The sequence below is a fragment of the Pararge aegeria genome, chromosome 8 (assembly GCF_905163445.1).
Source record: "Pararge aegeria chromosome 8, ilParAegt1.1, whole genome shotgun sequence".
In the NCBI taxonomy this organism is placed as follows: Eukaryota; Metazoa; Arthropoda; class Insecta; order Lepidoptera; family Nymphalidae; genus Pararge; species Pararge aegeria.
Window position 1 is genome coordinate 19,618,266 of NC_053187.1, and position 72,089 is coordinate 19,690,354.

Below are 72,089 nucleotides of genomic sequence, written 5' to 3' on the forward strand. Positions count from 1 at the left end.
CCAATTACTTCGAGGTTTCAATGGTGATGTTTTGCGATCATACCGCTGATCGCTTCAGATATGCAGCAAAGAGAAAGAAATGAAAAAAAAAATTAAGTATGTACAAACAACCATAATTTCATTAGACTTATCCTTTATTAATTCAGTTGTGTTAATAAAATAAAATAAATAAAAAAAGACCTTTATTTCTACAAACATGCTATGAGTAAATTCATGTTAGAAATATTTGTGTTCATAAAAACATTTACAGCAGTATTTTTATAGTAAAAGTAATATAATGTAGGTAACATTACATTACTTTTACTATTCAAAATGAATACAATGTTATACAAATTTTTTCTATATAGTACAGGTAAGTGTTTTTTGCGAAATATCTTTAAACTTTTAACATATTGGTCACTAAAGTCCAATCTTTAACAGTTTTAGTGTATTTATATTGTCCTCATCATAACATTTAACATACGTTAATCTGAAAACGTTACACTATTTCCCACAATTGCGCAAAAAAACAGCTTATCCCGATCCCTCTGCCAATAAACGGTGGACGCGTGTAAGAAGGAAGTATTAAAGTCGTACAAGTTAACCCCATACGGACCCCATGGCTTAAATACATCCGATAAAAACTAATAGCCAAAGAGCCGGTGGGAATTATAGAATGACAGCAAATCGGAATAGCGTAGAATTTAATCAGCTTTTCACTATCTCGGTCGTTAATTATCTATTTGATGTCGATACATAAATTTTACTTTGATAAAAATATCATGTTTAGGTAAATCCGGTCAGCAGTAATACCATAGGAGTAGCTTTGTCTAAACTAGTGGTCAGAAATGTGCTCAATGACTCCATGCGATTCGCTTTGTGTCATTTCTCAGACTTTTGTGGGCTCTACCATCACTACGCCATCCAGTGCAGGGTCGCCTTAAGATCTCAACGTCAATCGGTCCACCGAGTTAATTCATTTACGCGACACTTAATTTTGACAGCACACTTTTTATTTTATTACAATTGATGCAATCATATGATACTACTGTGTAGTATAAAATTCTTAAACCTTAAATTAATAAATATTAATAAGAATTTTAATTTACTAGTTAACACCATATAAATTTAATACGAAATACTAATGTCGAGTATCTCCCATCACCTCTGCGACTATACACGCCCCTGCACAAAAAAAACACCACCCCACGGAATAGAAATGTCCATAAAGGAAAATTTATCCGCAAATTAATTTGTACAGCGAAATAAAATTAAAGTATTCCGATTCAAGACGTTGCACGTTTTTTCATTTGTTTTTTTTTTGGTTGCACTTGCATGGAATTGAATTTCGTTATTGGTTTTTTTAAATCGGTTAGCCCGTGGTAAGAATTGAAAAAATAGGAAGACTTTTTTCCCAATTTATATTTCTGTTCTATTATTAACATGTTCCGCCCATCTTTGCCCGCGTATTACACTCATACTGCCTTAACAATGTTATAAATGCCACACACAAAGTTACTGCGTGAAACATGAAAAAACCAAGTAACTAACTTACACATTTATAATTAATAGTTTTTCGGGATGAAAACTATTAATTTTACCGACAAAATTTTAACTAAATCAGTTTTGTCATTTTAGCATGAGGAACTAAAAACCAAATTAAGATTTATATCTATCATTTTACGAGAAAAATATTTGAGCGTAACTCTGCGGACTATAAACTCTCTCTGTGCGTAAAATATTACGGCAATTTGTTGCTCTGTCGATGAGTAGTAAAAAAAAGACCCAAAAACACAGAGAACATATTATTTAGAAAGTAAGAGTTTTTAGGTATTGAACTTTACTGATAACGAAGTCTCAGTATCAGTTTATAGTTTAAAAATTTGAGCAATACAATGCAGAATGCAATCGGAAAGTCCTAGGAGTTCTTAACCCATAGGACTTAGAAACTAATCCTATATAAAGTAAAAGAGCAACATTAACACACCTTAAAAAGCCAAAAGTCTCAAAAAATAATTCAACCAACACAATCCATCATAACTCCTAAATAAATAAATCAGTTACGTTAATCTTCGAGTGCGGGATACAAGTTATTTACAACCTTCGAGACACCAACATAAAAATCTATCGTACACTTTTCAACTTACTACGAACTTTACTAAAAATTTAACTAAAACATACTATTCTAGCCCTTACACTATTGTAATACGGAAGGTTTTAGTTTGATGTGTTATTTAGTTGTTTTCGTTGTACATTTGTGTACAATAAATCACCCGGTCTCAAGATATGGGAGTTTGTGGCTCGAGAATGACTTTTATGGCGAAAATCTCTTGGTTTCTACATCGAATTCCCATGATGAGAAATTAGGAAACACATAATTAGATTCTATAGCGGTAAATGTTTGTATTAGGCTGTATATCTTTTCATATAGAAACATTTCATGTATTTAACTGAGATAAGAACCGGTGGTTGAGTGATTGATTAAAATTATTAGTTACCAATTTCTGGAAATATACGGGGCCGATTTTAATGCGCTTTTTCCCTTTATGTGTGTATCACTTCTCGACAGGTTCCTAGATATGTTTTTGAGATTAGTTATAAGGCACAAGAGGGTACTGCATTCGATGCATAATTTTTTACTGAAGTTTTATTACTGGGTCTGGGTGTAGCTATATTTTACCGTACGTTGGCAAATTCACCTATAAAACTGATGAATTTCTTAATGACAAGGTTGCTTGGAAGCATCCGGCTCCGCTTTCTTCCTCACAAGATAGAAAAATCAATTTTAAAATGTAAAATGTAAATTGTTGATATTGGAATAGAGCATTCGCTGAGTTTCTTGCCGGCTTCTTCTCGGTGGAATCTGCCTTCCGAACCGGTGGTAGAGTCACTACACACAGTCATACTTGACGTTTCAAAAGTGCTTATATTAGGCCTACTTGAAATAAATGTATTTTGAATTTTTGAGTATCGCGGAGAACACTTTCTTGGTATTGTTTTTAAGTCCTTTGCATTTCAAAGAAGTTTCTTATTTTAAGATGACAGAACACCTAGCTGGGCCTCTTCAGAAGTCTTTTGTCGGCATGGGGTATTGTAATTAAAATTTTTAAAATAACAGTTTTAGTAGGCTGGTCACTTCGAGTTTCTCATAAAGTACGTTCGAGTGAAAACATAAATGAGCCCATGGAATTGAGGAAGTGATGTGAATGATATCTGCAAAATGGCTGGCATTGATATAAGATGGAGAATAAAGAGTCAACGATCTTTGCAAGAGGTATATTTCGAACAGCATAGGTGCAGATTATTATATGTCATCTCTCTATATTGTATATATATATATATATATCTATGGAAAGTTGGTTAGCAGAGATGAGTAGATTTGCAGGCATGAACGAGTTATTTAGAAGGTATGGGTGAGTGATTTAGAAGGTATGGGTGAGTTTGCAAAGCTGAGTGAGTCGGGTTTGATGATCTAGTGAGAGAAGTAGAAGTAGAAGTATTAAAAAATAATAATAAATCTAATAAACTTTATTTTTCTGATGATGAACTTAGCTGATACGAAACCCGGCGCCATAAAAGCAGTTAAAAAAAATGTGTGTGAAAATTGTATGAATCAATCTGGCTCGTAAGATTTATGAATGTTGTTATATGAACTCTGATAAAACATTAATACTTTTTAAGTCATTAACATATTACGACGCTAATGGTAATGATTCAAGATAATAAATATAATTTTTATATTATGATGGTATTCATGGCCAGAAACGTTTTTTTGATAATTTGTATTTAGTTTATATTTGTAAGAGTAAATTATTTAAACAAAAAAAGCATTTGTAACTGTTCTTCTTTGATCACCAACTGTCAGCTACCTCATCAGTGGATCTTTGCTAGCTATAGCAGTAATTCTTTGACCGCCTTTTAACTTTACAATCACATTAGAACCTACGAATATAATTTTATAGTATTGTAATAGTGATTTTAATTTGTACACGAGAAAATTATAGTCATAGTTTTATTTAAAGAGAACTGTTTCAAAAGATACTTAAATTGGACTTACATTCAGAAAGTTGAAACCTATCCAATTATACCAACACACCAAAGAAGTTGAAAAATTATACCTACACAAATACATACACCACACGGAAAAACGCTTTTTATATAATTAGGTATACTTATAAGAACCTACATTAAGGTACAAAACCTGATTAATTTATTTAAATTCCTTTAAGCTTTTATTGCGGTTACATATTCTGTGGAAACGGTTAGTTTTCTTGGGATAAAAAGTAGCCAATGTTACTCTCCGTTTTTTCAACTAACTCTATGCCAAAAATGAAGTTATTTGCTTAGTTATAGCATGAAGGACATACAAACAAACACTTACTCATTTATAATATTAGTAAGGATTTTCATCTGATACTATGATGATCGTATCATGTCGTTTAATTTTAAGGTAAGATACCGATTATCTATCAAATGTAATGTATATAGATTTTACTCGCATGTTCTCTCGCAATAAAATCTAAGCGGCAGTTTTAAGTTTGTTAGCACATTTCACTATGTCTAGAATATTTTAAATCTAGATTTAAAATAAAACATTTTGTTATGTTAGTTATTACCAGTTTTGAAAAGTACGAGTATGACTGAATGCATGATTGTTTCAATATATATTTCGCTGCCAAAAGTTTCCTTTACAAGTGATACACCAAAGACATTTGTATAAAAATTCCATCGCCCTAAATTCAAGAAAAACATATTCAATCATGAAGCCAACGATGCATACGGAAGAAAAAATTACGTACAATCAATATAAAGCGAGATTTGCTCTAAAATTGGCTCTAAATCTAACCACCCTTCGTAATCCCACCGTCCCGTAGCAGGGAAGTTAAAAAATAACCATTTCAAGGGCGGTTAGTTCACCTTGAGGGTCCCATGATGGAACACAAGCCATTTAAACTCTTAAAGTAAGTTAAAGTCAAAAGATTAGGCAATTACTGGAGAATTGGATTAGTCTTGATAACCCATTTTTTATTTATTTATTTAAGCCTACCCCTAAATCTATCCTTCTAGTAGTTATCCTATTCATAAATATGTAAATTTTTTTCATTGCTATTTTTATTTATTCATTGTTTTTTCTTGTTTTTGATAATCTTTATTCTGTTAATTTTTTGGAGAAGCTTTTTTGAACAATTGGAAAACTGGGTAATTAAATCGTTATTTAAAACAAATAACGATTTAAGTATTTGAAAGCGACAAGTGATAACGTAGGTGGTCAGTGGTCTCCTTCTGCGAGGATGTGAAGAAAATTTCACCGCTGAAATAAGTGATATTTTAATTACGCTTAGAACGCACATAACTTAGAGAAGTTCTAGGTGCATGCTGGGATTCGAAGAAAAAGAAGCCGAAGTCCTTACCACTACGCTCTCGCTGTCTTATTGCCATCGTTGTATATAGCTATCTGTATGCCAATTTTCATCCCGATCTATCCAGTGTTTTGAGATGTGCGCTAATAGATCAGTCAAACTTTCGCTCTTTTATACATCCACCACTTTTCCATACTTATGCAATTTTTTAATCATACAATTTTAATTAAGTACAGATATGTTACCCAATAGATTTTTTGGATACGTTACCCAACTCCTATCGAAAGGCAACGTTGAAAAAAAATTAATATTTCTTAAATAAATTACAGACTCGATGCACATAAAAATATTAATCGATAAAACAAGCTAAATTATTATAGCTTTCAGTGTTTACATATTTCTTTAACATTAACATTTATTTATTGATATTTTTTTAGAAATTCCTTGTATAAAGTTGTTGTAAATCTAGATTGCAACTTATATGTCGGTAGTCTGAGAGATGGTATTCAGTTTGAAAGTATCGGTGCAAAAATACAAAAGTAAATAGAACGTTTAATTACGTCTATGAGATGATTTTGAATTGATTTATTTGATTTTAACTATTTTTTTTAATTTGAACAAATGTTACATACTTTAAAAAATGTGGATACAATAACTTTAGCCAGTATTATATTGTATCCACTATTGGTCTATTTTAATCTTCACTCCGTAAGAAGGGCACCGTGCCGTTTTGTGCTTACGTAATCCTACTCGAGGACCTTTCGACTCCAACGCCCAACAGTCCTCCTACCAACGTGACCACCGACTGCCACTTAAGCATACTGGCCTGATAGCTCAGTCTGATATACTCAAATATGTAATAAACATTGGCATTTAATCCAGGTAATCAAATAACAATAGTCTGTTTCAGAACGTAGATTTACTCATTCGAGTTATCAATATTTACTTTATCTTTTACTTTGTATTATTACAAAATTTTACATGTAAACATCATATAAGTACGTATGTAAAATTAAATGTTATAATGAGCATTCGTATGTTTAAAGACTGAACAGTAATGATTATCTGGCTCTTAAAGTAGAGTAGCGAAGGGGACAAATTTTAAATTTATTAAATTGACTAGCTGATTAAATTTAATCAAAGTGTATATTATTTGCATAATAAAGTAAATATATTATATTATAAAAGAAAGTACCGTTGTCTACTAATAAGGTGAAAATAAACTATGTATATTTGGATTTCGGATTTGTGTGTGTGCTATGAATCCAAAATAGTTTTAATTTGTATCAGAAAGTGGATTTGTCACTTAATTTAGATTTTTGTTTTATTTGGCAGCTTTTATGAAATCTTAATAAAGTAGATATGAAAAATTGGGATAATTGACATAATATAAATGCAATGTTAATAGCCTGCTGCTATCTTAGTCTGCATCAAAATAAACCGTCACGTATAATTTCACGTACAATTAAGGACTAACTTGTAGTGGAACAAAAAACCTCTAGAATCCGCACTACCCCACAAACCTGTTTGAATATCAGTGGTGAAAAGCTGGTATGTAAACTTGCAGGCGAAGTCGCGGGCGGGCTAGTTAGCAATAACTTATTGTTCGGTCAACCGGCCAGTGTTTATTTACTGCTGCGTCGCTATAATTGACGACGATAACTTTAAACGTTGAGAAGAAGAGTTAATTGACAACAATAATAAAGCTTGGCGAAAAATATGACGGCGCTGTCTCGGCGTCGCCATAAACTGCTGAGTGTGGATAACAAGACACGTCATAACCTATCCGGCGAGCGCACGGACAGACGCACAAATCAACACGCGATTATAATATTTATGTGTACAACTATTAACTGACTGCTAAAGAGACCTGTTAAACTTTAATCTAATGAAAACTTACATAGCTTTTTGACGCTCGTACCCAGAGTTTATGTTTTCAAACTTCCTTAAAAGACGATTAAAAAGTTGACGAATGTAGTTATCATCATGATAATCAATAATTTTCATTAAATCAGATTCAAAATGTTTGACATCGTTTACTAAAAAATATCTAGAATAAATTTTATCATATGAGGGCTACGTAAAGTACCATTAGCATTGCGTGTGTTCATTCGCCCACACTACCACGTGTACGATCGGTAGGTATATAGCTTGATGGAATCCGTTTATGTTTTAATTAAACGTACTAGATATTAAGAACTTGCATTTTATAGCACACTAGTGGTAGCCAGCGACGTTATCCCTGTAGATACTTGATTTTCTAAAAGAATGTGTGATTCAATTTTACTACTGAATACGTCTGTCTTCAAAATGTCACGTTCACAGTTAATGCAGTTTCGAAAATAAGCTATTATTTAAATGTTTTTAGATGTTCGTAAATAAATAGTGGCAAATTACAACAACAATAGATACAGATTGGAGTAGCATCAAAATAGTTAATCTGGTTCTTAGACAACATTAATAATTTTCCATTCAGATTTCAAGTTGCAACTTGTTAAATTAAATAAACGATATTACAGCCAATGAATAATATAATTATTAGCATTTGTTAACATTGTATCCGAGTCCGATGCGAATATTTATCAATATCCACGGCTCAATCGTGGCCAATAAATATAATTTATCTCACAAAAGTGTCGTTGGCTCGGTTTGTTTCTGATCGCCCATAAATCGCCTTACACGGGTAGATTGAGAAAATGTAACAATTTATATGCTAACTATTATGGAAGTTAAGTGCAGCCGATATATTGTATAATACAAAGTAGGTTAAGGTTGCTTGAGTGTTCGAGTCACATATTTGTGCAGTCAGTTTTTACTAAATTTCATTTGTTTATCTCTACAGTTCTACTCTCTACGGCTGGTCTATGTTAAATATCATTCTTTTTTACGCCAGAGGGGGCCTATGCCAAGCAGTGGGTCATAATTTAGGATGATGATGATGATACCCAATGAAGTTCCGGATAAACTCACCATATAATTTCTTGTAAATAACCGATAAACAAGAAACATTGCGTCAGGGTTATAAGCTGAATGTAGTTAAAATACAATGACTGCTTAATGATAAAGTATGATAAAAGTCAAATTAATTTGCAGCAACACTATAAAACGCATCGTAACATAACGTCTTTCCGATATAAACAAAGTGTAACTACCGTAACACAAACATAATATCTCAAAGCAAAATATTCCTTATTATAAAGTGTTTACGATTATGGTTTACCGCTGTACCTACTTACTCAGTTGCACCACTTCATAATAAACTTCAAATTGGAACTGGATTCATTAAGTTAACAGCATAGTATAAGTAGTAACCGTAAAGTAATAAAACTAACACTCTCGGTATAGAGAGTAATTTTTCCTTTAAAGCAAAAACTCGTTTTAAAAATGTTCATATTAAAAACATTTTTTTAAACAAACATTTTAGCACTAACAAAAAGATCCTAATAATTAACTAAAAAATAATCGAACCTAAAACCATATGACTACCGACTTTTTTTTTATTTTTCCACTACAAGGTAGCTCTTGATGGTAATGGTGAGTGGTGACGCAGTCATTTTTATAAGACTATCATAAAACCAGCTCCATAGATCACCATTCCTGGAAACGTAGAAAATAAAAACCCGGCTAAGTTTGTTGTGGGCACTTCTTAGACCAGGGCGCGTTTGGAACCCTCGTAGATTTAGCTTTAAGTTGGCGAACGAAGTTATCACCATCCCCTTACAATTATGTAAACATATATGTATGAACGCTTCATAAGTGCCTGTGATAGGCCTACATGAATAAAGACATTTTGAATTTAAAATTGAATTTGTAGTGTTTATATACTTTTTGAGGAAAGGATTTAGAGGTTTTTAATTTTTGACATCCAATGAGTATTTAAAAAATAGGGTGTTGTCGATATCGATTAAGGAAGGTACAATAAACCGAACTAAAATATCTTGAAGGCATATTTTGAGTTTAATAATCTGCAGACTTCGTAAACCTGATAAATCTCGAGGACTAAAGTTTTCTTCTTCTTACTAATACGTTGTGTATTTACATAAACTCATTGTCATTCTTATTAAAAACACCGAGAATATATTCAACGGTGAAGCAAGTGTTATATTTAATTTCGTGCTGGGATTCGACTCGGACCCCGTAAGTGAAGCCGAAGTCCACTACGATAGCAAATTTGGCCTTACCTCAAGTTAAAATTAAAATTTAGGCTTTTTTGAGAAGTTATTTGCATGTTTTATATTAAGTTCATAAATTTAACTTAATCACATTACTGACAAAGTTATCCCTTTATAGAGGAACCCAGTAGCCCTGCTTTAGATAGAGTGTACCCTTTGGGCTTACTGCACCCCCTATCATTAAGAAAGAAAGGGTTGCTGAGTCCGGTCTTAGTGACTAACCCCTGCAAGATGCAGTATTTCAACTCTAATTAGCGGTTTAGGGTTACGCGCTGAATTATAAACTTATCTGATAATAGTTATCCAATTCACGGATTAGGGTTAATATTTATGGCTAAATTTAAAGTTTTGACATGTTTTTCTAAAATAAACGTCCGGTATTTCCGAAAACTTATGTATAAAATTTTACAATATTTTGTTAGTTCAGAATGTTTTAGTCATAAAAGAAAGTCAGCTTAGAAAGTTTAACTACCTACTGATATCTAGAAAATAATTTAAAACACGTTTCAAAAATTTGTTCGACTGAGTTGACATTTTTTAATTAACATATTATTCGAGCTTCGTAATTTTAATAAATTCTTGGTAAATGAAACAGAGTAACTAATTTTCTATCAATCGTTGTAATATAATAATAAAATTATGTTATCTATTTATAAAATGTAAGTAAACAATAAATTTGTGACTATGGAAGTGTGCGGCTTGGCTTTTGTTTAGAATTTCAAATTCTTATTTCGAGGGAGTTTATTTTAAAAAAATACTTTTTAAGCAATAGTTCCCTGGGATCTTTATTGAATTCAGGACATATGTCTTAATTCCTCAATATTGTTCATACACTTTTGGGTCCAAATATCCTAAAGTTATGTTAAGCGACATAAAATTATCATATTAAAAGATGTTGTTTTGTTATTCATATTTTTATAACACAAAAAATTCTAATAAACATGTCTCAATAAATTCTTATTTTTATTATTAAGTTATTTAATCTGTGAATAATATAATTTTATAACAATTTAATTATATTACGAAGATCAAAAAGTAAATTGATTAACTTGTGATTTCCATACTATATAATTATTTTAAATAATTTTGCGCCCTACTTTCCTGTTTATATTTAATTTTTAAAGACACTAGTTACAAACAGTATATTTTACGCGCGCCTACCTAAAAGATGCTTATTCACTATTGATTTGAGGGTTCTCATATTATGAATTAAGTATATAGAGAAAACGCGGAAAAAACGAAAGTTAGATATATATTTTTTAAAGTTATACTTCTCTAGCGGCGAAGTTTCTGGGAGTGAAATTATACGATGTAACAAAATGTTACACGATTTTTACAAGATGAAGGTAGTTACGAAACCGAGTGAGAGGGAATTATACATCTTCCGCCAGCTCATCTTTTACGACACGTCGCAAAAAACCGATTTTTATCTTGTTACGCCAAAGAAGTATAACTTCTAACGCGTGTACATAAGAACACACACGTTTTTTTTTCTATCCACTTTAATTTTTAGTAATCATCTTATTTCCACCCACGTGCAATTTTTGTTTTCCCTCGGAAGTAAGTTATTATTTTTTCATTATAACGAGTATCCCTTGTTAAAATTCATATTCATACATATCTGCAAAGTTCTATAAAATTCGTTACTTAATTCACCCTTGAATAATTTACAAACTATTGGCTTAACACTTATTGCATCAACATTCCCAAGTCAAAGGAACTAAGATGTCGTAACAAACAAAATAAAATATGATAACATTTGTACAACTATCAAAACGAATGGCAACAACAAAACAAAACCTCCTTCGCCATTGCGTTAATAGTAATCCGGCAGTTAAGATCATTACACGCAGTCGTAACCATAAATATTGCGGCCGAAGAATCTGTATTGATGCTCCTAATACTATTACGTTATATTATATTATGGGTGAGGCAGTGCTACTGGTATCTCAGGGTATTTGGATCTGTACTATCATAAATAACAGCGGAGTTAGCGCTCCGCTGTTATTTAACTACGCTGACGCGGTTTACTACTACTGCCATGGCTTAAATCAGTATTATTTTAATATTCTTAACGCTCTTGTTACAGAATTATAATCCTTACTAGCCGTTGGTCGCGTTTATTACGGTTTTCTGTAGATCCCGTGGGGACCGTTTGTTTTCCTATGATAATAATAATATAATAATAATAAAGCTTTATTTACATTCCTTACAATTAAGTACCTCACTGGCTAAATATTTAAGTTATATAAGAGTTAAATACCATTTTCCTTAATCCTAAATTCTTATTTTCTATTTTAATGTTTTCATAGCTAAGTAATATATTGCCCTTATTGTACTTATACTATCTAATTTACGTAAGGACCGCCAGCGGCGGTAAAAGCCTCCTCCATATTTTTCCATTTGCACCTGTCCCTTGCAAGAGTACTCCATGTCTTACCCGCAACTTTCGCGAAGTCGTCCTCCCATCTTTTCAATGGCCTACCGGGTCTTCTCTTCCAATCCATGGGATGCCAGTTGGTAACAATTTTTGTCCATCTACTGTCTTGACATCTTTGAATGTGACCCGCCCATCTCCATTTAAGTTGCATAATTAGCTTTATGGCGTCTCTTCTTGCTTTCCTATGATATACGTCAAAAATCAAGTTGATTGTTGCTTAGTAAGGACTAAAAAGACAAACAAACATATGCCTTTCGTATTAAAAGGATAGGAGTAAGGATTTAAGGGTCAAGGTATCATGGATAGAAGTACTCGTTACTTTGCGGAGTTTCATGATATACTGATAACTTATTCGTGAAGTAAGTTTGCTACCCATACTATTATTATAAATGGGAAAGTGTGTTTGTCCATGCTTCGCGCTCTAAGATAGCAACCAATCAAGTAGATTTCGAAAGAAAGAAGTCAGAGAGTAACATAGGCTTCTTTTTATCCCAGGAGAAAAAACAAATGGTTCCCAAGGAATTAGTAAAAAACCGCGGGAAAAGCTAGTAAAATTCAAAAAAAAACATTGCATTTCTTTCAAGTAGGCCTAATCGACAGCGGATCTATAAATCTTGGTTTCGTTTCTCAGATTGGGCAACGAAAATATAAGTTCCCATCAAAAATTGTCAGTGCCAGCCTAGAGCTAGGAACTTGGCTTTGCAACCCCGCATCGTAAAGTATGTTATACTACGTCGTGGTAAAGCGGAGAGTCTAAGATATAAATGCCTTTATTGTTACACAGAGGAAGTAGTAGTTGGACTTAGGCTGAAGAATTCAGAATGATGACCTTATACGTAAATGTTATATCTATACTTCTAAACTAATATTATAAAGAGGTACTCGTAGTATGTGAGGTTGTAGGGGGTAATATCTTGATCTACGTAACCGATTTTGATGATTTTTTTGTGTTGGATTGAACAGTTATCGAGGCAGGCTATATAATAGGCTATATAACATCACGCTGCGACCATTAGGAGCGAAGCATGAATGAAAAATGTCCCTTTTGTGTGCAATGTGCGATGCGTAAACGGTTAAAGATACGCCAAAGCAATGAATGTCGGAATTGTTCCACATTCTTAGTAAAATCCGTGACACCATAATATGTCTATCTTTTAAGCTTGGCTCATACGAATATGATATTGCGGGGGTCCGCTAGCAATAAATAAAGTTAAATCCGAAATCCTAATTTTTGGATACCGCAGTCCCTTTTCGGAAGTGAAAGTTTCAAGCAAGTGCAGCTCAGCAATTGACGTTAATCGAAACAAACACCTACCAGTTCACATCATGTCGTATTACAATCAAAGGCCGCGTGTGTAATCAGCGAGCAGCGTTGCAAATCATTAGTTTACGGACGGAGTAGGTACTTGTAGGTACCGGAACAGGTTCGTTTAAGCAACAGGCTTGGTGACATTCTCCAGGGCTACTTATAATCTAATACCACAGATTAAGGGAAAGATTGACGGAGCCTGCACGAACTAACGAGGTCACGAGATAAGCACACAAACTCAAAACAGTTACAGGTGCAAATAAACTCCTCCAAATAATCCGATTTATAGTCTTAGAAGGGATAAGAGAAAACCTTTAAGTAATTAATATAAATATAAAACCAAACTCTTATGGTGTTGTTGTCAAAATATAATAAAAGGAACCCGTAGTCATGGGTGTAAGTACGTCCGTTTAGAACAAGCCTTTTATTATAAATATGTTAATTATTGCTATCGGCGTAACATTTGGAATATTTATAGACAGAGCTTGTTCAACTCACTTGCAATAATTAAGAAAACGATGGAATTGACACTTTGCAATTAGCAGATTAAATGTCATATCTTGTATTCAAGGTAAAAGTAGCGCATCAGGAAGCTGGTTTAACCATTGGCATGAGTGTGGAAAAAAACATCTGGGATTCATAGCGGATGGTAGATATATACCAACTGAGCTTTGCTCAATTTTTAAATACTTGTTCAAACCAGAATGTATTTTTAAACTAACTTCCACATAATGGTGAGCTTCTGTATTCGGTACATCGATTCCTCCACTATTACAGGATCCATTTGAAAATAATTATTTTTATTCGGTAGGTTCTTGACTATTATTAAGAATTTAGATTAATTATTTTGAGTAACTGAACGAAAACGTCCCTTTTGCGAAATGAGTTCTTATTTATTTTTTTCCTTTTGCATGCAATGCCCTGTCTATCATTTCGGTTTGTCTGCGTGTAACACAAACTAGTCATTTATCTACATCTCGTCACACGGAGAGGCTGCTCTCTGAAAGTTGATTAGCAGTTATCGTCTCATGCAGTATGAAGACGCGATAAGGGGAAAATATCTGGTTTAATATCATGCTACATTTTTAGAGGTTATTTCTCAAAGTGGCATCGGTACTCACAAACATTTCTAGGCGCTTTTGATGGCCCTGATCTCTACGGTTCTTACTCCTATAGAGGAACGGCAGATCAGTAAGACAAAGGTTTTGATTTTCGAGTACGACCATCGAATGTCAACTACCTGATGATGCACATCTTTACCAAGCCGTGCAGGTCTTTTGAAAAAAGGTGAAAGAACAACTACAATAAGGCTGGCTGGAAGCAGGCCGCTTTGCTGTTATCTCTTATAAGATAATATTTTTTTGAAGATTGTTAAACTATTGGATAGAAGCAGGCGTTACTTTGCGGAAATCCATGATATACTTATTATGAAAATTAAGCTTAATTTGCTATAGTCTGCGAAAAGCAGGAGATCTTCGGCAATGTACCCTCTACACACCTTTTGCTCCGAAACCGGAGCATCCTCAGGAGATGTTAACTTTACAATGAAGAAGTTCTTTTTGGTGTGGAGTATAAGGATTGAAGAAATTATAAATTAAACCATACAGATTCTCCTGCTATTCGCGGAATATAGCAAATTAAGCTTATTTTTCTCGGTACAATCTGCCTTCCAAACCGGTGGTAGAGTCACTTCAAAGAGATTGACTCGACGTTTTAAAAAAACTTATTAACTAGGCCTGAAATTAATGCATTTCGTCTCTGCGAAATATAAATCGATTGACAAGCAACCAAATTGCGGTGATACTCCAAACTTGCATGGTTTTTATTTAAAACTTTGACCTTAGAGATGGTCAGCCCCAGCACGAGCCCGAAGGCTGCACCTGCAGGCTGTGCTGCTCATCAATAATTACGCCAGATAATTAAATTATTTCGACCCACATCGCCCGAACCGCCGCCAGCGATTTCGGTTATGGGCATAGAGTAAGCATGTATTTGTAAACAGAGGATACTTTCAACGTATTCATTATGAAGTTAGTGCATCATTTTTTATTTTTTTTATTGATTAAAAGCGGACTTGGTCAATCACCGTGACTATGATATTATTGTAATTTAATATACCATACTAACAGCAGCGCACCTTATCGATCCAAAGGCGTCACCCTCATCACCCGAGGGATATATCATTAACGGTATCTCAAGCTTATTACATTCGATCACTGCAACAATGGTCAGTAGTCTTGGTAGTAAGGCCCGTTACATTTAAACCGATATGAAGCTAATAACCGGTTATCAAGTTCGGTTTTAAACATAGATTGACATTTGAGAACCTGTTCTGAGCGATATCGGTTTATAAGTACGAGCCAAACCTGCGTTACACCAAGGACTTTCCCTGTTTTGTGTAAGTATTTACATGTTATTAAAACATAATTTGATAAAAAACGGAACGTTATTTCCAATTTTGAAAATTATTTATTTTTTAAAAAATTAGTTACAGTAGAGCTTTTTGAGCGACCATGTGTATATGCTGCAAAGCGGCAATGTTGCAATACTGTGTTCCGGTCTGAAGGGCGCCTACGCCTCAGGTTGATGGACACAGGGCGGTACGTTGCAGTACGTGGTCCTTGCATGCCCTGCTTCGTGTTACCCTGTTTATAGCAAATGGTGGTTTTCCTTATACCATCAGGTGTGCCATCTACGTGGCCCGTCAATTTTCCTACAAAATCAAAATTATTCTGTTTCCAAAGGTTTCTCAATGGCATATCTACCCAGCCACTTGCTCTAGAGGCATCCCAATAACACAAACACATGTAAAGGTGGTCGCGGGCATGTTTTATTGCCCACGAGGTATTTTAACGGTCCGCTGCGAGACATTGCATCGGTTACGCAACCGCTATCTGGGAGACATCAAACTTTTATGTCTTATTAACGTGGTAATGATAACGCTTGACGCGGGGTCCAGCTATTTAACCATATTAATTAAATAATTCAAATCTATTGGTCACGGTAGACCCCGAAATAAAGGCCGGAATATACTATAATACCACAATATAGCGTACAAGTTATGTACCTATGAATAAAAGAAGTTTTAAGAACGGAAGAAAGAATACGTTCTTTGTGTAAGAACAAAAACGATAAATAATCAACCTAAAAGAAAATTCTTTTGAAATGAAACTAAAGAAGAAGAAGAAACACGTAAATCGGAATAGAAATCTCAGCGTAATCCTCCGTAAACCTCCTTATTATTGAAGTCGATTAAAAATAACTCAATGTCTATTCAGATTCTTTGTTTAACAAAACGTTATCACCGGCTACTACCTGAATACAAGGTTTCTTATTGAGATTTTCAGCGAGAATTCTTATCCAGCAACTCCCAAAAGATCATTTGTTTTCGTTTATTTGCCTAGTATGAACCTACCAACCCTTGACTTTAGAATTGCTTACCACTGGAACCCAAAGTTCGTTTGTTTCTCATCTATCCGCGTTGCCCACTATCACTCACTTTGTCACATAGAAAAAATTCGCAATTCGAAATTCGAAAATAGCTCTCTGCAGTGCCCGCTGGGTGGTTCTCAACTTAGTTACGTACTACGTTGTTACGGAAACACGAAACTCAACCAGATTTTAAATATCAGTAATGTTATGGATAAAATCCTACAAAATAGTGCGCCTCCTTCAGATATGGCAATAAAAAGAGTCGTAAATACAAACAGTCGTATTTATGCGCGACCGCGTCCTCCATCAGAAATCACTATTTAGGTTATCGGGAAGCTCAGTGCGATACATTTGGATTTTTTCCACTGCATCAATGTATTGGCGCTATAAAAAGAGGCTCTGGTCAGGGTTGCCACTCGTAGCCAAATAATATTAATTAGAATGCCTATTTCCAAATACGTTTAAATTTTTCATATATATTTTACTTTTATTATTGTTTATGTTTGCACTGATAAAAAGTGGTGAACTGCTAACATAAAAACTAAATTTAAACTCATTTATGTGTTATGTTTCAGTTCATTTGATTCTGTTATCATGACAAATAAAGCATTCATTTTTTTCATTAAAAAAAATGTTTGCAGTCTACAGCGATAATTATATTCGTTTACTAAAACTAAACATATCGACCTCTATTTTCACCCTAATCTAGCCATAATTAAAACTGTATTAGTTTACGAAGAAAGACAAAATAACAATATACATATCTTTCAGTCAAGAAAATTAGATCATTAGTAAATTTTTAGTGCGTAGTAGGTATAAATTGTTCCTATAATCATTTGTCAGCACCATCTTCCATTGTTTATTACCCAACTGACACTCATGTCTCACTTGGAGACACTTTGGTGCAGTCTACAGCGATAATTATATTCGTTTACTAAAATTAAACATATCGACCTCTATTTACACCCTAATCTAGCCATAATTAAAACTGTATTAGTTTACGAAGAAAGACAAAATAACAATATACATATCTTTCAGTCAAGAAAATTAGATCATTAGTAAATTTTTAGTGCGTAGTAGGTATAAATTGTTCCTATAATCATTTGTCAGCATCATCTTCCATTGTTTATTACCCAACTGATACTCATGTCTCACTTGGAGACAAGTACGACATAAGTGTAAATATTGATTACAATAAGGGACGAGGAAAATGAAAGCGCACTAATATTTAGACACTTGCAGCTCGAATAAATCTGTCATTTTAGATATCACATGCCAAAACAAACATCATAATAAATTAATAAATAATATTTTGACGACATTCGCATTTGGCAGAATAACGTAACTCCAGTACTACACTGGTGGCAACCCTACAATGTCGATATCGTAAGACGTATCGTAAAAATAGATATAGCATTCATCGTAGGTTTAAAATACCGTATATTAATATCTACTCAATGACAGTATCAATAAGTATCATATTTGATTGTTGTCACAGACATAAGCTCTTTGAAGTACAGTAGGTAACACTAGATTCGCTTGACTAATAAAATCCAAGCTTGGTTATTGGAAATGTATTTATAACAATAACTATCTTTTTATTAAAGTTTATTTTAGTTCTAAGTTATTTTTTTAACTTTCCTGAAGCGACAAATGTATTTTTGAATAAAAAGGAATTACCGAAGTTGCCGTTAATCTTTAAAATTTTTAGTCTTTTGGTACAAATCAAATCAAATTAAAGAAAAGACAATGCGGTGCTTGATAACGATGCATATAGCTTGCACAAGAATCGGTACAAAACAAGTAAAATTATAGAAAAGGCAATGCAGTGCTTGTAAATGATGTATATAGCTTACACAAAAACCCCATACATCAATAGACATATTGTTGAGGTAAACTTTACGGTGCCTATACTTCGCCCTCAAAATTCAAAATTCAAAATTAATTTATTTCAAGTAGGCCTAATATAAGCACTTTTGAAACGTCAAGTCTGTCTGTGTGTAGTGACTCTACCACCGGTTCGGAAGGCAGATTCTACCGAGAAGAAGCCGGCAAGAAACTCAGCAGTTGCTCTTTTCCAATATCAACAATTTACATTTTACATTTCATCATTTAATATCACTCATTATTTAAATTTATTTTTCTATCTTGTCAGAGATGAAAGAGGAGCTGGATGCTTCCAAGCAACTTTGTCATTAAGAAAGTCATCAATTGTATAATAACCTCGCTGTAATACATGTGTTTTAACACATTCTTTAAACTTATGCATTGGTAGGTCCAAAATTACCTTAGGAATCATATTATAAAAGCGTATACTCAATATCACTTCTTCACCTTTCGCAGACGATATGCAGATGTTACTAACTTGCAATCTCTCAAATAAAATTTAATTATTAAATAATCAAATCTGTCAAATAAAATGCAAATATCTAGGTTACCTGCCCTATTAAAAATCGCTATAATCATCTTCATCATCATCATATGAACCTATTAAGGGGCTGTAGTAACCCCTTCGTCACGAATCTTCTTCCACATTGAGAAGGGTATAGGCCATAGTCAATCAGGCTGCCCGGTGTCGATTGGTGAACTACACGCGCCTTTGAGAACATTATGGAGAACTCTTTGTCTCACGGTTAGAGCAAGTGATATTTTAATTGCTCAAAACGCATATAACTTAGAAAAGTTAGAGGTGCTTGCTGGGATTTGAACTCGGCCGCTAGGCTATCGGCGCTCATAGTATTTGCATAATATACTCATAGGTATTTGTTTCCTTTTCCTTTTTAAAAGATACAATTAATTTTCATAGTCTTCCTGATGGTAAGTGGAAAACCATGGCCTATAAAAACAAACACATCGTAGGGCATGCAAGGAACACTTCCCACAAAATGTCGCCCTGTGTCCATCAAATTAAGGCGTAGGTGTTAAGCCTCATGCGCCATTAATGATACCGGCAACCACGCCCTCTCGACCGGATCCAGCAATGCTGCTTGCTAGCAGAAATAAACATAGCATTAGTACTTTCCAAGCTCTGGCACAAAAAGCTATACTACTTCTAATACTATGAATACTACTAATAGTTGCCTCTGCCATGGCATTAAGCTATGTTTCTAATTGGCTGACCTGCTGGTTGCCATGGGCTACGCAGTTTTAAACCAATGAGGTGTTGCTTTATATTACTCGCTTTATCTTTTAGAATTATGTTCCCTTTACGAACGCCTCAAATCAGTGTTCATAATCTTATCATGAATAGCCTATACAGTGCATTGCTGGACTAAAAGCTTCTCCCACAGTGAGGGTTTCGCTATAGTCACCTCGGTTGGCAACAAATGTCGACCTCCCTGGAGCAACGGTGAGTGCTGTGAATTTAAGTAGGAGGTTCGTTTTACGGCAGGGTCAATTTGAAAATTTTATAAATTCTGAATTTTCTCTGGTCTGGTCTGGTGGGAGGTTTTGGCCGTGGCTAGTTACCACCCTACCGACAAAGACGTGCAGCTAAGCGATTTAGTGGTCCAGTGCGATGTGGCGATACCATCTTAGAGTGAAGATGCGCTTCACTTACCACTTGAGATTGCAGTCTAACTTGTAGTTGAATAAAAAAAACAAAAAAAAAATGGTAGTAGCAGCAGAGGAGTACGACACACGCGGGAAGAGGAGGGGTGGCGACAACCGTATTCTGATCTGCAATCCACACGACACCTTAAAGATTCACAGTAATTTCATATAGTAGCGAATCTATAGATTGTCGCGACCCGATACTGGTACTTGTCATACTTGAATTTATTTTTGTTGCCATAAAGTGACGTGAAATTATTTGGGGGACACGGCCGGATCCGAAAGCGGTTGCCTGTCAAAAAAATAACGTTTCACATTTAAAAAGAATTATAGGAATGAGGATTGTACGTGCTTCGGAGGGGACGAAATGACGAGCTTTTTGTTTACGGCGAGCTTCGAGAGCGGACCGGGCGCCATGGCATCGCGGCTACAGCGTAGGGATGGGACGCGGCCCTTCGACAGTATTGCGTAGTCGGACGTTTTGACTTCAATTGTATGTTTAAATTCTTCCTATAAACAGCGAGCCAGCCTTACGCTGGCTATTATTTTATGGGACAGCCACGGGCACTGATTTTAAATTCAAATTCAAATCTTTATGTGCGTGATTACAGGTAAACAAATTTGATCTTATAATAAAACATGACATGTTCCGTGCTACAGTCTGCCATTATTTTTCTATTATATAAAAATGTCAGAAAGTAAAGGTATAAAAACTGTAAAATTAAATAACAATGTGAACTTAAAATTAAATAATATAAAGTAAACCAAAATGGAAACCTCGAAACAGAATACTAGATGCAACAATTTGAAACACAATACCAGATTACAATACAAGATATCTACTGAATAAAACTGACGAAGCATAAGCTATTCAGTAATTCGAATCTTATATTTGGCAGAGGAATGTCAATTAAAGTATTTGGTGGTAAAGTATTTGGTTGTTATAAAGTCACAAAAATACAAACCACGACAACCAGTTTCGCTCCGGTACTTAGTACCTATACAACGCTTTAGAAAGATGATTATAATGATGATGATTTAATAATACTCCTGTGGTTATATTATAAAATTTAGACTGGATTGAATGTACTGTGACTTTACGCCCACTGGTTTCTCATTTCAATGTATATAATAACTATGTCAGTGGTACAGCCGCGTATCTTAATATATCGGTACCGATTTTTCTGAACTGACTTTATTTTAGTTACGTTGTAGTCATGTAAACATATGGTTTTAGGACTAGAGTTGTCTGCCACTTGTTTTCGCAGTCGAGTGTGCATTGTGCAGTTTGGTTACATCCCTACTCGGTACACCACTTTTTGTCGCGAACCTGATTAGTAAAATCAATAGCATTTTATATCTTCCGGCTCAGTTTGATAATAAAATTTAAGAATTACATTGGCACAACAGGTCACAGGTTTTTCTTGGCCTGTATTAATGAACTGATATTAAGCTATGATTATGTTCTCAAGTATTCGTCTATCTCCGCTCTTAATAAACTATTCGAAGCTTGGGCCCAAGATATAGAAGACTTATAAATTCTTTAACTCTATCATCTAGCTGCAACTGTTATCGAATAGTTACAGGTATGGTTTTATCTTTACAGTTAGCACAATTATTGCTTACTTTTGACGGCCGATTGGATGTAAAATGTATGAGTGGTGAACTGAATGTTTTTCATTGTCTGGTGCTTCATCTGTGTATTATAATTTTTTTATAAAAATATTATTCATAAAAATAATCATCAATCGTCTAAGTACTCAAGATGCGCTTACTTTGGGGCTAAATGGCAATGTGTGTATTGCCATAAAATTATATTTATTTATTTAGTGTATGTTGACCAGTCAACATGTCCAGAGTTTGATCGAGTAAATAAGAGATTCACGATTTTTTTTGAAATTTTCTTATATCTACTCTCAGGTGAATCCGTGAGTCTACGCTAGCTAAGGAAGAATGAGTGCTGTTTCTCAATATACATTATCTGGTTTCATAGCAAGAACCATAACATAAGCATCGGCACTAAAGCCAAGAATATTTAGTTAAAAAAAATAACAATATATTTGGATGGGTGTCAGTCCGTGCGTAAAGCCCCCCTACCCCCTACTTAAAGGGGGTTGAGCGTTGCAGCGTACGTGCGTGACAATCACGCGGTACAGCCGCGGACGAAAAAATGAATCGCTTCTACTTAGTGAGGGTAACAGTGGATGCTGTTTCGCCAGTTTAATATCTATATAATAATAATATTAAAGCGTCGACCAACATCTTAAAGAGCTATGGCTTAGTTGGTGGATCATCGGTCGAATACAGAAGGTAGTAGTCCTTGAAACAGCGTGTAATGTGATGAGGTTCTTCACTCTGGAGCGCTTGAACCGCCGGTTGCCAGTGAAGTGGTTTTAAAAAAATATAATTTACATTGTCGAGCGGTGAAAGCCCAGTGACTTCGGAAGTCGAAGTAGGCCGAGTTCGAATCCCAGCACTCACCTCTAAGTTTTCTAAGTTATGTGTCACTTAGTATAAGCGTACTTGAAATAAATGCATTTATATTTTTCAATCCAATACTTAATAAAAAAAAACCACCAAAATTGGGGTATTTTGGTGGTTTTTTTCCCTCCCTCGCATGAATTAATTATTACACCAAATGCCTATATTAAAAAAAAGTCTTAGATTTAAAGGATCAAAATTTATGAGTGTTTGGTTTGGTTTGAAATCTTTTATTATGTCAATGATTAGCCGGGTCCACAGCAACCTCGCAGCTGCTGAATATATGCTGCCGTACAGTCATGCCTCCGTCAGTCATTATAGAGCGATATTTTATTCCGATATCACTGATTTCTGCATACCTACTAAATAATAAATAGGACTCGGGTACAACTCCATTTTTCTCGGGTCTAGACTGGTTCAATGGAAAGTTTTAGCCGTAACTAGACAAGGCCAAGCCAAGCGATTGAGCGTTCTGGTACGATGCCGCGAAAAATCCGATTAAAACTATGAGCCTTAACACTCGCAGGTACTACTGCTACTACTGTGCTAAACGGCATTCTAAGCAGATGTTGATATTGCTGTCAAGGGCTAGTACGCAGAGAAATAAAAAGAATAACAGTTTGTCGATTCTCAATTTTTCAATTTTCAGGACTGATGGATTCAGGGTGACTTCTTTGAGTGTCGGACATTGTATCCCAAAAACTGAGGAATACCTGTAAACGTTATGCATGACATGAATAAAAATAGATTAAAAAATATGAATGAATTCTACAAAGTTTTCACGACAGTTTAATTAGTTGTCCGTTTCCAGGTTTCTGTGTCTCCACCTTGGACCGTTTGCTTAATGTGGACCCCACTACTGACGGAGGCTATGAGTGCACTCATTAAAGTAACACTTCCTTATGATTATTTGTGTTTGAAGGTTGTCTCAAACTTTACGGCCAATTTATTTTACGACGCCATTTACATATAAATACTGTCGCTTCGGATTGTGTCACATAATTTAGCCGATAACCTATCAAATATACCTATTAGTGGATCTACGAGAATTTAAACCTAGATTCGAGAATATTTTTTTGCAGTCACATACAATCCGAATATAATTCGCATTTTTTAATTTTAGTAATTAAGTAGTACTAGATAAACAATTTATTACACAAGGAAGAGATGCACGATATTTTTTTACTAGGTAACTATGATCCAGCTACACTATTATATAACAGAATAATTAAAAACTAAACTAAATGATGATGAACTTACATGTGATATTAATATTAAAAATACAAAAAGTTACAAATTACAATATCTGCCTCCAGGCAGCCCTACATGGAGTTTATTATATAGCTTGTAAATTGGAGAGTCATATGTATTTATGAATGCTTTCAGAATGCCGTAACTGCTTACCAAAAAAAAGATAAATTTATAAATAAGTGATGAAATGAAAATTTGTTTTCTATTTAGATAAATAAGTGATCTCATTCTTATCTTCGATGTGTGTATATAATATACAAGTTTGAATATGATCGTCAGTTTGGCACAAAATAAAAGCAGAAATACTGTATTTTATCATTAATTTATAATCATAAATTGTGGTTTATAGTCCAAGTACAGTAATCAACATTTAAATTTATTTATTGAATTGAAAGCAAAAATATTACGAATAAAATAAATGAATAGTGTACAAATAACAATAAGTCTAACAAAAATTATAAAAATATTAGTCTAAGTTTCATTATTTTATCTTAAGTAAAGTGTCATTAAATACGTCAATGTCATACATATAATGATATTGACCGAATAGATTTAGAAACGTTCCCAAAGTGAATATTCTATCGTAAAGAAATATTCCCAATTTTTTTTAGATTTTACAGCCAGTTAAGATTAATTGGTAATACCCCAGTAGTAAAAATATTGCGGATCCAGATAAATACTGGCTAGAACATCGTGAACGTGATTAAGGAGCCAATCGTCATAAGTATTAGATTCCGTAGACCTGGCAAGGTGGGCTAGAACTTGATGGAAGCGGGCTTATAGATAGATAGCAAAGATTGGTGGCATATTTCAGCAGTACCTACCACCCTACCACTAGAGATATGCTGCCAAGCGATTTACTTTTCAAGCACGATGTCGCGTAAAAACTGATCAGGGTTAGGTTTTTATAACTGCCATTCCCCCAAATAGTTTTGCTACTAGACTAGTGCCTTGACCCAGCAGTTTGGATTGCAGTCAAGGACTAACTTGTAGGGAAATGCAATTTTCACACTCTTTGTTAAATCTTTGGCTGTAGCTGGGAGTCTGTGCACTTATAGCCCGTCGCAGCAATCCTGTACCCGGCGGCACAAACAGCGTGTCCTGGGAGACATCGATTGACCTCAACGGCCGCTCCTGCGGGATCGACGCGCGTAATTTCTCCGAGCGGGACGTGTTCCGAATGCGTAACTGCACGCGATCGCTCACGCCATTACGCTGCGATACTAGACCTGCCGCCCGAGTCACGAGCGAGCGCGATATGGTTGGAAACAATTATAACACGCTACTTTAACCAACTACGTACTGATTAGAGATTTTTACCTACGTTTACTTATTCGATCGCCGAATAGTAAACTACGATTTGTATGGTATCATAATAGCGCCATCTAGTGACAGCATAATTTCCCTATATCGTTTTGATGCGCTCCTTCCATAAATCGTAGTTGGCTTTCACACATATGAATAAGTAAACGTACGTATAAAATCTCAAAATTGGCATTCTGAAATAAACTGATTCACCATAGAATTTTTTGTTACCAATAACACCCGACAACAATAGAGCGATTGAGTAAATTTGTTCTGGCTTTATATTGCTACCATCAGCTTTGTTCATTGTGGCAGTCTTTACCTCATTACTTGGAGCAAGCCGGTAGGCACGCTGTATAGGTTATCTATGCTGTCCATATCTCTGTATATATACTATGTTGTTTTCTAGTTTATTAGAAATTATATTTCATTGATGTCTACGTCAAGGTAAACAAATTTTACGATGTACTCGTATAAGCTCTCATAATTGACGGTCGATTGGCTCAGTGGGCAGTGGCCCTGCTTTCTGAGTCTAAGGCCGTAGGATCGATTTCCAGAACTGAAAATGTTTGCGTGATAAACATTAATGTTTTTCAGCGTCTTGGTGTTTATCTGTATATTATAATTGTTTATGTATATTATTCACATAAATATTCATCAGTCTCTTGGGAACATAGTGCAGTGGTTTCACAGACGGTTTACCAACGCAAAGTTAAGATCTCACCAGGACCACGATCTTCAGTGAAGAGTTCCTTCGTCCACCAGGACCAGAGAGAGAGATCTTGGTACCCATAATACAAGATACATTCACTTTGGGGCAAGATGGCGAAGTGCGTATTATCGTAGTATATTTATTTAGTTATAATTATTAAGTCTGAACAGCTTATTAACTATCTAACACACGCACCTAAGAGTTTGGTACCGATTATAAGTTACTGGTTGAATTATTTACTTAAAATTTTAATACATAGCTACTACATAGTTCATAGAATAAATGTAGTTTCGCAATCTGCATCTTTGACACCTAATATATTTAGTGACATTATTAAAAATATTTTCGCTTTAGTTTGCAAAAAGAAAACTATGCTTCATATTTATTCTGAGAAGTCGCTTTAGACTTGGACGGCGAGAGGAAAACATTACTTGGATCGATGTCAAATCGAAGCAGGCAATCAGGCGAGTTACTTACCTACGACTACGACTGAAAACAGCTTACTATTGCTTCTATTTTAGGTGTAGAATAGCACATTCAATTTTGACTTAAAACTATAAATACTTGCTAATTCAGCATTTTGTGTATGAGACTTGCACAGTCGCAATCGAATTATAGTTTTGAGTATTGAAATACTATAACGTAAAATTAAAGTAAACCTCTCTTAGGAACTTGATTTCACGAATGTTCCGCTAGGAGCGCGTGCCCTTGAAGTGGACACAAACTTACACTTTAAAAGGAAGGTACAGTAGGTCCATTTTACTATGACATTAAAGAGTTTAGACAACCGTAATCTGCTGTACAATTATTATAACAAACCTGCGGAAAGAGGCACTAGGATAATGATCAATTAGAAATAATAATAATTTTCTACTAAAGTAACTAATAAAAAATTACAACCAAAACTGGATATAAATATTGGAAGTTATATTTAAAAGTGTATGTGTGAGCGTATGAACTATTTCATTTTCGTTCATGTCAAGTTCGAAAGTTGGGTCATGTTTATAGCGTATTCATTTATTGTACTTTCTTAATTATTTAATATCAGCTTTAGACACGATTTTGTTAATAGATCTCCATGTTACTCTCCAACTATTTTTAAACTAGATTTTACCGTTGCTGCGTGAAAGTTATTCAAACATACACACATATCGGCTTTTATAAAATTATGTTATTATGCAGGTAGCATAATATGTACCTATATAACATTTATTTGGGTACACCTCGTTAAGACTTCGATTTATTGCTTCTGCACAAAAAAATCAATTAAACGAAGTACGTTATAGAACACTTAACAGGTATTTTTATGATACGTCTCGAAAGGCGACACGGAGGTAGAACGTTATTTATTGTTTAGCGTTATGGTTGTAGAACAAGTAATCAAATATTTGTTAGCCTTAAGCAGGGTCCACACTAACCGCGCTTGAGAATGCGCCAGAGTGCTGCCATAGCCAAAACTCATTTTATTCTCCTCTACAACCAAGGTTTATTAAGCATTTAGGCGAGGAGAGAACGTGTTCTGTCTTGAAGGACAAACAACTGCTGACAGCTGCAGTAGCTATAGGCCATCGAATAGAGTGCTATATGCAACCTCTATAAAACGGATGAGCATGTCATTAGTATCTCATGTCGACCAATGGACGTACACTGCTGGACTTGGGTCCTTTATAGACAATACTAAATACCACTGTCACGGTGCTGCTTAGCCCGTAACAAGTCATATTTAAATACTTAACCGTGTAATTAGAACCAGAAAGGGCTTTTATATATACGAGTAACATAGCATAAGACTTTAATATGCTGTTTTGAATTAGTAATGCTTTTTGTGACAGAGCTCGTCCGGGGAAGTACTATCGCCATGCTAATTTCTGCCGCTACGCAGCATTACTGGATTCAGGCTCATGAGGCTTAACACCTAAATCTCAATTTGATGGACACAGGGCACAGGACATGCACTGTGAAATGTGAAATGTTGCTCTGTTTATAGGCGACGATGTTTGACTTACCATCGAGTGGGCCATCTTTTTGGTCCGTCAAGTAATATCTCATAAAAAAAATTTAAAAAGCTTTTGTTGGCGCCAACCTCATACGAGTATAACTGCACGCAGGTTTAGCTCCGCTATAGATGGCTGTTTGGTAGGTGTGGAGTGTGCACCCGGCTATTTTCAATATCGCTATGGTAGCACTAGAAAAATAAATCCTATTTTAGTTGGCCATTACCTAATGATTTTTATTGGCATTCCAAGGAAGTGATATCAATTTACAAACCAGTAGGTAAAATAAAGCACTCTGGTAACTAAGGTAGGCAATTAACTTTTTTCTTCTTCTTACTTTGATTAATTTACCAGATGGCTCAATGGGTACAAAATGAGGGTTCATAAAATTATTATTATCGACCCACTATAGAGCACGGGCCTCGTCTCAGCAGCGAGCAGGGCTTAGGCCGTAGTGTGTCACGCTGGCCAAGTATGGATTGGTAGTCTTCACACGCCAATGAGAATCTTATAGAGAATCTTTAGGTATACAAGATCCCTTGCGATGGTTGCGTTCACCGTTATTACTTATGATATTGAATTGCTTATAACGCACATAGCTTCAAAAAACAAACAAACACTCGGCCCCTGTGAAAGTGAGGTCGAACTCCTAACCCCGAATGGCGAATGGCGCAGTGGGCAGTGATCCTGCGTTCCGAGTCTAAGGCCGTGGATTCGATTCCCACAACTGCAGAAATGTCAGTCTCTGGGGACACTGAAAAACATTAATGTTCATCTGTATATTATTCATAAAAATATTTATCAGTCATCTTAGTACCTACCCATAACACAAGCTACGCTTACCTTGGGGCTAGATGGCGATGTGTGTATTGTAAAAAAAAACGACTAGGATATCACCGCTTCAAGTAAATCTAAACAGTACATAGGCTAACTAGCTGCCTCCGCTTTGTCTGCTTATTAATAAACCCTAAAAGATAGACATATGCTATTACCCATTTTTTTAAAAAGATAAATTGAATATCCAATTAAAAAGATTTTTCCTATTCTAATCAAAAGTTCCTGAGATTAGGGCGTTCAACCAAACTCTTCAGCTTCATGATACTAAATAGATTTAACAGACATACCATTAGGCTCTGCACCTCGCAGTGAACTAACAACTTGGGAGCACGAGGAAATGTTAGCGGCCTTGACAACGCGCATCTACTGCGCAATATGCCCTGTTTACTAAGTACATAGTGTACATATACTTAGGTATATGGAATGCCATTTGTGCGTAGGTAGGTTCCAATTAATAACCTGTTAGCCAACCTACCTTCACTAGTGCTTTTAAAATTATACGGATATATATTAGTGACATCGCGGGATATCGTTTGCGAAAAGTAGGTACGGACCGCTATGTGGGATCGAGTATACGTTTATACAACAAAATACAAAATATTTTATATTTTCTATTGAATCGTTGGTAAAGTCATTAAGACACTGAGCTGTTACTCGCAAATTCGTCCGCTTTAAAACATTACTCGTAACTCCACTGTGATAACAAAAATACCTGGCAAAGTTTGTTGTGGGCTCTTCTTAGACCAGGGCGCGGTTGGAACCTTCCTAGCTTTAGTTTTAAGTTAACGAATGCAGTTATCACCATCGCCCAACATTGGTGGTGACATGTTCAATATATGAACGCTTCATAAGTGATGTGACAAGGTCTACTACATGAATAAAACATTTTTGAATTTTGAATTTTTGGATTTCTATTTTTTGTTCAAGATAGCTTTTTCTAATTAGATAACTCTGAAGTCAAGTTGATTGGTTGCTTAGATAGCACATAAAGGAAAGACAAACAAACAAACTCATCGTTTTTAACAACAGGAGTAGTTTAAGGTTAACTAGACAAATTAACTAACATTTTTTTTATTCCTTTAAGTACGAGTTAGCCTTCGCCCTTGACTACAATCTCACCAGATGGTAAGTGATGATGCACTCTACAGCAGTAATGGATTAACCTGTTAGGAGAAGTTATATTAAACCCATAAGTACCCCTAATCGGTTTCTACGCTACATCCTACCGGAACGCTAAACCGCTCAGGGAGACGTCTTGGTCGGTTTTGGTGACTCCCACCAGTCAAACATACACAAACTTTAGCAGCACCCAAATGTTTTACTAACTACGTTTCTCGTGGGTAAGAAGATAATATAATAAAGCAGAATACGATTCTATTATTGCTAAGCGATAGTCGCTAATGCCTGAATCGTGACCGCGAGTGTAGCCTCGACCAATTAACAGCTTGTTTGCTTTAAATCACTAATTATTATTGGCTGATAGCACGATACATTCATAAAACTTGTTTATATAAGAGTAATCTAAATATACTAGCGATTCGCCCTGTATTGAGGTGATAGCGCAATAAGCTCGACTTCACTTTCGGGAGGCCGAGTTCGAACCCCAGCACGCAACTTCAACTTTTCTAACTTTTGTGCGTTTTATCACTTGCTTCGACGGTGAAGGAAAACATCGTGAGCTAACCTGCTTGCCTGAGAGTTCTACATAATGTTCTCAAAGGTATGTGAAGTCCACCAATCTGCACTGTGCCAGCGTGGTGGACTACGGCCTTAACTGTTGGTTTATGTTACAAATAAATACAAAAACTAATCTTCATTTATAATTATATTTGAGAAGGTACTTTGAATGTTACATGTTATAAAAGTAATGTACCAGCGCCATCTCATTCATTGTTGTTCACAGTTTGCTAGGTGATAGACGTATTACCTACCTTGCTAAATATAATAAAATAATAATAATATTTTTGGATAATATTAAATTCAGTTCTATCCATCGAGTCGTTTTTAATCTTCCATAACCCAATTTCTCACAGGTTATGGGCCCAGAACACGCAAATTACGTAGTTTATTAGTTTATGAAAAGTTTAAAATCAAGTGGTTATTTTTCACGCTAATAGGATGGACAGTTTGAAGACAAAGAGAAATATTAAACCATTTGACGGTGAAAAATATAGTGTTTGGAAGTTTAGAATACGTGCGTTGTTAAGTGAATTGAATGTTATAAATGCGATTGACGAAGACCCACAAATTGGATGCGGTGAGTGGGAGAAAAATAATCGGATTGCAAAAAGTGTTATCGTGGAGTATTTAAATGATTCCTATCTTTGTTTTGCAAAGGAAGAAAGTTCAGCAAAACATATTTTAAAGAGTTTAGATTCACTTTACGAACGAAAAAGTATCGCGACACAATTGGCCTTACGTAAAAAGTTATTGTCATTAAAGTTAAAAAGTGACTTTATCCTAAATAAAACATTTCGCTGTGTTTGACGATTTGATCACGGATTTATTAGCGGCTGGAGCAAAATTAGAAGAAACTGATAAGGTTGCACATTTATTACTCACACTACCCTCAACTTATGACGGAGTTATAACTGCGATCGAAACATTGTCGGAAGATAATTTGACATTGGCGTTTGTCAAAACAAGACTATTGGATCACGAAGTAAAGTTAAACAACGAAGCAAGTGATACAAGCGCAAAAGTATTGCACGTCGAAAGACGTTCTAAATTTAACAATCGTAAACGGAAGTTTGAAAATTCATATTTTAATAAAAAGGAAAATAAAGCTACACGAAAGTCATACGTTAAGTGTCATTACTGCGGACGTAGAAATCATGTTCAATCTGACTGTTTCTATTACAAACGAATGCAACAGCAAAAATCTACGGAAAGAAATAGAACCGTCCAGACAGTTGACATTAATCAGCCATCCACATCCAACAATTATTCTGGTTTTGCATTTATGACTGGTGAACATCATATCAATGAGCATAGAAATAAAATTACATTTCTACTGGATTCAGGAGCATCGGATCATATTATAAACAGAGAAGATTTTTTTACTAATTTTGTTGATTTACAGCCACCCTTAAAAATTTCAATTGCTAAAAATGGTGAATTTATTTCAGCTACTAAAAAAGGTACTCTACAGGTTACCAGCAACACGGGAATACAAGGTGTTCTCGAAGAGGTGCTTTTCTGTCCAGAGGTACCCTACAATTTACTATCGGTATCGAGAATGCAGCGTGCTGGATTGACAATTGTTTTCAATAAAAATGGAGCGGAAATACTTAATGGTAATACAACCATTATGCAAGGTATGTTAAAAAAAAATTTAATTACTTTAGAATTAATGGCTTGTATGAACATAAGTCGATCTGTTTCCCAAGTGTGCAATAGTGACAAAAATTAGTAAAACTAAATTTTTACAAATTAAAAATCTTGATATGGTTGAAGATTCAAATCAAATCAATAACATCTTACCTAATGATGAATTATGCGAGGCTTGCATAAATGGAAAACAGAGCCGACTACCGTTCAACCAGGCTAAAGATAAAAGTTACGTAACGCGACCATTATTTATAGTGCATACAGATGTATGCGGCGCAATTTCTCCAACAACTATTAACAACAAAAATTATTTTGTGATTTTTGTTGATCAATATACTCATTACTGTGTTACATATCTATTAACGCATAAATCAGAAGTATTCACTGCTTTCAAAGATTTTGTTGCAAAGAGCGAGGCTAAGTTTAATTTAAAATTAGTCAATTTATATTGTGACAACGGTGGAGAGTACCTATCCTCCGAAATGAAAACTTATTGTGTTGATAAAGGTATAACCTACCATTTGACAGTTCCAAGAACTCCACAGCTGAATGGCGTTTCTGAACGGATGGTTAGAACTATAACCGAAAAAGCGCGTTCCATGATAAACGGTGCTAAATTAGATAAAGTGTTTTGGGGCGATGCAGTTTTAACTGCAGTTTATTTAATTAATTTAACCCCGACAAAAGCTTTAAACTGTTCTAAAACACCATTCGAAATGTGGCATGATAAGAAACCACAAATAAAATATTTAAAAGTCTTTGGCTCAACGGTTTACGTTCATAATAAAACCGGTAAAACAAAATTCGATGATAAATCATGGAAAGGTATTCTTGTGGGTTATGAACCAAACGGATACAAAGTTTGGAACCCAGAATGCGAAAAACATGTGGTAGTTAGAGACGTCATAGTTGACGAGAATAATTTTCTACAGTCTAGGCCTGTGCTTAGATCTGAAGGGAATATCGAAAATTCTCAAAATAAAACTGATCCTGAAAATATTTCAAAATCAGTTAAGTCTCGTAACTCTGACAGTCATAAATCAGATAAATCGAAATCTGATGAACACATGTGTCCCAATAAAATTCGCAAAATAATCCATGAACAAACCAACGAATCCGAGCAACTAATGAATAATTCTGAAAGTTCTTTATTAAATGAAAATGAAAACACAGATCATAATTGTGAACTTAGGAGAAGTGAAAGGTTAAAACATTTACCCCCTATTTCGTACTCTGAGGAGAACGAAGATTATATAATGTGTGCTAATTCAATGTTATACAAAATACCAAGTTCATATGGCGAGATTAAAACTCGGGATGATAGATCTCAGTGGGAAAATGCAATTAAAAGTGAATTAGATTCTCTTTTAAAAAATAATACATGGGATTTAGTACCTAGGCCTAAGGGTAAAAATATTGTAGATTGCAAATGGATTTTTACTATAAAACATGATGAATTTGGAAAACCTTTGAGATACAAAGCCCGACTGGTTGCGAGAGGTTTTAGTCAAGAATATTTAACAGACTATAATGAAACGTTCGCACCAGTTGGAAGAATAACTAGTTTTAGATTTATAATTAGTTTTGCCAATCAATTTAATTTGTTGGTTCATCATATGGACGTTAAAACAGCCTTTCTGAATGGGAAATTAAAAGAAGAAATTTTTATGACAGTCCCTGAGGGTGTATTTAATAAAAATAATTACGTCTGTAAATTAAATAAATCTATTTATGGGCTCAAACAAGCTGCTCGATGCTGGTTTGAAGTATTTGAGGCAGCATTAATAAAGGAAGGTTTTCAATATTCATCAGTTGATAGATGTATTTACATATTAAATAAAGGGGATGTAAGCAAAAATATATATGTAGTATTATATGTAGATGATTTAGTGATTGTATGCGGTGATATTGAAATAATGGAAAATTTTAAAAGATATTTAATGAGTAAATTCGAAATGACAGATTTACAAGATATAAAACTATTTCTAGGTATCAAAATTAGCAGGTATAATGATAAAATCACATTAGATCAAAGTGCGTACATAAAAACTATTCTAAATAAGTTTAAAATGCACGAATGTAAACCTGTACATACCCCATTAGAAAATAAACTGAAATATGAAGCATTAAATTCTGATGAGAAATATAATGCGCCATGCCGAAATGTTATAGGTTGTATAATGTATGTTATGATATGTACTCGGCCAGACTTAAGTTCTTGCATTAATATACTGAGCAGGTATACCAATAAAAATAATAAAGAACTGTGGCAGTGTCTGAAGCGAGTTTTAAGATATTTAAAAGGTACAGCTGATTTAAAGTTAACGTACAGAAGGTGTAACTATAATAACATTCTTTGTGGCTATGTAGATTCAGATTGGGGTGGCAATGATACGAAAGATAGGAAAAGTACAACCGGGTATTTATTTAAACTGTTTGAACAGTGTACCATTACCTGGAGTACTAAAAAACAAATGTCAGTAGCGGCATCATCAACCGAAGCCGAATATATGGCATTATTTGAAGCTGTTAGGGAGGCTTTATGGCTTAAATCATTAGCAGCTAGTATAAATATAAATATTGTAAACCCAATTATAATCTATGAAGATAACAATGGCTGTATAAGTATCGCAAACAATCCAACCAATCATAAGCGTACAAAACATATTGATATTAAATATCACTTTTCTAGGGAACAAATTGAGAAAAATGTAATAAAATTAAATTACATTCCCACAGGTCAACAGCTCGCTGATGCCTTGACGAAACCGTTACCTGCCATTACTTTCCACGAAATGAGGAGAAAAATGGGTTTAGAATAATCTATATAAAGATAGAATAAAGATGATTTCAATTGTATACTTAATTTACATTAAAGTAAATAAAATAGTCTGATTAGGTTTTACTGGGTTTTCCTAATCCTGTGCAACAAATGTTGGGCTATTATTATTATGTAACTCCCAGAGATAAAGCAAGGAGGTAATTATGTTCTGCTTAAAGTTGATTTGTATAAAAGTCGATTAATTTTTGAGGGGGCGTGTTGGTTTATGTTACAAATAAATACAAAAACTAATCTTCATTTATAATTATATTTGAGAAGGTACTTTGAATGTTACATGTTATAAAAGTAATGTACCAGCGCCATCTCATTCATTGTTGTTCACAGTTTGCTAGGTGATAGACGTATTACCTACCTTGCTAAATATAATAAAATAATAATAATATTTTTGGATAATATTAAATTCAGTTCTATCCATCGAGTCGTTTTTAATCTTCCATAACCCAATTTCTCACATTAACCCCTTTTCAATGGGAGGGGACCCGAGCTCTGTATTGGGCCGGTAATGGGTCAATATGATGATGATGATATTTGTAGAAAAAATTACTTAACAGTTTTATAAATTTAAAATGCATATAAAAATTTTCGGAACAGACAGGATTTGAACCTGCGACTCTCGGGCAATCGCGGCCTGAGCGCTTTCACCAATTAAGCTACGGCTCTCCTACCGTCGATGCCGAAATTAGTATACGCCTTTCACATCAGTCTTATAGCGACTGTAGCGTCATCTAGTAGGAAACGTTGCAGTTTCGATCTACTTTTTTCAAAGGTCCAAATTACAATGAGACACGTTTGAAACATTTCTGCTGCCAAGCAGCATTGTTGCAATGCTGTGTTCCGGTCTGAAGGGCACAGCTGCCGAGACTTAACACCTACCTACGCCTCAGGTTGATGAACATGCCCTGCGAAGTGTTGCCATGCTTCTAAGCATAGGTTTTGTCTGGTGGAGGCTTTGGCCGTGGCTAGTTACCCACCGACAAAGACGTACCGCTAAGCGATTTAGTGCTCTGGTGCGATGTCGCGTAGAAACCGATTAGGGGTATGACTAGCTCGCTACCATCTTAGATTGCATCATCATTTACCACCAGGTGAGATTGCAGTCAAGGTGTAACTTGTAGTGGAATAAAAAGAAAAAATAAACGATGGTTTTCTCTTGCCATCAGGTGGGCTTCGTCCCTCAATTAATACCATAAAAAGTGCAGTGGCACGTAGTCAACAGAACCCGCGTTCTCTATATTTAACTATATGGTATTTAATTTAAGTATTTTTTCTAAATATGTTAAAATTATTTATAAATATTTGTGTTAATAAAAAATATATAAATTTATTTTGGGACTCATTTTTGCCGTTTACGATTTTTTTTTATTTACGAAATTTCTATTGTACTAGATTATGAAACAATTTTTAACTACCAAAACCTCAAATGTTGTTAAAAGGTTCAAAGGTTGCGAAATGACAACTCATATCCTTTTTTTGATTTTTCATGAAACCCGCGGGAACCGTACATATTCCCGGGAAAATAAGCAACCTATGTGTTAATCCAGGGTACAATCTATCTCCATTCCAAAATTCAGTCAAATTGGTTCACTAGTTATAACAAACATCCATCCATGCATCATTCCAAACTTTCGCATTTATAATATTAGTAAGATAATAGTTTCCATAAATTTATAACAACAGTTAAAAAAAATATAGATATATATAGATAGAGTAAGACAACCGTATTATTAAATAAAGCGTGCTCAAATAATAATATTTTGTTAATGCATATAAGCGTCGGTGAACGCGGCGTGTAATTTTTACTGGCTGATTTTGAATACATTTTCATACATTACGCCTAGACTAAAGTCAGGAAAATAGATGGAATGAGTACAGACACATTAAGCCCACTACAGTTTATTTCACAGTAAAAAAGTGGGAACTTTTTATCAGTGAATCAACTCAAACACTTTGACTAATTTGTTTTTCGTTGCGCGGTATAAAAGGTGACATTTTGTTTACTGTGATTTTAAAACTTGCGGATGTATAACAGGTTTCTTCTCGGCGTGATTCAAATCTTCACCGTAGTTTTAAGTTATTTTAATATTTGTGACTTTAAGAAATAGGGGTATATTGAAGTCCTAATTCCACCATCCCAGAGTAAATTGTAAAATCAAAACACCCTATGTTATCTATGTTAAACCTGAAAGTTCCGTAAAAATAGGATCGACCGTTTCCAGGATCATCCTGGATCAACATACAGACAGACAAATAATAAAAATTGATGATGGTGCCGATGATTTCTATAAATATTTTAGCTTGTTAATTATTTTTAATGGGAATAACTTATCAGCTTGATAATAAAAGCTGAGTAATTTTTTTTGTTGTAGAATGGTAATTTATGATTGCTCCTCTTTTAGCGATAATTTTCAATGAATGTGTTGATTTAGGTACTTTCCCGAACCTAATGAAACATAGTAAACTCATTCCTCTATTTAAATCTGGTAATAAAAATGATATAAACAATTACAGACCTATCTCAATCTTACCAGCTCTTAGTAAGATATTTGAAAAAATTATATTAAATCAACTTTTATATCATTTTAATATAAATAACTTACTACACCCTGAGCAGTATGGCTTTACTAAAGGTCGTAACACAAGGGACGCAGGCGCTTAACATATAAAACATGTTTATGATGCCTGGGAATGTTCACAGAACAACATGGGTGTTTTTTGTGATCTATCTAAAGCTTTCGATTGTGTTGATCATAAAACCTTGCTTCTTAAGCTAAGCCACTATGGTATCCAAAACGTTGCACTAAATTTGGTTGCCTCTTATCTCAGCAATAGAACCCAAACAGTTTGCATAAATGATGGGTTTTCAGGGTTCAAATACCTCAATGGGTGTCCCACAAGGCTCGATTTTGGGTCCTTTTCTATTTTAGTGTATATAAATGATCTACCGTACCATGTCAGTGGAACATGTGACATTGTATTGTTTGCAGATGATACATCTCTAATTTTTAAGACTGATAGGAGTAAAGATAACTCTGACGAAGTAAACCGTGTTATGTCGCACTGGTTTACAGTTAACAACTTACTTTTACATGCAAAAAAAACAAAGTGTGTCGAATTTATCTTACCAAATGTAAAGAAAATTGATAAAAATATAATGATAAATGGTGAATCACTAAAAATAGAGACTTCCACAGTTTTTCTGGGCGTGGCCTTGGATAATAAGCTACAGTGGGGTGCCCATATAGATTCACTAGCGGGTAAACTAAGCTCGGCTGCCTACGCAGTCAGAAAAATTAGACAGGTTACTGACGTTGAAATAGCTAGGCTAGTTTATTTTGCGTACTTTCACAGTGTTATGTCCTATGGAATCTTGTTATGGGGTAAAGCAGCTGATATCGAAACTATATTTATATTGCAGAAAAGAGCTGTACGGTCAATATATAAACTTAAATCACGCGAATCCCTCCGTGAGAAGTTTAAAGAAATAGGCATACTTACTGTAGCTTCACAATATATTTATAACAATATAGTATTTGTAAGACAACATATTAGTCTTTATAAACAAAAAGTGAACATAAACAGTCGACTTACAAGAAATGGTCATAAATTAGTCATCATTTATTGGCACGACACATCATAGACTTAAGCTATTTATAATTAAGTACAAAATTTTTAAGTTACTCCGTATGTAAGTCTGTTTGTGTTGTTCTGGTAACTAAACAAATTCTATTCTATTCTATTCTATTCTATCTGCATATCGTCTGCGTAAGGTACAGGGTTCATTTGTGGGATTGAGTATACGCTTTTATAATATGATTCCTAAGGTGATTTTGGACCTGCCAATGCACAAGTTTAAAGAATTTGTTAAAACACATTTATTACAGCGAGGTTACTATACAATTGATGAATTTTTTATAACAAGGTTGCTTGGAAGCATCCGGCTCCGCTTTCAGCTCTCACAAGATAGAAAAATGAATGTTTAAATGCAAAATGTAAATTGTTGATGTTGGAAAAGAGCAACTGCTGAGTTTCTTGCCGGCTTCTTCTCGGTAGAATCTGCCTTCCGAACCGGTGGTAGAATTACTACAAACAGACAGACTTGACGTTTCAAAAGTGCTTATATTAGGCCTACTTGAAATAAATGAATTTTGAATTTTGATAGCGTTTTCGCTCCGTCTATATTATATGCGTTTTTAATCTGTGTATTACATTAATTCGGAAGCAGCCGTTCGAATTGACTTTACAGTTTAATCGAGTCGCTTTATTATTTGTTTGTTTATTTCATTTTATAAATAAATAGTCAATTATTTTACATTACTATTAACACATAGTATGTTTAAGAAAACTTACTATTTGCGTTTACCTCCGAATTCTTTTGCACGGAGTTTTTGTTTGCTTTCCTATAAATTGGTTTTCTTTTACATTTTACCCAAATATATTTTTTTTTCCGCACTTAAAGTTATCAATATTTAACTATACCCTATTTTCATTCTCACTACAATGAGTTAAATTAAGTTTTTCTGTACAGGGTACAGGGTAGAAGCGGTGATAGCGTAGTCGGCTTCACTTTCGGGGGGCCGAGTTCGAATCTCAGCACGCACCTCCAATTTTTCTAAGTTATGTGCGTTTTAAGTAATTAAAAATATCACCTGCTTCAACGCTGAACGAAAACATCGTGAGGAAACCTGCCTGCCTGAGAGTTCTACATAATGTTCTCAGAGGTATGTGGAGTCCACCAATCTGCACTGGGCCAGCGTGGTGGACTACGGTCTTAACCTCTTCCCACTGTGGGAGGAGACCCGTGCCCTGTAGTGGGCCGGTAATGGGTTGATATGATGATATGATGATGTACAGGACAGCCTCCTTACGTATATATTCTACTTTAGTAATATACGTACGACTACTTAACGTGTTTTATGCAATGGATGATAATCTACGAAAAATATGAAATCTTGCAGAAGGTATACGCTTTTTAACATCGAGCTACGAGAGTACCAGCTTAGCTGATAAATGCCTTAGCGTGGGTGAGCGATGCGACGTAGTGAGTCGGGGTTTAATGAAGAATAGCAAATGACATTTTGGCTAGTTTGGCCACCCCATTAAAAAGATATGCCTTAAAGCGTTTCCTTTCTGGTTTATTGTCGCGTAGAAACCGATTAGGTATATAACAATTACCCAATAAGTTAGCCTACTACCATCTCAAGCTGTATCATTACTTGAAACTAGGTGATTTTGCAGTACAGGGCTTACTTTCAGTGGAGTAAAAACATGAGATTTTTTTTTATAAAATGCCAGAAATTGGATGTGGAAAATGTCAAGGCAAACAACTTGTTTATAAATAAAATGTAAGAACTTTGAAAAATTAGATCACAAGTCAGCATGATAACCAAAGTAATTATAAATAACCATAATTTCATAGTATCAATCGGATAAGAAGAAGAAGTAATTTATATTTAAAAAAAATCCACAAATAATTAATCGTTAGTGAAACCGCGATTATTAAATTTCTATAATAAATCATAATATTATTTTAAGGATATTTTTTCAATAAATACGGATTATCCTCGATAAGTGGCCATTTAAATAATTTAACGATTTGTTATGATTTTATCGAAGTTTTAAACTTATCGCTTATTTATAGAGGAATTTCAGAAAATATTTGAAATGATCTCATGATCTCGGATATCATTAATTGCTAAATTATTGTAATTAATACAGACAAATAAACTTTCGCAATATTTGTATGAAGAATAAACTTCACAACTGGAAATTTGTTATTTTAACTGATTTCATAAAGTAAAAGTGTTTATAAATTCTGTACGGTGTTTTTTTTATTTTACAACAATTTCAGTCAAAGACTAAATTTATTCAAAAGCACACTGTAACCGTAGTGGCAAAAATGTGCCACTTTTTACTTCCTTACTAGATATCTTCTATTTGATTACTACAATTAGTTTTAACATCATATAATTCAGTTCCAACGGTGGTGATACAAGCAAGCAAGCTATAATAAATAGCAGATCACGACTAAACCATAACCGATTAGCAAAAATGACACAAAAACTCTTCAAACTAGCGGGATGTCGTGACACGCGGAAGAGACCGGCATCGCGGTATCGAGACTGGTCACGCGTGGGCGCGCTACTGCAGGAACTTGATGGCTAACAGATAGCTGTCGAGATAACACATATTTTATTGGGCTATCACAGTCAATATGCACAATTCTTCGGGGTCTTTCAAGAGATAGCAGCCCCGCGCAACGGGAACTACCCTGTTGTATGTAGCAGCAGACGTTGCCCGCGGCTTCGTACGTAGTTTTTTTTTGTTTTTTTATGCATTTTCCCGGAATAAAAAGTAGCCTATATGTTAATCCAGGGTATAATCTCTCTCCATTTCAAAATTCAGTGAAATTAGTTCAGTAGTTTTTGCGTAAATGAGTAAGAAACATCCTTCCATTCATCCATTCATACACGCATTTATAATATTAGTAGGATGTTCTTATACGCCTTAAGTTGCCTGGAAGAGATCGCTATGTCTCTATCTAACTGGCTCTATGTATTATTGTTTTCTGTTTATTTATTTTTTCTAGGTAGGCATAATTCAAGTGTATTCAATCATGCATTGACGAAAATGGTATTGTCACATCTTTTGATTCGATCGATTGCGTCCTGCAAAGTGCTCCTCTGTGTCCAGGAATTTGAGGAGTAGGTTTTAAGCCTCATATGCCTGTAATTACACCATTAACTACGCCCTTCAGACCTAAACACAGCAATTATGCTTGAAGATAACAGTGCTGTTTTGCAACAGTGACTTTGCAGTTTAAATTTTAAGTAGGTAGATTAGATATTTTTTTTTAGTAGACTTACGTCTGTTGGTAAGTAAGATGTATTTATTGTATTTTACTCGGGCCTTAAATAATATATTGTTGCATAATCCTAATGACATTACATGAGTAAAACAAAGTGCGTAGCCACATGGGGTCCCTTGATTTATCGACCGAGTAAAATGCGGGGTTAGTCACTGGCCACTGCACCAAACTCTTTTTTTGAACATTTATTTTTATTTCTCAACAGACGAAGGTGTGACGATAGTTTTATCGTATGGGGTAAAAAATAAGGTAGGTACCTACTTTAAAAGCCACTAAAAATTAAAACTTATTTTTCCTAGTTTTTTCTTTAATTTGAAGTATGGTCTAATGCAACCTTTATGAGAAAATTTTATTTAGAATGAATCAAAACTAAAATTCCTGCCATGTTTCCAATCGACTCAGTCGATTTTAATCATAGGGAAATTAAAATCAATAAAAAAAATCGATGCAAATTTGGAAACTTCTCCTATTTTTTTAATTCAATTAAAAACAGGTCGAGGTTTTCCAGCACCTGTCAATAGTAGTAATTATAATATCAGAAGCATATATTATGCCTTGTTTATCGTAGAATTATATGAATGTGTATTATGTTCGCCGTAAAAAATGCCAAAATGTGCGCGCGTAAAATTAAATGGACCAATAATTTAAGAGTGTCGCCATTTTAATATCTGTTGTATCTGTTTTATTGCGGAATTATAATAAAAAATGGAAATCTATGCGTGCTAAAGGTTAAACGGCGCACTGTTGAGGAGTAGGTATCTGTCAGCCGGAGCGGAATCAAACTGTGATTTATTGAAATGGTGCTCTGACGGTCCATTAGTTCGAATGGTCGTTTTAGTCGGTTATCGGTTTAATATGTCTTCCAACCTATATTATCTCCATCCATCTGCACTTCTTCAATTGAATTTAAAAAAAAAGGAAAGCATTAACTTAAAAGTGTTTAATTTTTTGTAGTTTTATTTATTTTTTGAAGCACCAAACGAGGATCATTTCAGATAGAGAACGACTTCTCGTTTTAATTTTAAACCCATTTTTCAACAGCTCAGTTCAAGAGCGAGCAGCTGTTTTCTCACAGTTGTTACTGACAAAGTTTGCTTTAAGTTAAAGATAAGGAGCAACAATATTTATAAAAATCAACTTCAAAATAGTAAAATATGTAACCCTTAAAATCGAGTCTATTACCTCCGGCCGTCTTGACAGACGGACATAGGTAATAGACTCAATCGTTTATTTACAGTAAAGTTTTCCATTTCGTCTTCATAGGATACGCAAAATTAAATAAATAATTAAATATCCTACGACTATACACACATCGCCATCTAGCCCAAAAGTAAGTGTAGCTTGTAATATGGGTACTAAGATGACTGGCGAATATGTTTATGAATATACATAAATGTATAAAATATACAAATAAAAACCCATACTCTGAAAAACTTTCATGTTCGTCACACAAACATTTTCCAGTTGTAGGAATCGAAACCACGGGCGTGGACTCAGAAAGCAGGTCGCTGCCAACTGCGCCAATCGGCCGTCAAAAAATAAAAAAAAATGAAAATAGCACACAGATAAAATAATAATTTTAAAATACGTATATGAATGTGTAACATTAATTTGCTTTCCCTTTGTGAGCTTGGATTGTGAGCGGTTGGCTGCGAAATACGTCCAACCCCAAATTGTCCTTATATGCTAAATTGTCTTCTTATATAAAATAACATACGTTACGACACTACGATAAAATAACATACGTAATAGAAATCAGTAGATTGATTGTTTTGGAACTCAATTAGTTTGGAATTGCCGTACCTACGGGCCGGAATACGGAAAGCATTATCCGTGACCTTAGCTCCGGAGATTCTCAAAAAACGTAATGGCCCATAAATCACGGCGTTCAACAATTAGCAACGATCGCGATAATTGTTCGCGGCACGAACCGATCCAAAAACTATCAATACAGCGCGTGAGACGCACTGGCGACTTTTTTTTTTAAATCTTTTTGTCCTGCCGTCTGACTAGCCTCTAATTAAACAAGTCTACCTGACACTTAAGGAACACGAGCCACCAAACTATGGGTAGTATAATAAAACCATAAATGAATTTGCAGTATTATGTACCTACGTATCGTAGCAAATAAGTTTTCTAATCATATTATTTGTGTATGTTATCAGCTACGGTTTCTTGGTGTATAATAAAATTAAGTTAGTCACAAAAGGTTACAAGAATATTCATAGTTTTCATAACTAAAAATTAAATGTGTGTACCTTGAACTTAATTTTTTGTAATCCACAAAAACCAGCGAAATAACAGATTTAAAGTTATTGTTAATTTTGTACATCTCTTAATAAACGTCTTCTTATATACATAATTATAAGAAAAGCGTTCCAATTTTAACGTACACAATTATACTGAAGTTTACGAAACGTAGTGCAAATCCAATAAATGTCATCTCTTTTTTATCGAAAAGTACAACTTGATTGCTGAGCGTCTGTCCGAATTGATATCCGTAACGTAGCATGCTCTATTACAAAGTTTATAGTACAAAAATTGTAAACTGGGATCGTCTTAACTTCCATTATAGTCATCCGTAAAAGTCAATACCTTTACATAAGTTTCGTGTAAAGTTGCTATAATTGAATAAAATATTATTTTTCTCCTTTATTTTTTTTCCTCGTCACTTGTCTAAATGTATTCTTGTGTTTCATGATATCGCCTATTTGCAGACGATTTATTGTAAAGCTACACGCAGCTAGTGTGAATGCACCGTATGCTTAGAAGGATTGATGCTAAATTTCAACACTTTTTTATCGATAAGCACAACATGATTGCTGAGCGTCTGTCCGAATTGATATCCGGATGGATGAATTAACTTAGGCGGAACTAAAGTTTAATTTCAATCTATGTCTTTGAGATATGCATTTAAATGCTGATCTCATTCATTGGTACTGCACATTGGTGTTTATATTGGAAAATCTGCAGTATTATCGCTACTTCGCGTCGATTTTTTACATTACAGACTGTGTTCAGTTTAACGATTATGGAGCCTAAAGTGGAGCACGTTTTTCTAGAAATTGCATATTCTATGAAACATTATATTTAGTGAGCTGCCTCGTTGGTCTAGTGGTGAGCATGTTTGACTGCAGATGCCGAGCTCCTAGGTTCGATCCCCAGGTCGGGCTTATGAATAACATTGGTTTTTGCCTTGCCCGGAGTTTGTAAATGAGCGGTGATTCAACCCTGTGCCTCGGAGAGCATGTTCAACGTTCGATCTCTTTCGGATCTTTGGCAAAACTGATGCTGGTTTCTGTCTGGCTTGCTTGAAGTGTTTGCACATAGTATCGAAATAACTACATCTTATTAGGTCAGTATGAGAATTTGAAAGATCGCTCGTCTTAAAGATATTAAAAAAAACAAGTTTATCCGTTCAACTTAGCTCTTAAGAAAGGATGAGCTGATATTGCCTGATCGTTGACTGACAGGTTTGAATTCGCAAGTTTTCTTTTTACTGCGGTAAGTAAAAAGACCAATATATTTATTAGGTATGAAGGGGACTTGGCCAATGTATCGCAGAAAAATTGCATGCCTATTTTAGTTTTCAGATAATACGGATGTTCTAAAAGGAAAGGAATATGCTAAAATGTTTGTTTGTTTGTATTTTGTCTTTTACCTTACCTTTACCTTTGTTTACTTTGATGAAGGTTGGCATGAAGAGACCTTGCATCCCAAAGACACACATTCATCATCATCTAAGCTATACAGCCCTGGGTGGGCCTTGGCTTGTTCAAGCATATTTCTCCCTTTGAGGCGGTCAGAAGCGGCTTCTTTCCAGCTCCAAACCCCCAGAACCCTCATATCCCTCTCAACATCATCACTCCACGACCCCTAGGTCGTCCTCGGCCTGTACGCACCTCCAAAGTGCCCTCCATCAACCTCTTTGGGGCTCTCGTGCCTTCCATGCATGAACTACTAACACACATTAGATACTTTATATCCAAGCAAAAATTAAGCATACTTATGCTTTTTACAGCAGTCTCCTCTCAGAATGTTAATGATGTCTTCAGTGATCTAACATTTATCCACAAAGATACAGGCGGGCGTAGCTGCAGGCACACCTAGTTAACAATAAGTAATCGTTAATTGATTCATCGCTGTATTGTAAGGAATATAAATGTTGAAATGTACACCAAAGGCCGGCCTGGGCGATGAAGCCGAAATAATTTATGTTTAAATATGCAGAAATGTACAAAATGACCCGTTTACGACGCCCGTGCCGTCAGGAGGTGTTAACAGGGATTTGACGTCTCTAATTATATTGATTTACAAACCACATAGATCTCTGGTTTATTGCCGAATGCAGAGATTAAGTTTTTGAAACTTTCTTATCTTTTATTGTTGTTCCGTGTGGTCGATGGTTGAGGTTTATATGAGGTTTTATTTGTTTATGACATTAATTGACTTTCGACGAACTCTCTGACGTAGAAGATTGTGCTTTAGGAGAAAGTTTCTATTACCGGATCAATACATAGTTATTTTATTTGCTCAGGTCAAATCTCACTACTACTAACGCGGCAAGTTTAACTGCGAAATGATACATTCAAGTAATTTAGCATCGGGATTAATCTACTATGATTTTCAACTAGGCATGAAGCGTTACTTTTTATAAAAAAAAAGCCAAGATTTAAGTCACACATTGTTAGTTGTTGAATATTTCAATGTCAAATAGTAAATGATCGTTGTACACTTACTACCGTCCTTTTGCCATACCTTCATCATCAACCCATTACTGGCCCACTACATGGCACGGGTCTCCTCTCACAATGAGAAGGGGTTAAGGCCGTAGTCCACCACGCTGACCCAGTGCGGATTGGTGGACCTAAGTATAAGGATTATAATTCATAAACAAAAACCGTTTTAAATTAATATTGCTTTAAGCGATGGTAGTAAGGCTTCTGAACGTATATTAAACTCAACGTTTGGATTATTTTGAAACCAAGCGTGTTACATTAAAAAAGCAATTCCAAATGATGAGTTCACCTTCACAAAGCCGTTTGGAAGAGTATTTATTACACGTAGTCGGAACTCCTTGGCCTTAATGACCAGCTAACTCTGTGACCCTGGATCAACTGTGACCTTTTATTTGGAGGTCCCAGGTTCAATTCTCTACCCCTAATCGCTTTCCACGCGGCATCGTTTCGGAATTCTAAATAACTTTGCTGGTATATAGTGGTGAACCTAACCCTCCCATAAAATAATGACAGTGTATAGTCGGTACATATTTGAAAATTTAATGTACGTTCATAAAAACATTTCAAAATTTGAGAAAAAATGTGACTGCAATTTAAACATTAGAAGTAAGAATAAACTTACAGCATAATTCGTTTAAAGGAAATTGCATACAATTCTACAATAAAGATGTCTCTTAAAAAGTTTGTATTAAACGTAAGCTTGTAGAAAAGTCCTTTTATAGTATAAAGGACTACGTAATCGATAAAAAAGCCAGGGGGTGAATTATTGCTCTAACTAGGTTACGCTTCTAATAATTTTAAATGACATTGTGAGATGGTGATAACAAAAAAAATAAAAAAAACACCCGGCTAAGTTTGTTGTGGGCTTCTTCTTAGACCAGGACGCGTTTGGAACCCTCGTATCTTTTGTTTTAAGTTCACGAATGTGGTTATCGCCATCATCTCACTACCGTGTAATTCTTGTGTACGCATCAAAAGTGCCACCTATGGGTCTACTTGAATAAAGATATATTTTGACTTTGACATAGCGCTTACGACTACGCCAGGTATGTCGGCAAAACTGTTGTCGACTATAACATGCCAGCGAATACAGGTACTTTTGTTTCAAATGCTATCTATTTATACCATATGTATAGCAGTTTTTTGTGAAACAGCTCATCCGGTGAAGTACCACCGCCGCGCTTATTGCAGCATTGTGGTGTTCCGGCCTGAACGGCGTCGTTGCCGGTGTTATTACAAGCACATGTAGTTTCACACCCAGCTTCACGTTGACGGTGAAGAAAACGTCACACGTACATATTGTAGGAAGTTTTCCGCATGCCCTGCGAAGTTGCTCTGTTTATAGGTAGTCATGTGGACCGTCCGATTAATATCTATAAAAGAAGGTAGTTATTATTCGTTGGGTTGTTCAAACCGCTATTCTTGCGGTATGCGGTCCATCCTCGTGTCGGCAATCACTTGAGCCACTGCTGTTGAAATGGCGGCCGGTGCGGGCAGGCAGATTGTGTATGTCTGAGCCACAGATAGCTAAACGCGTGCATGACACTAGTCGCAGCGTTGGAAATTGTATGGACATTACTACGTTTTTAAATGAAATATATTGGAACGAAGTTACTTAATGTGGTATGAGTAAATATAGGTAGAAATTTGCACCTAAGAGTGTAACAAGATGACAAGATACGATTCAGAACGTTGCAAAATAATTGCGTCATAAAATTCCCGCTCCGTGCACTTTTTCATTTCTGTTTTCAATATTTTGTTGCCTAAATTAAAATAAATATATATATTAATTAGTTGTCCCCTTTTATCCCCACGTTTAGAAAAAATATCTAACCAAAATTTTATGGTGCAAACTGTGCCAAGGTTGGTAGGTTCGCGGGAATGATAACTAAATATATAAATAAATAAATATACTACGAAAATACACACATTGCCATCTAGCCCCAAAGTAAGCGTAGCTTGTGTCATGGGTACTAAGATGACACTAAGATGACTCATAAATATTTTTATGAATAATATACTTATAATATACAGATAAACACCCAGACACTGAATAACATTAATATTCATCACACAAACATTTTCTACTTGTGGGAATTGAACCCACAGCCTTGGACTCAGAAAGCAGAGCCGCTGCCCCGCCGTCGGCCGTCATCTCCCTCGGTCTCATTACGATCCCCCGGTGGTGCGGGATTAAAAGTATCTTATATCTATACCGATTTTCTTGCATATCACTATGGCTCAGTGATATGCATGAAAATCGGTATAGAAATAAGAAATATGATACATCATCAGTATTTGATACATTGTTGTAGAAACACTAACTTAACCACAGAATACAGTGTTAATATAATCTTAAGTGAGCGTGAGTGAGTGAGTGAGAGATTTTCTATCCACGTCTACTTATTCAGTTGCGCTAATATAAACTATATGAAATGGTATCGAAGGAAAACCATCTAATTACTGAGAAACATTATGGTTCCTAAATGGCACTCTGAAAATACTATCCCACTACTGTCTTATCTACTACCTATTGCTATTATGAAATTTACGGTTCATTAGACTGAAAAGTATGAACCAAAATTATTTATATCGCTGAATTGATATTGGAAAGCTGGAATGGCGACCACAGCCACCCCAGCACCCACCCCACCCGCACCGGTAAACGCAGCGTAGGTCGGCCCCCAACGAGGTGGACAGACGACATCAGACGAGTCGCTAGGAGCCGCTGGAGGCAAGCGGCCCAGGGTCGTGGATTGTGGAATTCCCTACAAAAGACCTTTGTCCAGCAGTGGACCTCAATTAGTTGAAATAATATTTTACTATATGAAATTAAATAATCTGGTCTTATCCACGAAAACGTAACGTGGTGAGTTTGAATAAGTCGCCATACTGGTCAGGCATCAGCGCTGAGCACCGGACGACCTTCCGTGGCGACAGGTCACCGGAATGGCGGCTAATGGAGCGGCTTGCGAAACCGCGTACAAACACCCGCCAGCCGAGAAACTCTCCTAGGCTAAACTAAAACTCAATCTAAACAACTAAATAGTCGTCTATGATAAGTATAAGTAACTTTCTCTCTTTCTGCTTAAACAAATCGAGAAGATTCAGAAAGTTTAGAAGTGTCATATGAGTACTTCGTGGATAGAAGCAGGCGTTACTTTGCGGAATTCCTTGATATATTATGAAAATTAAGCTTAATTTGTTGTACTCCGTGGAAAGCAGGAGAATCTGTATGGTGTAATTTATAAATTCTTCAATCTTTATACACCAAACAGATCTTCGGCAATGTACCTGTACCTGTAATGTTAATTCTGTAATCCTTTATTCTATCTTGTAAGAAATATAAGCGGACTCGATTGCTTCTTGCAGTAATCATTGTATAACCTCGCTTTAATTAACGTGTTTATACATATTGTTAAATTTGTGCATTAGTAAACTCATCGTCGGATAAATCAATATTTTATGTCGTAGTTTAAAGCTTGTTATGAATCCCTTATATTTCCAAGCAACTATAATAAAACACTTCTTCTTGTTTTTTTTCTTTAAATCTTTTATTTTATTTTCCATTAATTTAAAGCTGCTTTTCATTTATTAGTCGGTGGTAGTTCTTTTCCATTAGCAGTAAGCAGGATTTAGTTTTTTTTATTTTTATTTACTATAGATATAATCGATCCAGCAATTATAACTAAGTATAGAATTTATTGAATAGAATAACAAAAGTCACAACACAGCTATTATTATCGTTCTTTTATATATTAAAAAAACTCGATAGTGCAAGTCATCTGCTACAGAACTTGTTACAACCACTCGAGGCAGCCTCGGAGTGTGAGTGGTGTCTACACAATCATTTCTGATCCCCGCTGCTTATTGTAAACCTTTCATTCATCATCATTTTAATCTCCTCTCAGACATTATGATACAAAATAAATGTAAATCTGGTTGTACGTTGTAAACAGATATTTAGTTGAAACCTCATAAAGTAAATATATAACCCAGGGTCTAATTTTTTTCTGTCTGTATTAAATTTATCTATACAAATGTCATAAAGTCTGCATTGGTTGAGATAGGAACTTAAAACCGATACTAAATATTAAAGTCGTTGCACTCCTGTTGCTGAAATACACGTTTCATTTTAAGCTAAGGAAATCTCGAACATACTTTTTTAACCACCAGCTTAGATCGTAGTTGGTTTTTTATAATATATTTAAAATCTATCTTCTAAGTATCATTAATACTTACTAGAACTCCACTAGTAAATATTAATGATTTAATAATCATGAAAACGGAAGAGAACAGGAACGAATAATTCTGTCATGTCCTAAGACATGACGAATAGTAAAGAAATGAGATGAATTATAAAAGTTTGAAGTAAAGCAAAGCTGTCAGTTGGATTACACGAAGCGAATCCAAAAAAACAAACTGGAATAAGTACTCAATAACAGCACAGCTAATGAGAGCAAGAAGACTATGAACAAATTATCTTCTTAGAAACATCATAGAAACTTATATAGAAGTAAAATAGCTAAATGCATAGCTTCATCCACATCGTTATAGCTGTTTCCTAGTCGATATTATACCAGTTGCTTGTTTTGTTTTAAATGAAATACAAACAATAGTTGTTAAATATTCTTCTATAATTTTTACTAAAACATTATTGTGAGCTACATTTGGTTTAAAAACCAATTTGGGCGATTTATTTATTCGGGGCATTAGGATTTAGGATTATATGATTGATTGAAGAACAAGTTAAAGCCATAATCCGAACTTCAAATTCAGTCACCCATCACGTTAATGCCTTGGGTCGTCATTGCTTATCCAGAACATTCGACTAGACTGCGCTGTCGTTAATGTATTTAATTTTATTGGCCTCAAAATTGAATATATTTTCTAAAGAACATCGCGCAGACAAAATCACAGACTGTACTAGTGTAGCGAAAGATTATTTCCTATCCCGTTCTAGTACCAACATCAAGATTACTGAATGGAGAGCGAGACAGACAAAACGCGAGTGACGGAGAGGGCGATAAGATTACTGCTCCATTCGATTTCTTTTCGAGATCGATTCACAATAAATCTTGAGATTTGTTTTTTTCCTGTTCGGATAAGTACCCACTCGTCGGGTGGAGAGACAGCTCGCTGCTACTGGGTTTTGGTTCGATTTTTGTGATGTTATTTTATTTATCGGAGCCCCGATTCGATTTATCGTCACTTGGATTTTATGGCTTTGAATGAATTGTATAAATATCAATGGATTGTTGTCGCTTGTTTTATTTTCTGATCCATTGTTATGTTTCTTGATATTGCTCTTAAATGCCTGTTGATAGTCGATATGTCAGCCTGCGAGCGTCATGCATTCTTTTTCTAGAAATATGTAGCAGTAATAGTTAGTTTATGCCGGCAATTATATTTAATATCGTGCCTGCATACCACGCGTTCTTGAGCTATTAAATACTTATGTACTTACGATGTATTTGTACTTCATTTTTCACACGCGTTAGCAGGTTAACTTAACAAGAAACTTTGGATAGTCGCCTTCAAGTAACTCAACGCATTTTGAGTACTATGTTGTTTCATTTATGAGTAATTGACAGCTGTGGATACTACATTATACAACAGTTTAGCTGTTTAAATTTGAATAGGTACATCTTTTCTGTGGAATATCAAGTAGTCTTGATTTCAGTGGGATTGCCCTGGGTTCGACAGAAATTTAAAATTCGGTAATTTCTGAATCTTCTCTACCTAAGCTTGGGGGAAGCTTCGGCCGTGGCTAGTTATCACCTTACCGGCAAATATATCGTTCCCACTGAGACATTTTGCGTTCCGGTACTCTCACGCTTAGTAGCCAATTAGGAGTGAGGATACAATACAACTTAGACTGCACCAGCACCAACTAGTGGGTCATATAGTAGACCTGGGCTACCAGGTGGTCAAATAAGTTAAATGTGAAATTTTAATTGCGAAATGTTGTCAAAATCATTTTAAACATCAGAGCGCACTTCATACATGCCATAGGTCACTGTCTACCCAATGCATAAGTTTTTGTAGGCCGTATTATTGTATGATTTTCTTCTTAATATGGCAAACCTAAAAACACATGGCTGCTATATACAATTAATAAACTCGCACACGCGACTGTTCACAAACTCGTATAACATTTCCTTGTTGTAATAACATGCCCAATGTGTGGTGTCGCTGACAGCTGCCTGTAGGCTGGCACTGTCATGTAATATCTCAAATATCTCATTCACTTCTCATACCTATCTATCATCTAAAAGCTTTTAAAAGTGTTATAATAATCAAATACAATATTAAAATTAACCGACGCCTATACAGGAAAATTAAATAAACCAGTTTAAATTTAAAACTTGATTCGTATAGGGCTGTGACCATATTCTATATTTGAAAGGCAAAAATGTCTGTTTGTTTATCTATTTTATATAAAATGGTTTTTGTTGATTCGGCTCAACCGCTGCACATATCATGATTAAATTTTTCACAGAATTGGCTGCTAGCCTGAAAAAGGATAAGTATTAAATGCTTTTTATGCCATTGACTTGGGGTTAAAAATGACATCTGTTACCTATGTCACAGAAAAGTCTCAATATTTAAGGTATACAATTCATTTGTATGATTTGAAAAATGGTTTGACAACTATTAATAATAAAAAAAAAGTTTAATAAGTCAAAATGTATAAATCTGATCAAAAGTCAACTAGAGAAAACTATTTTAAATCGATCAAAAAGTTTATGTACGGATCCAAATGACAAAAAATAAACAGCCTTGTAACAAAGTTTTTACGCACTGCATATAAAAACGCATTACTTTGAAGAAAATTGTGATTTAGCTCAGCCAAGTTTACTTATTTTAGATAGGGTCGGGGACCTTGCCAAAATTTCCTCAGAAACCTTAACCAAAGTCAAATGCAAAACCAGGTGACAACCCTAAGTGTAAATAATGAGTGTTTAGCTAACGGCTTCATATGCCTATTTCGCTGTTAAATGAAGTTATTGGTATAATTTTATTGGCTCTTTGCGTCGTGACTTGCGCCCGCCCGCTCTATACACGCCCGTGCATGTCATATGATTGAGCTTACATTACCTTATTATAGCATTGACAAATAAAATGAGTAAAACATTACATATATTACTTCAGAGTTATCTAGAACACACAGGTAGCAATAAATATTATAATCACATAACATAATATTACTGTGTGTCCATAGTATCTACCTTTTATTTTAATTTAATTTTTATTTTTTTTTTGTTTTATAATGTTTTATTATAAGTTATCCTATGAAATAAATTGAATAACGTACAAGGCACGCCAAAATAATGGTAATATACTATTACAATAAAAAAAACAAATTGTAACATATTGGATAGAAACCGGCGTTACTTTGCGGAATTCCATGATATATTATAAAACGTAAGCTTACAGAAAAATCCAATGATAATGTTAAGGATTATTTTAGAATTTATTAAGTTTAATTTTCTATACTTCGCGAAAATCAGGAGACTCTGTATTATGTAATTTATAATTTCTTTAATCTTTTTACTCCTCACCAAACAGATTTTCGGCAATGTAGGGTACATGTCGCACTACGCACATTTCGCTCCGAAACCGGAACAACCTAGAGGAGATGTTGACTTTACAATTAATAATTGCTATCAATTCCGGTTCGACGGTTTCCGGTGTACCTAATTAAAAGCGCATAAGGCTTAACACCCACGCATTACCTAATGCGATAGTCACAGGCTCCACTATGAAAAGGATCCACACTTCACCAGCTTTGTGGACTGACAAAGCTGGTGAAGTGCGGATTGGTTGACTTTATACAATTCAGTGATGGAATTTTCAGGTACGAATGTTTGCTCACGATGTGAATTACCGACAAAAGACCTATGTCCAGCAGTGGACATCAATCGGTGGAAGTGATGCTGACGATGCAAGTTTTCCTATAACTCCAAGTGTATTTAACCACACTAACAGACAAACGAATGAAAGAAATCTCTCTGTCGAATTAATTCTAAAATTGAAAATTTGTAACGGCTACTGACGTATTGGCACCCAAGCAAGTGAGAGTCAGAAATGTTAAATTATTCCGCCGCAAAGGTGATAAACAATCAATGGAAGTCGATAAAATATTTATTTATTCGGCACAAATTATACGTTGTCATTATGTTATATTATCATACTCATTTATTACGGAGTACGCCTCCGGACCTTAAGTTTTTTTCATTTCGATGACAAGTGTAGACACTATCTCAGAATGTTGGGTATATTGGGTAATTAATAGATGGGTACCAATGTGATTTTTTCCTTTATTTCAATGGAATTTAACCTTTAGCAATCTCAACAGGTAGTGAGCGTAAGTGGTTAAATAGTGTTAATCCTGGAACGCATGATGCGTAACCAAATGATCAAAGAAGCCTATTAATATCACGTTTTTGTAAAGGTGCAGATTAAATATGTTTTATTTATACTACCGCCATACTTGTTTCTGCCACCAAGCAGCAATGCTATGTTCGGTCTGTAGGTCGTGGTTGCCGGTGTAATTTTAGGCTCAAATTGATGAACTTAGGATGGCGCTTTGTGGTGTGAAGTGTCCCTGAGAAGTATGGCTCTGCTTTAGACGATGGTTATCCACATACCATCGGGGTAAGCCGTCAGCTTTGCCCGTCTATTATTGTTATAAAAAATAACAATATAATCAAACGCACGAGATTATAAATAAGTGTTGACTCATTAAAAAAATGTTTGATAACTGAACCAGTTTTGTGCACGGAAAAAAAAGATTGACAAATGCTTTGTATCCATATCCAGGTACAGTAAAGTAAGGAAAACGGTCCAATAAATTTGTTCGAATATACCAATATTAAAGTAGACGGTGGTTTCAAGCATTTTTGAATTTAATGCAACTAGTGGGTATATACTATTAACAATAATACTTAGATATAAACTTACGTAAAAAAGTCATGTGCGAGTCAGCTACGAAGGGTTCCGTACATCAAAAAGAATCGTATAAATAGTTTCGTCGTTAAACAATAATCTGACCGCCTCAATAACAATAGCCAAAGAAACGTCAGGGTGCCGAAAAATGAGGCGCTACAATAGTGCCAACTAACAACAATGCGACACCCTTTTATTTTGTAACCCAAATTTTATTGTATGCCATTTTTTTTTGAGATATGTATTAGAATTTTACCGAATTGGACACTATGTCACGTGACTGGAAATTTATTATGTTTGTAAAGATAGAGCTGAAACAAATAATGTTAACCAGGTGCCAATTCAGTTGTGTATAAATCACAAAACTAAACTGCCAAGTTTTAATATTGTGCTAAACTTTTCCACATATAACAAAAATGAAATTCGATTTATATAAAGTAGGCCTTTCTTATGAGCATTTTTAAAACATCAAACCAGTCTGTTTGTTGTGTTTCTACCACCGGTTCTGAATGCAGAGGCTACCAAGAAGAAGCCAGCAATAAACTAAGCAGATTGCTCTTTTTCTACATCATTCAAAAGGAATAGGCTATTCTAAATATGTTTTTTCAAATTAACTTTTTACCGTTATCGGGGAAAACGAGAATAAATACAACATATATTAAATATCAATACAGTGGAGGGTTTGTAATAGTGCCCCATTCGGGACGCTTTGGATACGGAACCCTAAAAATCAATAAAAAAACACTCATTTCCTGACTCTCCCGCATTAAGTTATACGTGCTTAATTAGTGACATGTTAGCTCCGACCGGTAACCGTCGAACCTAAGTTAGATTAACATGTAGAGACCAACAACACGCCCAAAGAATGCAATGAAGAAGAGTTATCCGCGGGCAAAAAACGTAAACAGCATTACTCATTGCTGTTTAAGGTCAAGATTGCAGCATTTAGCGACGGGTTGTAAAACATAAAGCATTTGGTTCGAGTATCGTCCTCAATTAAAGGTCACAAGTAATTGCAAATTAAAATAATCGCTCCGAAATAATAAATGGCCATTACGCACTTAATTGAAGCGTATCGCGGTTATCGGTTAATCAATCATTGAAAATGGTTCCTTTAAAAGTTTCCATGCGCTTCGAGGAATTGAAAACGATAGCTTTATAAGTTCAAGAGTAAAGTGCGTCAATTAAAAGCCGTGAAGAGATAACGCTTTAATATCCTGGGTATTACAAAGTATCATTTTGTCCAAATTTACTCTCAAACCTTTTTAGTAGTAAGTGTTTTGTGACAGAGCTCGTCCGGGGAAGTACTACCGCCATTCCTATTTCTGCCGCTAAGCAGCAATGTTGCAATGCTGTGTTCCAGTCTCCTGTGGTTGCCGTTTTAATTGCAGGCTCATGAGGCTTAACACCTACGCCTCAGGTTGATGAACAAAGGGCGGCATGTATCCATGTTTATAGGCGATGGTTTTCTAGTTAATATCAGGGTAGCCATATGCTTGGTCTGTCAACTGTCACTATAAAAAAATCCTGGAGCAACTATTGCAAATAGTGAATGGATATATTTTCTTTACCTTATCAGACTTAAAAGCATCGTAGGCGAATGTAATTTAACTAAACAAAAGTTTTATTAATTTCTTTCAAAATACTAGAGAAAAAGAGTTTGTAAGTGATAATAAATAAATACTGAAATTAAAATTTAAATTGTGGTATTGTAACATAGCCGAGTTAGGAAATTGAAATAGTGTCATCTTTGTGCTTGAAGAGCTAGCCATTGATTCCTGTTTTTATCACTAACAAGTGATAACATTGTTGAAGTCCGCTAGCTAACCTCAGAGCAGTACAGAGGTTCTAAGTTCTCAATTATTTTTTGCTAAGAGAGAAGAGGCCCGTGGGCAGCAGTGGAACACTACGTGCCTACAGCAGTTTAATGAAATGTCAAGTAGGTACTGTATAAATCATTATAAATCACCTATTAGACTTAAAATAAAGTGTGTGGCCAATGCAAGCTTTACTTCCCGATAGTGCGAAAGGAACAAAAACAAAGTATAAAATCAAAATTCATAGGTACAACGTTACAAATTTGTGAAATAATTTAGCTTATTTACTTTCTATGAATTGCTCAGTTATTTTTATACATGTTAACTTACAGTCATGTTAACCTACTATTGATTTTTTTAATGAAAAGAATTGAAGTGAAATCCAGCCTCGCTATGATACTCGTATAAGATGGCTGCGCAGTAAAATATTATGCGGTGCTCACGCAGTTAATTTAATAACAATTAAAGTTTAATTCTTTGATTGTATATATAACTGTGAGCAAAGGATTTTGGTCATAAAATAAATGGCAGTACCTAGGCAGACCTAGTTTATTTACTAAAATGTGATTGTCTTTAGGAAGTTGGTTATAAAATACTCAGGTTATAAACATTATATTTTACCTTGAAATGTTATCTGTTAAGGTTAAATTTCGCAATGGTCTTTCAAAACTAAACAACGATAATGTTGATCGATCACAGAGTTTTAACAAATTGACAATACGATATTATTCGCCACAAAGATTTTAATCAATATATAATAATTATATGGCCTCGCCCTAATTTGGTCCTTCATCATGAAATGTGAAAGTTCACTTATTTATCATATACTATACATACAGAAGAGCATAATATAGTTGAATGTTGTGGCCTAGGTGCACGTAAAACCCAGTTGGTAACCAGATGGGAAAATGACTCTAGTGGTCTGAGTTTGACCATAGCCTTAACTCGCCTCGTTACAAGCGCCATAAGCGGTTCGCCCTGATATTATAACTAACATCTTATAAAAATACTCACAGACTGTTAGGTATTATGAAAATGGGTGGAGATGTAAGGTATCTTTCTTTAAGGTATTTCGCGTCCAGAAACATTTTATTTTTTTACTTTTGGGGTCAAGCCTCCTCTTTCATAGGAGACGAGGATCAAGATCTTAAACCCACCACTCTTCTCTTATACAGGTTAGCGATCATTATCACACCTTAACGATAAAATTATCGGATTAGGTACTAATATATAGACGTAATGTAAAAAGACTGAGAGATTTGTAACAGCAAAATTAAGTGCTTAAAAAATTTGCACAATCAAGTTATCGAACCGAATACCTCTTAATCCACTGTCGCACTTGTTGACTTCTATGCAAACGAAGCAGTTAATTTTTGCGTGCACAAATATATGAAATCATATAAAGTAACACATAGGTAATATTCATTGTTGAACGTTATCCAGTATTTCCGATCACTAAACAAAAGGCATTAGTCATACCGCATTCCGGTGCATTTTATTGTATTGTGTGCTGACCAATGCTTTTTACCAAAGGCGGAACTCAGTAGTTATAAACGTATGGCGTAGCAGGTTCTGTGATTGATTGTAACTATTTACCTGAAAACTTCTGGGCTCATTATAATGCGGTTTTTATAAATAATTTAAGACCACTGCCAAAATTGGGGTAGATACATATTTTTATTTCAATTAACATTGATATAAGTGACGGCAGATCAGAATACAATTGTCACCATTTCTCCTTCCCGTGGGTATCGTATGAGGCGGCTAAGGGAATATAAAAGAAAACGGGCAGCAGCGTGCTCCGTGCTACTACTACCATCTACGATCACCAATTCGTCTGCCCAGCTTGGTGATTATAAGCAAACCCTCTTGGGATAGGCTATTTTTAGCAGAAGACTTGATAGGATATTGATGATGATGGTAACTAATTGCTACATTAATTATGCAAACATTTTTCTTCATCAAAACCATATTTATCCAATAACATACGTAGTAGGTACATACAAATATCCTAACCGGTGGTAGAGTTACTACAAACATACAAACTTGATGTTGAAATTAATTTTGGATGAAATTATAATATCTACGTACATGGTATAGTTAAGCTTACCTAACCAAAAATGCCCTCCAAATGATCACTTTTGGACATACACAGGCCCAAAACGCAGCTATTGCGTCTTTGTATGACTAAACATAGCCATTGGGTATAACAAGGTGACCAGAATGTTTGGAACACAGCAATAGTGAAATGTTTCGTATCCGAATCTAGAGTTTCAACCAGTCCACGAAGTTAAAAATATAACTTCACATCAGACCAGGGGTATTTTTCAAAGACTTTTACTCTACCGCTTCCTCGACAAATCACACATGGTATTCTTGGAACATCGATTAAATCTCCCTGTCCATATTCCAACGATCGTTCGATAGTCGATAAAAATCAAGTAAGCATGTCGCAATCGAATCGAACGCGTCAACGCGCGTACCTACCTCCTATAAGGATAATGTGCTCATACAAGCACGTTCAGTTAAGTCATATCCCAAATACCAATAAAGCACCAACTTGAATGAAATGCCCGGCCGGCTGGCTGTCCGCACCTACCATTCAACGTCTGCCACATTCTTTTTACATTCAAACTTATTCTAAACCTTAAAACTATTTGCTCTATGTTTTAATTTCGTTTAGTTGACAGTGATAGTTGCAGAACATGTTCTTTGTACTTGTGGTCCAAGAGTTGATGGGTATTTGAGAAGCTGATAGTTTGCAAAAGTCGGTAACTGTCCATTACTGAAACGGTAAGGAGTCTGAGGTACGGTTGGTGCACTCTATGATTTATTATTATCATCGAGAAAAATATGTTTTCTTTTTATGACATAGAATTTCGTCTTCACTCCGGGGGGCCGAGTTCAAAACCCAGCCCTTACCTCTAACTGTTATAAGTTATGTGCGATTTAAGCAATTAACATATCACTTGCTTCCACTGTGAAGTTAAACAACCTCTTGAGGAAACCCATGCATGAGAGTTCTCCATAATATTCTCAAAGGTGTGTGGAGTCCACCAAAAACCATTACGCTAGGACGGTGGCCTACGGAGTAAATCCTTCTCGATGTGGGAGGAGACTCGTGCCCTGTAGTTGGCCTATAATGGGTTGATGATGATGAATATTGCTTGATATTCATTGCAACTTGCTTCCGTACTTATTCATAATATCTAAATTTAGAACAGACATAATATTATGTTGGGCTCAAAATACAGTTACAAAATACCTAGTTTAAATTCGGCTTGTTCTCTTCTTCTCCTCGTTCTATGCGATCAGACGAGATAAAGGGTACACTTTAGCCCTATAGGGCGATTTCAGAACTCTCGTTGCTTTACATTAAAGAAAAATAAACATTCTCACTACAGCAAAAATAGTGCCTTTGATTTCTGAATGATTTCACGCAGTGGACATAAAATATAATAAAATTGTTATGATTATAGACAAGTCATTCATTTAGACCAGTTTCGTGTCTTAGTTAATATAAACCAAAACATAAGTTATTAACTTATGACTTAATCATTTTTATACAGTTGTATGACAAAACTTGACTCAGATACATAAAAAAAAAGAAATTCTAATTGTAAAACGATTAATCTGTCCAGCAAGATAGAAATTGACACCTTATAGCTTTTTCAAGCACCTCTTACATACGTCCCACCAGTTCTTAAACCGTTACAGAACCTAGAATATGAACTCGATAGCACTGCAAACAAAACATAACTGCTATTAAAAACAACAGTAGGGTTAGTTCTGGGGCTACTAGGCGGTCAGCAACGCGCGGAGGTGGTCGGCGGACCGGTCGGGCAATGATACGATACCACTATTTAATGTAGCTAACATACACGGCCTATTATGATTGCTTCCCGTGTTACCACTTGCTGTATAGACATATATATTTTAATAGATACGTTTTAGAGTCGGTATTTATTTAAAAATTATGTTTTAAAAACGGGTTTGTTCAAATAATAATTTAAAGTCTTCGAAACATCTGACTTCTAATAATGAAACTTACTTTTCTGCATAACAATCTAATATCTTATGGCTGTTATAACTAATCTTTTACAGTGATTGCGTCGAGTTGTTTAATTTTCTTTCATTCTTGAATGTTTAAGCCTATTAGATCATGAATTTATTTAAGGATAAATTCATGATTTATGGATATGTGGTCCAGGAGCTTAATATACTAATTTCCACCTGGCATTTCTAATTAACCATATTTGATTATGCAATTCATTACCTAGTGAGTTCTAGTCTCGTTTCCTTATATGCAATGCTTTGTTACAATGTACAAGGGCCGGCGACCGGTTTAATGCGATTACGGTGCGATTTGTCACTTCAACTTGCTCTTGACAATTTTTGCACTCAGTGTCAACGTATCATGCCTATTCACTTTTTACTTCTGTATGTGTTATAAAACCTATTACATATGATATTTATGATGACGACATTTTTCAAATATTATAAATAATTATGTTTGAAAACCTTAAGAATATGTTTGAAAGGTTGATGTGTATTACTAAGTACACTTAAGCATTCAAACAGTTTTAATTGTTCGCAGATCGAAAAGGATAGTTTGTATTCCAGAAAAAGTAGCATATAGAAATTTAAATGATAAATAATGTGGGAATGGTTAAATAATCAGAAGTCCCAATATATGTTGAAGCGGTGATAGCCTAGTGGATAAGGCTTCGGCTTTCCTTTCTTTGAGGCCGAGTTTGAGCCCCGGGGTTTTATGTTCGTATTTAAGTTAAGCTATTTTAATACCACGTTATTTAAACGGTAAATGAAAACATCGTGAGAAAACCTGCATGCCCGAGTTATCTATAAAAATCTCAAGGACGTGTTAAGTTTATCAATCCGCACCAAGGCCAGCGTGGTAGCCTACGGCCTAGGCTCTTCTCAATGTGGGAGGAGACCCATGCCGGGGTTGGCCGGTTATGGGTTGATATAATGATGACCACATCAGTGTGTTACCTACACATAGTATGACCAGTTCTATTTTTTTGTTTTAATTTAACCCATTCAAGTTACCTAATCAAAAACCCATTTTAAAATTTACATAACAATATGGGTAGATGAAGATGATGATGATGAAAAGTAGACGATATACCTTTTCAAATAAAAGTATAATCCAAATTGGTTTTTGAATTGACAGAGTTATGGAATAGCTCTGAACTCATAACCTCCTATATTTTTCGAGGCTGTCAAATTGTGAGTGTGTCGCCATGACTTATGTGAATGCAACGTCATAAAACAGTGAAAGCGGAGAGCTACATTTTCGGAATTCCTCACTAACATATCTATTGGGTCAGTTTGGGTTTGAGGTTTGAACTCTCTCGTCGTAAAGTACCCACTTAATTACCCAGCTCGCTGCGGCGGCCCAGCTAACTGTACGTAATTAGTGGAGAGGCAAAGATAATAAAACATTCCAATCTAAGATTACTCGTATGTAAAGACCACGGAGACGGAACCAAAAATGTGAACCACGTGTGTATAGATGCCTAATTTGTGAACTAATTGTTTTTTTTAAACACTTCAAATGCTAATACAAATTGAAATAAACCACATTCATTTAGTCATATATATTTAAGCCGTGATGGCCCAATGGGTACTTTGACTTCACTTTTGGCGCGAATTCGAATCCCAGCACGCACCTCTAACTTTCCTAAGTTCTGTGTGTTTTAAGCAATTCAAATATTACTTGCTTCAACGGTGAAGGAAAATATCGCGTGGAAACCTACATAGCTGAGAGTTCTCTATACTGTTCTCAAAGGTGTTTGGAGTCCACCAATCCGCACTAGGCCAGCGTGGTGGTTTACAGCCTAACCCCTTATCATTGTTGGGCCCATGCCCTGTAGTGGGCCGGTAATGGGTTGATATGATGACGATAATGATGCTTTATTCGGAAGTCGGACGGGGGTATAAGAAACGGCACCATAGACTGCGGTTCTATTGTTCAAATTCATATATTCAATTTCAAATATGATACTAAAGTATAAGTGTATACAAATATGATACTAAAGTATAAGTGTATACAAATATTATACTAAAGTATAAGTGTATACAAATATTATACTAAAATCCAAATAGAGCTAATGTTAATGCATTAGAATTTGACTTTTCAAAAGCTTTTCAAACTAAACAAATTAAAAAGGATCGTTTAAAAGTTTACAGTTACTGTGCTTCTAAAACCGATAGTTAGTTCCGCAGTTGGTCTAATTGAGAACGATATACCTTCGGAGACGGCAGACGAAGCTCTTAATTAATATTATCTTTATTGGCGAAGTTACTGTTTATTTCATGGTAGGTATGGTCTTTATTTAATTTTAATGTTTAATTGTCTAGCCATTTTTTAACCGACCTCAAAAGGAGGAGGTTAGTTTGTGAATATTTTTTATTTTTTTATTATATATTATGTTCGGTCATGATTCTTATAAAATATATTATAAAATTCTTTCCGTTATAAAATTCTCTTCTTGTTCGAAAGGGAGTTCCTTCGAAATAGTCCCATTAGATTTTAATGAAGTACTGATGGAGAGTTTCGGAGACAGACGACGGAATTCTTATCATAGTTAAGTACTACTTGCATATTTCTCCATGGCTGGAGGCTAGTTGTAGCACGTAGTATTCAAACTTGATTTATTTATAAATTTAGTTATTTTTCGTTTGTAGAACATTACTAGCGAAGTCGGATTTATTTTTGTTAAAACAAATAATTTACTTATTATGTACAGAGCGTGATGTTTTATAACATGATACCGAAGGTAATATTAGATCTACCTTTACCTAAAACTCGTTTAACAAATCGTGGTTACTACACGATTGGTGAATTCCTTAACAACAAGGCTGCTTGGAAGCAGGCCACTCCGCTCTCATCTCTCACAAAACAGAAACATTCTAAAGATTGTTAAACTATAAAATTTATGTTGGAAAAGAGCAATCTGCTGAGTTTCTTGCCGGCTCTTCTCAGTGGAATCTGCCTTCCAAACCGGTGGTAAAGTCACTACAAACAGACTGACTTGACGTTTCAAAAGTGCTTATAAATTAGGCTTACTTGAAATAAATGAATTTTGTTTTTTTTTTTAATTTTGTTCCGTCCATAAGTAAAAGCATCATTAGTTTCCCCTTCCTTGTCCCTCAAGGTCGAGAGTCGAGACACACTTATTACACCTAACAAGAGAAACGCATTTGAGTCGCGCCCGGTAGCCGCGTGTTCCGATAGCGAGTTCGCTTCCCGGCCCCTATCAGCGCCCAGCCTACACAGATGCGCGAGATAAGCAGGTGACTACGTGGGAGTTGAACTAGAAACACTCTAAACTAACTACTAACTAAATCGCGTACAAGTCCCGAGTTCGTTGCCCGGCTGACTGACTATGGAAAATCATCCTCACCATTCTTATAAATTCTGCGCACAGGGCACCTGTCATAAAGGAGAAAGAGATAAATTAAAATATTAATTACCTCACTTCATTAAAACATCCTTCAAAACCTGTTTAACGAGGCCTATAGAATATAATAGACTCAATTAGATATATAATAATCTCTGAATTGATCGAAGTTCTGATGAGTAGACTTTACCCGTGGTTAGTTTCCAACCTACGAAAATAGGCGTACAGATTTAGTGTTCCAGTAAGAAGCCACGTATAATCTAAAACTTTGATGGCTGTCCTACCGTGCTTCATCGCCCACTGGGTTAGTTAAGTGGCCTTCATGAACAACCTTAATTTTAACCATAAGATGACATCTAACTTAACGCCTAACAAAATCCTAAAATAATGTAAACCTGAGAACATGGAGTGCTCAGAAATCAAGTGAAATTTAATAAAGATTTAACAACTCGATTCTTTAAAAAAAAAACAGTCACAGTAAAGCCAAATAAGAGAAGAATATGCTAAAGGCAATTTCCAACATTGGAAACCAATAGCGCCAATTAACATCTTCGACTTCCCTATAAGCGCTCTCAGTCACATAAAATAATTCCGATAGGTCTAGTTGGAAAAAATGCGCTTATCTATGATCATAGTTAGCTCCTAGATAAGCCTCGAGTACTAGGAGTGCATAAGTTTAAAGGATGTCGCTTTGTTTCGCGTTGTCAAGTGATGGAAAAACGTAGTCGCAAGAACTAACTGCGCGATCTTAATGAGAGTGGACAAACTGGATGGCCAAGAGCCGTGATATTGGATTAGCATGGATATGACTTTTAAGTAACTTATCTCACGAACACGTATTCAATCCGTATTTTCTGTGACGTATCTACTTCAGAGTACATCTACTTTATGTCTCAAACATTTAATAGTATCAGTAATGTACTTAACTACTTCTATATTATATAGTATGATGTTTTCTTCTTCTTAGTCGTGCACTCTTGGCAGAGTGGTCGTGGCTGCTGAGATGAAGTTCATGGCGCTAGGCATAATTGGATTGCACAGCTTCCCGCGCGAGTCTTCTCCACTTTTGGCGGTTGGTAGCCTGTCGAAAACATTCCACCACAGTTGTCTGGGTCAGCGATTTCATCGTACTCGTATCTGTCCAACGAGTAGGTGACCGCCCTCTTGCCCTAGTATTCAATTTACGATAATTTTTATTTGATTATCTTTTAGACATTTATCTTTAGGATATGCATACTACATAGAAAAGTTATTATCTCAACTGATCAAACAAGAAGTCATTATTTGAAGTGACAAGCAGAAATTTCGCATTGGTATTACTTATATAATTTTTCTCGCTACATTTTAGTGTCCTTTAACTAATCGCATATATAAGGCACGCACCACCATACTTCTTTATCTCTTATGATGATATCAAAATTAAATTAAAACCTTTCAATTTAAGCGCGCGTCGTATCCACACTAAGCCTGGCAGCCATCATAACACGCCGTATATGGCGCTGGTATCATTGCTCGACCGGTCGCTACCGGACACCGCCGCGCCTTTCTGATAGCCTGGTAGCCGCACAACTATTCTCTACTATTTGTTTTTACATTTTATCTGCAAATAGAGCCTATTTTAACTAACTAATAAACTATTATTTACCCACTTTCATTAAACACAATATAGAATAAGTAGTGTACAATGTCGTTAATCTACCGTTTGGAAAAAATTTACTAGAAGCTTCTGTGCGTCCCAGTGTTCCAAGTAAACAAACATATAAGGAGTGTTTAAAATATCACGAGTTACAACGTTTTATACATTAATTGACATTAAATTATAGTTTTGCCTTAACCCAGTCCCCGATAATTCTAGGACCTGATAGTTAAAGGTTTCACTAAACCCAGGTTTTTCGCGATTTTGTTTAATCTGTTTTATTCGGGTTAGCGTTAGCTTCTACACTGGCTCTACACGTAGATCAACAAACTAGCTCACTCCAACACGACATTTTAAGTTGACTGGGTTGTGTTGGCTTTTTAAAAAAACACACGCAAATACTTGCGATGTCTCCACACCAATTAACTTGTAAAGTTTTTTTTATTTCACTAAAAATAGCCCTCTATTGCAATCTGGTGATAAGTGATGATGCAGTTTAACATGGTAGCGGGCTAACCTTTTAGGGGTATAGCAGTTATATTGAACCAATACCCCTAATTAGTTTGTACGCGATAGCGTACCGGAACGCTAAATCGCTTGGCGGAGCACGGCTTTATCGGTAGTATGGCAGATCAGTTTAGCTGTGAAGTTGTACACATTAAAACAATTTTAATTCATTTATATTAAGTAAGCCTACTTTATAAGCACGCTTGTAACGACAAGTTTGTCTGTTTTTTGTGACTCTACCACCAGTTCAAATTCAAATTCAAATTCATTTATTTCAAGTAGGCCTACTTTATAAGCACTTTTGAAACGTCAAGTATGCATGTTTGTGTGACTCTACCACCGGTTCGGAAAGCAGATTCTACCGAGAAGAGCTGGGAAGAAACTCAGTAGTTGCTCTTTTCCAACATCAACATTTACAATCATTTTGCTATCTTGCGGGAGATGAGAGCGAGGCTGGCTGCTTCCATTCTACCTTATCATTGAAAGTTCGGAAAGCAAATTGTAGTTGAGTTGATATAGTAAAGCAGTTGATCTGTTCCAACACTAATATTTACTATGATTTTTCTATCTTACGGGATGTGGAAGCGGAGCTGACTGCTGCCAAGCTAACTTTTCATTGGCAAGATAGGTTTGTTTTAAATCTCCCCGAGCAGTTCCGGAATCACAACAACCACACAGACAGTCACACTTCCACATTTGTATAAAGATGCTCGGCAATGTATAAATACGTAGGCACTTATTCAAGTGTAATTACAAATTACACTTACCCAAGAATTTAGTAATGATTTGTAAAATTAAAGTGCTGGTCGCCACTGGAGTCAAATATTACGATACTTGTTTTAGAGATCAGTATCGGGGTTAAGTGCTGCTTGTCGTAAACCGTAGCTAAGCTCTTCTCAAATAGATATCCATTTTTAACTGTTCTTTACCAATTCAGTTATTTTATCAGCAAACTTTAGTTGATTGAAACTACTTTTGGAAAGCGTACAGTTAATTGCTGTCTGAGTTCAAAGTCTCAGAAGCTCATCGATTTAAGAGATATAAAATCCAATGATTATTTTTTATTGATACTCTGAGTTTGAATCTCATCCCATTTATTTTTATAAAGCATTACATGAACGATAAAAAGCTAAGTATGGATTTAATTAGGTCCAAAGCCAAATATGAATAAGAGACTGTTAAGTTTGTTGTGGGATTCAACCCTGATTTTAATTAAACGAAGGAAAAAAAATACGACTTACTAAACCTACTCATAATAAGTACCTTCAGTACTATATATCAAAACCGATAATAAATAAATAAATTAATTAATTAATTAAGCGTAACTTAGTACCCATAACACAGGGTACTAAGATGACTGATCAATATTATTATGAATAATATACATAAATACTTATAATATACATATAAACACCCAGACATTGAAAACCATTCATATTCATTACACAAAAATTTTCCAGTTGTGGGAATCGAACCCACGGCCTTGGAGTCAGAAAGCAGGGTCGCTACACACTGCGCCAATCGGCCGTCAAAATACTGGTACAACATTCATAGAATATCATCTATCAATTGAAAATGAAAAAAAGTTTAGATTTTATCTCAAGAATACTTTTAGTTATTTTAAAGCATGTTTAATATATCTATAACCGATCAAAAATATATACGTTCAAATTCAAATTCAAAAATGTTTAATTCATGTAGACCTTATCACAGGCACTTATGAAGCGTTCGTAAGCACACTGGTGTAACACCTATAATATGTCGGCCTTCGATGTTTTGAAATATTATTCTAAGATCCAGTTACACCGGGCGATTGTTTGAGGCTAGCTTTATCATGTACAGCATAGTTGAACACGCTATCATCTTCTGTTCTTCAAAACTTCGATATTGAATTGGTGTGGAAAATAATTCTGCTAAAACAAGCCTATAAGGGAATGCTGTCAAGGTTTTTTTGAAATTTATTTTTATATAGGGACATACCAATTTTTCCCTAAGTAGTAGAAATTAAGTTATAATTAAGCTTAATTTTCATTATATATCATGGAATTCCAAAAATTAACGCCTGCTTCTATCCAAGTTTTATAATTGCCATGACCAATATCTAAACTAATCCAAACCGATCTATTGTTTTAGGAATCCGTATCCGAAGGTTTATATTATGGAGGATCTGCTGTCCTCTTTTTAAGCCTCTACCTGGCTCTGAGCTCTGTCTGGTAGACGGCTCCATATATCTCAGGAACCGTAATATAATTGGATAATTCGAAAGCAAAGAAAAAAAATGTATTAATACTAGGACTTTATTGCGTTAATTTTGTAAACAAGACTACAAAATACTGTGTAAAGAATATTTATATTTTTTTACTTTATTTTATAGAGCTTTGAAAGTTGTTACTTTTTATGAATATTTATTGTGATCATCTCGCATGGTCAGTTATGAAGAGTCCAGCTACAGGTGCGAATAACGCATTCTAGATATTGATTGACCTTCATAAATAACCTCAAGTTAATGAGAACCTTTTCAAACGCAAGGGAACGGGTTCTGGCATGGTTGCCGGATATTTGGACCAATTAAACGTGAATTTGCGTGTACACCCTAATCAATGTCAATCGATCGATACGTGGAACTAATGGCCAGGTGTACGTGCCTTGCCGACCAGATTTCAAAGATGTGATTCTGGGTTCATTCGTAAAAGGAGGTTATAAAACTGCTTCGGGCACCAAAATTGCGCATTAAGCGATAATAAGCGGTAGATAAGGCTTTGGCTTTCTTCTCGGAGGGACTAAGTTCGAACCCCGGCACGTTGATGATGATGATGAATTGAAATTGAGTGTGAGAAGCGGTGATAGCTCATTGGGTGAAGCGGTGATAGGTCTTTGACTTCACTTTCGGGGGGGCGAGCTCAAATTTCGGCACGCACCTCTAACTTTCCTTAGTTTTATGCATTTTAAGCAATTAAAATATCACTTGCTTCAAGGATGAAGGAAACTATCGTCAGGAAACCTGCATGCTTGAGGGTTTCCCTATAATGTTCTCAAAGTTGTGTGAAGTCCACCAATCCGCACTGGGCCAGCGTGATGGACTACGGTCTTAACCACTTCTCATCGTGGGAGTAGACCCGTGCCCTGTATTGGGCCCATAATGGGTTGATATGATGATGAAGATGATGAATTAAGAGTATGTACGGGAGCTATGGTTATGTGCTCGACCGTAACAATAGGAAGATCTTCCTCCGAGGACCGACTGGTCCGAGGTTCTATTCATCTTTGGAGGTTGTATATATGTTCATTATTTTTAAACACATCGCTAGCGTGATGCAGGATTTTTGTGGCGCCATCTAGTTGGAAAATTTGTAGACCAACACAAAGTACACAAATATATGTTTGGTGTGGGGTATAAAGATTGAAGAAATTATAAATTCACCATACAGATTATGAAGAACAAATAAAGCTCAATTTTCATAGTTTTAGCAAATAAATATCCATTTCTTTAACGGTGCAGAAACACTGTGTGAGAAAAATTTCTTCATTAATTTATTCTCAAGGGCGTCTGAAGCTTGCCAACACCGAACACTTGGCCAGCGTGGTGGATTAGGGCCTAAAGCCTTCTAATTGTGGAAGAAGACCTTTGCCTTATAGTGGGCTGGTGCAATTTTGATATGAATATTACCCATAGACAAAATAATCATGTTATAAAGTTTTATGGCAAGGCAAATAAAATAACATGAAGTGAGTACTTGATTACTCCATATAAACTATACTACACCCAATCAAATGGAAGCATTTTTTCCTTACATTACAGACACAATTAGTTGAACCTAACTCAAAACTCAAGCGATACTAATATTGATAAATCTGTCAACAAAATATTAACATTGAAATGAAACGAATTGATATCCACTCAGCATTCTGTATGCAGACCGAAAAAAAGTCTAATAAGACAATAAATCGATACAAGCAATCATTCTCACAAACATCTATATTGGGAGTTATCAAGGGGCAAATAAATAAGGGCCCTCGTCGGAGTTATCTCAGCAAGTAGGCGCATCAAAGTCCAGTAGCTTAATTTATTCCGTGTCGCTTGTAACATCGGAACAAAAAGCACAAATAAGTTCTGAACGTATGAATACACTTAACGTGGATAAAAGGGCCGACGGCTCTCGTGACGTTCGTTTAGGGACAGCCCGTTGGATTCAGAAAGTAATTATAATTCACTGTACTCCATAAATCTTACACGGCTTCTTGTTTTTGGGTGTTTTATTCTTATAGGTACTTATACGTTATACTTCCTATAAGATTAGTGAGCTACGGTTAGAATTTCTTAATTGTTATGTGTAGGTTGAGGATTCAAATAAGACCACAATAATCATGTACAGTGATTACTTTTTTATAAAAACAAAACATCAAAAATTGGTCGTGTGATGACGTCGGATCAGAATACTGCTGTCACCACACCCTCTTTGACTGCGGGCGTTTTTTTTTTATTCCACTACAAATGAGCCCTTGACTGCAATCTCAACTGGTAGTAAGTAGGTAATGATGCAGTCTAAGATGGTAGCGGGCTAACCTGTTAGGGAGCATGGTAGTCATACCCCTATTCGGTTCCCTGGAAAAATCCCTCCCCTTTATGAGTTATACAAATATTTAAGGGTAGGCAGTGCTTTTTGGCATCTATGAAGTGCATGCCACTGGCGACACCTCTTTGTCGGTAGGGTGGTAACTATCCATGGCCAAAGCCTACCACCAGACGGACCAGAGAAAATTCAGAAATTATAAATTCTTAAAGTGCCGGGAATCGAACCCGGAACCTTCTACTTAAATTCACAGCGCTCACTGTTGCGGCAGGGAGGTCGTCAAAGGTGTCGTACGAGGCGAAAGGGAATATAACGGAGAATGGACAGCAGCGTGCCAGAGCACGCTGCTGTCCATTCTCCGTAACACAGAGTGTTACTACTACCATTTACTGCGATCATCAGCCCGTTTGCCCCAACGTGGTGAATATGGGAAAGCCCTCCCGTTTGGAGAGGCCTATAGTTCTCTGTTCTGGTCAGTTGGGAGCGGCCCGTTGCCGACAAAGATGTGCCGCTAAGCAATTTAGCGTAACGATACGTTTTCGCGTGGACACCGGTTAGGTTTATCGGTTTAATATAACT